Source organism: Mytilus californianus, unplaced genomic scaffold (assembly GCF_021869535.1).
Source record: "Mytilus californianus isolate M0D057914Y unplaced genomic scaffold, xbMytCali1.0.p SCAF_4, whole genome shotgun sequence".
NCBI lineage: Eukaryota > Metazoa > Mollusca > Bivalvia > Mytilida > Mytilidae > Mytilus > Mytilus californianus.
In genome coordinates, this window is record NW_026262690.1 from 18,714,534 (window position 1) to 18,770,484 (window position 55,951).

Below are 55,951 nucleotides of genomic sequence, written 5' to 3' on the forward strand. Positions count from 1 at the left end.
AACCACCTTGCTGTTATAGAACTAACAACATACATTAACACCTGAGCCAAGCAATCATTTGATCTGTAGAGAGTTCGAGAACTTTCTAGCTACAACATTATGGCGATATACGGTTTTACTAGTCTGTTGTCATATTGATATACTTGTAAGTTAAAAAAATATTCGAACATAAAAGTCAGATCTTTTCTGTGTTATTGTTGCATATTCAAACATTTACAATCCATTCGGTGTCAGTTATGGAATGTCGTCTATCAACGTTAATAATGATATCTGGTAAATCGGATTCGACCGTTACCAGAGCTTTTTGATTAAATCTTTGCCTATGTTTTTCTGAGGTAGTTATATAAATTATTGGGACCAGGGTGATAGCAGCACAGAGGAATGTACTACCGCCGTATATGTAAATTATACCATCATTCATAACCATTTCTGTTAGACCACCTGCAAATAGAACACAAATAGTTTCTTTTTATCACGAAAACATACTCATCGTTATAGTCAATCGAAATCATCTTTTATTATTTTGCATTAGTATCAAATATTTATAAAACAATCCGTGTAAACTTATCGAACCTTTAAACAAACTTATTAGTAAAGGTTATCTTACTAATGTTGTAATAAGATCTTTGAATATTGTTTTCATTGGCACAAACATCGATTTTGTCATCAACAAATTAAAACATAACTAAATTTGTATTCTTTTCGAATTGTTTTTTTTTCCGGATGTATATATACACATCCACGTTTATTTTCTATTAAGAAATTGTTTTATCTATACACATGATACATAACATCATACATATTTATTATAAGGTTAAATCCTAACTATCCTACTGCCTGTCGTTACTTTTATTTTGGCATTGCACAAGTCATGTCTTCTTTGACTGTTCATGGCGTTTAAACACTAAATCCCTGCCTGGGATGTGTTTTAATTGATTTTAGTCTCTGATGCATGATTTTTTATTATTAATTGTTTTTGGCTTTTAACTAGCTTTCAGTAAATGCGAGTACTCTCAAATCGTACTTTCGTGTTAATTTGACCTGTTGACAAAATTTGTAATGCATTTCTGTTATTCAATGTTTACTTATTTGGTGTTATCTCGTATAGACGAGTATTTAGTATGACGAAAAAATTTTCACTTCTGTAATCGTACTACGAATAACAAATTTATTTTGTAAAAAATGTTTCTGTACTCCTAACAACAAGATTATTATATTTAAATTTACCTGTGTACGTTTCTTTATTTAACGCCATTGTGTCCAAGGTTAAAGTTGTCTTTTTGACATTGAAACATCTTTTTTATTTATATTGTGTCATAGATCAAACTTATTCGTTCAGGGTATATTTACTTGTTTTTGTGTATTGTCTTTTTGATCGAGTTAAGCCATTTCAATTGATATTTCATTGAGTGTCTTTTTATGTTGTAATGTTATACCACTGTTTCAGGTTAGGGTGAAGGTTGGCGCCTGTTAAAACGTTTAAAACCCGCTGCATTTTTATGCACCTGTCCCAAGTCAGGATCCTGTTGTTCAGTGGTTGTCGTTTGTTGGTGTGGTTCATAAGTGTTTCTCGTTTCTCGTTTTTTATATAGATTAGACCGTTGGTTTTCCTGTTTGAATTGTTTTACACTAGTCTTTTTGGGGTCCTTTATAGCTTGCTGTTCGGTGTGAGTCAAGGCTCCGTGTTGAAGGCCGTACTTTGAACTATAATTGTTTACTTTTTACACATTGTGACTTGGATGGATAGTTGTCTCATTGGCACTCATACCACATCTTCTTATTTATATTTCATAATTATTCACGAGATCTGAAAAGGTTTATCTGAAAACACTTCCATTGTTATTCAAGACATACTAAGTCTTTAAATTGCCTTGATTTCCCCAACTTTTTTCTCACATTGTTCCACTCGAAATGTTACAGGTATCGATGTATCTTCATATTTTTGTTTCCCTCGTCAAATGTGCTCACTTCAAAGAAGTTCTTATCTTTACTTTGATCTGATATTTCATTTTTTTATTGAAAGTTTCCAAAATGTGAACGTTATATGAAGATATTTCAATTAGATCCCAATTTCTCATCTTGTCCCACAATTTAAAGATATATACTGTACACGGGATTTGCATGCTTGCTGTCTAAAATGCTAAAATATCCGAATTATAAAACAACAACCAATAAATATTTCCATGAAACCATCGAATCTACAAAACTTAGGAATATTAGGAGTTAGCGACTTTTATAAAACGTTATGGGTGTAGGTTTTTTTCATATTTATAGTTAGTTCCCTCACAATGATGAAGAACAAATTCCAATATGAGTAAGAAGAAAATAACACATTGTTATTCCTATCAATGATCATACCTGCAACAGGTGTACCAATAATACTACCGAGACCTTGAAAAAGTAACGTTATACCAACACTATTACAAAGTGATTTTGGTAGTACTATATCAGGTAATATACTCGTTGACAAACACACAGTGCCTCCTGAAGAATAAAAAAAACTTCATTAAGGTATATAGGTAGAATATCAAGGTATATAGGTAGAATATCAAAATATTTAGGTAGAATTATATTTTTGAGTTTGCCTTCGAGAAATATATATATGTTTGATATATTCCAAACAAACTTGTCTGTCGATATTTGTGTCTTTAGGAATTAAGTGTGTCGTAGGGTTGCTAACTTACTTAGAAAATTGTTGAATGACCGATATGAATCCATGAAGTATAAAACATTATAACTCAAATAAAAGAGAGGCTAAAGATACCAAAGGAACATTCAAACTCATAAGTCGAAAATAAACTGACAACGCCATGGTAAAAATAGGACCAACAGACAAAGAACAGTACATAAAACACAACATAGAAAACTAAAGACAGAGCAACACAAACCCCACCAAAAACGGGGGTAAGCTTAGGTGCTCCGGAAGGGTAAGCAGATCCTGCTCCATATGTGGCACCCGTCGTGTTGCTCATGTTAGTACAAACCCGGTAATAAGTCTAATTCGTTAGGTCACATTCGGGGAAAAGGGGACAGGATTGTAGTTACGACATTTGGAACATATCCGTTGTCATCTGTGAAACGGATATTCCATAACGGTCAACCAACTCGTGATGGCGTCCGTAAAATTTACAAAGTGATGATTTCAACTTCAGCACTTGGAACTCTTAGTTTAACAGCTTCCTTGTGTGCGGCAACCCTCTATCAAAGAAATCATGATAGGAAATACAAGCCCTGAAATATCGTATCAACTTGGAGATATATACTACGTATGCAGGCGCTGCTGGAATAAGTATATGATAAATTAAGCTATCTACAGTCATATATTTACATTAAATATGGTGAATTTCTAAACAAAGTATAGAACTACACACTAATAACATTTGTTAACGATGGATAAAAGTAAAAACTGTGATATGCAAAAGTAATACGACAGAAGTGTTCATTTGGCTGGTTTGTACTTCGATTGATTGATTGTTGGTTGCTTGACATTTAGTGGCGTTTGAACTTCGACGTAATACGAAATTGCTATAGTTCGATAAGAGAAAAGGATTAAACAACTATTGAGAATGGAATATCGCTTGATCTCCTGTCATTTAATTTCAACAACAATGATAAACTCATTAAATGCTCGCAGTGCGAGTTTATTATTAGATGAAAGTGTACTAATTCGAGATATCAATTAACATCTTATTTTCACTTGTTTTGAAACCTATAAATCTAAAGTGCAAATGATATATGATACAACAAAAAGACTTAACTAGACTCCAGCAAAAATGCACAAATTAGTTGACAATAAAAAAAAGTTTCTGTTAAAGGAATGATCGATTCATTACAGTAAAATATATATCGTCATTATTTTTTGCCTAACGAAAATGGATATACGTTAAGTGTAAAGATACATGTATGTTTATTCGTTTTTTTTAATTGTAAGTATAAATATGTTGAAAATACTTATACAACGCAAACGCATACCATGCCATCATACATGTAAGTCTCGATACTTTTTTTTATATTTAATCATATAAACAATTTCATTTTCTAAAATGAACTTAATAGTTTAATTCATAATCATAACACTCTTAATATACTACTACATAATTACCTGAGGTAACTCCAAATATGGCACATGCAATAGCAAGAAAATAAAACTCTCTCCAAATCTGCATCATTAAAATAGATATTCCACAGACAGTTAGTATGAATGAATACAGCACTATTTTATGTCTATAGAACGTTACAGCCATCCATCCAATAAACGGTCTGCCTAATGACGATGAACAACCAATCATTGATATAAGCCATGGAATATTGGTCTCTTCAATTCCATAATGTGCCGCCGAGTTTGGAAGAAATGCAAACGGTACATAAAACCCCATTGACGACAAGGTGTTTGTAATAATACAAAAAGCAAACGCTGGAGTCTTTAGAAGGTCAATATCCATCATATCGGACAGTTGTTTACTAAAGCTAAATATTTGACCTGTTTTAAAAAGAGAAATATATGTCTTTAAAAGGTGTATTGACAACTTGACCGTTATGGAATATATGTTTTACTTACATTAGCAACACGACGGGTTCCGCATGATGATCTGCTTACCATTCCGGAGATCCCGAGATCACCACTGGTTTTGGTGGGGTTCGTGTTGGTCAGTCTTTAGTCTTCTTTATTGTGTTTTGTATACTGTTGTTTGTTTTTTGGTCTTTTTTTTTTATTTTTGCCATGGCGTTGTCAGTTTATTACCGACTTATGAGTTTGAATGTCCCTTTTGTATCATTCGCCTCTCTTTCATACAGTCTTTTGATTTGAAATAAAAAAAAAAAAAATTGTAATGGAACACTTTTTGTGACGTATGTTTTGATTAGATAATAATTCTGTATATTGAATAGAAAGAGCCAACAGGATTACATTGCAATATTTGAGGGTATTACATTTTGCTTTGATGGTCGCTGACACTCAATTTGCACACTCACCAAGTCATATATGTATACACTCAAATCTTCATATACAACACTGTTATCTTTTATAATTAGTTTCTTTAAAACTCAGTTTCTTAAGATAAAATACTGCAAGGAGTTGAGAGATGCATTACCATGTTTAGTTCATCTTCTGAAGACTGCGGGTTTTAATTGGACGTGAGATGTATTGCATTCATTGTTTGTATTTTAACTTTAAATCATGTTTATTTATTGATCATGTGTGTATTGACTGTTATTAACAAACCTTGTTTTGGTCGCTTTTGAGAAAATGTTGCTGCTGTTATCTGTACATTTAATGCAATTGCGGCAGATATCATAAGAGTTCCTTGGTACCCGTAGTTCTTGAGACAGAAGTCAATTAGAGGTGAGAATATTATATTTCCAATTCCTGCTCCAGATAAAACAATACCAGTAGCTAAAGGTAATTTCCTGTCGAAGAACTCATTTAATATCAGCAGTGAAGACGTTATTGTTAAACCGTTTCCTATACCTGCAGAAACAGAATTATCATTTCATTAACAGGACAATGCCAATGTAATCATTTACGCTCACTAACACATTCGAGTGAGGTGAATCTTTTACATTCTAATATTTCAAGTCCTTGGTATAAAGATAATTATCTGCATTTAAATGTGATACAGTAGTGTAAAAACATTGCTTATTTACCATATCTCATATTATATTACATTAGACCGAATAATCTGTCTCTTCGTGTATATTTTTGACATTTCATATTTCCTTTTTATACGACCGCAAAAAAATTTTTGTGGTCGTATATTGGTATGACGTTGGCGTCGTCGTCGTCGTCGTCGTCGTCGTCGTCCGAAGACACATTAGTTTTCGCACTCTAACTTTAGTTTAAGTGAATGGATCTCTATGAAATTTTACCATAAGGTTCAATACAACAAAAGGAAGGTGGGGATTGATTTTGGGGGTTATGGTACCAACAGTTAAGGAATTAGGGGCCAAAAAGGGGCCAAAAATAAGCATTTTTGTAACTTCCAGACATAACTTGTGTGTAAGTGTATGGATCTCTCTAACATTGTATCACAAGGTTCCATATCACAAAGGGAATGCTGGGATTGATTTTGGGGGTAATTGCCTCCACATTTTAGGAAGTAGGGGCCAAAAAGGGGCCAAAAACAAGCATTTTTCTAGTTTCATGACAATAACTTGTGTGTAAGTGTATGGGTCTTTATGAAATTGTACCACAAGGTTCCATATCACAAAGGGAATGCTGGGATTGATTTTTGGGGTAATTGCCTCCAAATTTTAGGAATATGGGGCCAAAAAGGGGCAAAAAACAAGCATTTTTCTAGTTTCCAGACAATAACTTGTGTTCAAGTGTATGGATCTCTCTGAAATTGTACTAAAAGGTACCATACCACAAAGGGAAGGCTGGAATTGATTTTGGGGGTAATTCCCTCAAAATTTTAGGAATTAGGGGTCATAAAAGGGCAAAAAAACAAACATTTTTCTAGTTTCAGGACAATAACTTGTGTGTAAGTGTATGGATCTTTATGAAATTATACTGCAAGGTTCCATATCACAAAGGGAAAGCTGGGTTTGAGTTTAGGGGTAATTGCCCTAAACATTTAGGAATTTGGGGCCAAAAAGGGGCCAAAAAACAAGCATTTTTCTAGTTTCCAGACAATAACTTGTGTTCAAGTGTATGGATCTCTCTGAAATTGTACTGCAAGGTACCATACTACAAAGGGAATGCTGGGATTGAGTTTGGGGGTAATGAATCATAAGGGGGTTCAAAAAATTAGGGGGGGGATTTTTTTTTTCCTTTTTTATTCTTTAAAATTTTCCATTTTAAATTGGTTATTTCTGATTTATATATAAAAGCAAATAATAATGATATGGTTTGAATAGGTAAATTAAATTTTTTTTAGTTCTTAGACCACATTCATTCTGTGTCAGAAACCTATGCTGTGTCAAATATTTAATTACAATCCAAATTCAGTGCTGTATCAAGCTTGAATGTTGTGTCCATACTTGCCCCAACTGTTCAGGGTTCGACCTCTGCGGTCGTATCAAGCTGCGCCTCAGCGGAGCATTTTATTATCATTTGAATTTTTTTTTTTAACACGTGTTCAACAAAAAAAAAAATAAAAAAATAAAAAAGGTCAAAATGATGAAAATAAAATATGGGAAGGGTGAAATATGGACACAGGAGACAGAAAAATTCGGTCTAATATTACATTCACTTGAACTATTTTGGTGGTAAAGATGTTTCGATTAAAGATACAAAACAAAATAGAAGTGGCAATTATAAATTCATTTGTCAAAGGAACATTTACAAAACCATTTGCAAAAAAGAAAAGAATTCAACATATTTCCGTAAAACACAAACTAGATGAACAAGCGAGATGAACTTCCGGCGTTTTTTCTTCACTAGTGGCATTCATTGTGATCAACCAATATGGAAATTTAATGATAAAGCATCCTACGTTACAGAGTTAGATCATTTCTCTTGTCTAACCGGTACATATCAATTCTTTGCTTGTATCATTTAATGTAAATAAGAACAGTTTTTACACAACGTATATACCGGTCCATGGACGATTGATACAACCTTGACCGTCACAAATAAAATAAATGTTTTACCAATCCAGTCGTTTAACTGAAGCTAAACCAACACTAACTCCTCTTAAAGCTGGTGTGAACTCATGTGTTCTGGGAGGTACGGAAATTCCATCTCCATTAGTGGCATTCGCCGTGTTGTTCCTGTGAAGTTAACATCCCGTGACAAGTCATATTTGTAACAGGTCAATGAAGTTTAGAGCACACCTTGGATGTTAACATCCCATGACAAGTCATATTTGTAACAGGTCAATGAAGTTTAGAGCACACCTTGGATGTTAACATCCCGTGACAAGTCATATTTGTAACAGGTCAATGAAGTTTAGAGCACACCTTGGATGTTAACATCCCGTGACAAGTCATATTTGTAACAGGTCAATGAAGTTTAGAGCACACCTTGGATGTTAACATCCCGTGACAAGTCATATTTGTAACAGGTCAATGAAGTTTAGAGCACACCTTGGATGTTAACATCCCATGACAAGTCATATTTGTAACAGGTCAATGAAGTTTAGAGCAATTACAAATAGGACAATTTAGAAGGCGTATACAATTTCGTGTTTTTTTCATCTTTCGTATTTCGCGTTTTTCCTGTTTGTCTGTTCGTCTTTTTTTTTGGTCATGGTTTTTTTTATTGTTAATTTCAATATCTTCAAATTTCATGTCATAATATAAAACTTAATTTAACTTTTTATTAGAAGAATTAATGATAAGATGTCAGTGGAGTGAAACTAGAACGCAAAACAAACCGCAACGTATTTTTATGGTTTAAGAAATGTTGCATCATATGAAGACGCATAGCTGTGTTAATATGGTTTCTATACGACATATAATATATGTTGCATTTTTTTCTCGCTAAAATTACTGACAATCTTATACGTTTTTAGAAGGTAAATCAACTAAAATCTTGAACATCGTGTTCTCTAAACGTTTGATAGTTTAACCTCATGATATGAAACATGAATCCGTGACCTAAAGGGAATAAAACTAGAGAAGGAAAAAAATATGCCTTACCTACTACAATTCCCAGTGTTACATAGAGAAGGTTAACTGTACTAACAAAAGCACTTAGGAGGTATCCAACAAACTGTAGACATCCACCTACTATTACTATCCGTCTACAGCTGAATAGACTTGAAACAGATGATACAAATGGTCCTAAAAATATATATACATTTTTTAAATTATCCTATTTTATTATTCTTTATTGATTTTTGTTGTCTTTTCGTTACGTTCCTGTTTTTCATAGTTTTTGCCTCGAGTGTTTCTTGTAAAATTTATTCTAAAAACGCGTGTCTTGGGCACAGACATCGACGTCATATGGTTTTAGCCAACACTATGCCGTTAGTAATGTAACTATAAACTGCAACTACCCAAACAAATAAAACATTTTTTTTCTGGTTCTTTTGTTTTTTATGTGCTCTTAAATGTGTCTGTCGTGTGCACGTGAACTGCGACCATTACGTACTATTTTCAATAATATTCAGTACTGGTTTTGTTGTGTTCCTTTTACAGAAGGTACTAGTATGTCCCTGAGTTTTGATGTAAAACATGTATCTTGCATAACTGACAAATGTTGGAAATAGGGGACATAATATTGTATGCTTATCATACTGTAATTTTATCGTCGTAATTATTCAATTAAATCTATAGTTATCTCGAATCAATTGGCCCTGTTCAGCATTTCTCATCGAAGTAGCTCTGTACACACCATGTTTTACAATAGATTAATCTAAAAGTTACATTTTACCAAAATAACGAACAAGTTAAAATTCTTATCATGTATTGCAACAATAAGTCACAAAACAAAACTCCCTAAATGGCTTGAGCTGGACTATTTTCGAAGTACATAATACAAATCTAGATTGAGATCTAAATCTAAAGTGGTTCAACACTCAGACACAAATTTATATATTTTTAATTTACGAAGCATTTTATCATTGTATCATGTATGTTTGTATGATTGCAGTATTTAAAACGCCAGAACCATTTGATGAAGTTTCAAATTAAATCTCGTTTCATTTCTATATACCAATGTTAATTTGAATTGATTATCGTTTGTTTAATGCGCAGTGGTACTAAAGACTAGGATTGTAAATTTCAACGACAAAATAAAAAGGAAGGCTGTCGACTTTAACCTAAAATTCCGTCATATGTCATCTAGAAAAACCTTGTAGATTCGAAAATCTATCGTTTTCCACACAATGTACTTTTATAATTTTGAGTTTAGAATATTACTTTTTTTCTAATCACAAGGTCATTCTTTTAAATTTTTCATATATTTTTTTTTTATTCACTCATAACAACACTTTAAATCACTTCTTCTTTCAATGATTTCAAAATAAATTTGACTATTGAATTTTTCGCGGGTTACATGCTTCAATAGCACACCAAAATCCATATTCTTTATTTGTGATTTACTGACACTTGGATATGGTTCACAACAGTAAAAAGATGGGGGAAAAAGAAGAAAAAAGCTCGTAGTCAAATGAGGTATTATTCGTTTTTAAACTGTTCAGATATTACAGATTTTACAAACTGATTTACGAGAGTCAATGTTCAGTTATATAATAATAATACAATTTCATTTTGAACAGCTATAAAATGTAAGATTTGAATTTGCCTCTCATCCTTTTGAAAATATATTTATTCTCTAAAAAAATCTAAATTTTGTTATTTTGTTGAAAACAACGAAATATTTTAGCTAAAGCACTTAAAATCGCACGTTTTAATTTGAAAGGGTTGACTTTTATGTAAAGACAAAATATATATACTAGTCAACAAAAGTAACGATACACAAGTTTGAAGTCCAATTTATCATAAAATATGATAAATAGGAAAAACTGTTAAATTATCCGATGAAAAACATTTATTTGCAAAGCAAATGCGTATGATTAAAAGAATCTGACCAAATTGGAAAGTGAGAAAACACCGTGTTATTGAACACAGGGGTCAAATTTATTTTGCGGATAATGATGACAAAAGTCGGAACTTAATTTCGAAGATGAAAAATAAGTGTTCAAATATCTGCAAAGGTATTCAAAATTTTAAGCAGACCATGTTTAAATTAAAAGTTTTAAGTTCTAATATCGATTTTTGAATTTTTGGGTGAAAATACGATTTTTGAAATAACAAAAATTGCAAAAAAAAAATGTTCGCGTATTTGCCTTAAATCAATGGTTTTGATAATAAAATAAAACTCTGTAAATTTTAGACCAATTGTGCATTTTTTTACCTCGGTACAGTGTATCCAATTTCATTATATATGGAAAATGCATTGCCTTGTATCGTTTGATTTGTTGACTAGTATACTTTCAAAATGAAAGTCTAAATTTGACATGTTAACTGCAATATTAGACTACCTCTTTATCTCTCATGTGAGTTAAAGCTTTGTTTCAATATCATACAGACAGTGGAGTTAAAAGATTAAAGGAGTCTGAGGAACACTACTGACATAGTTTACTTAACTGTGACTTTCCTAGGACACAGTTCAAAGGATCATCCTCTAAATGTCTTACCAATCATTTAAATCTGGCCCTTCAAAATTCCTAGTTTCAAAACTATAAAAAGTTTTTATCTACAACAGAGGAAATCAAATTCGTTAAAATATTCAGTATCAAAATATGATTATTATCCACCTTCTCTGTGCCTGCATCAGCTCTTCTGTATATCACGATTTTGTGTGATCAAATACACCAGCCAGGACAATACAGGAAATTCGACAAAGGTTTTCATATGTCTTATCTTTTTGTTTGTTTATTTGACAACACGTGTCATTTCGTGACCATGGACATTTACCATTGCTATACCATGCAAGAACTTTACTTTTTAAATTGGCTCAGACATTCACATGCACTCAAACTTCTCTCCATAGAAAAAGTATATAAGTTCTATTCCGTATTTGATATTTAGATATTCCACTGTTCTATGATGGTGTCATGCGCTGTGACATCTATATTATAATCACAAGTTTTTTTTATTATTTTGTCCGTATCTTATTTACCAACTTAAACAGTTAACCTGCATTTTTTTATATACTCCTTTATCAACAATTTAAGCTATCATTCCTTTTGGATTTACATGCATGACTTTAGATGAATGAATAGCAGGAGATATCAACCTGTCGAGTTGACATGTTGTAAAAATGCGTGAAATTGTATATTTTAGCATTTGCTATACTTTTTATGTCGTGTTTGGTATCATTATTTGTCATGAGTAACTAAGTTTCAACATTTTTATGAAAAAATATTTCAAACTTTTGATATCAAACACGACATAAAAAGTAGCAAATGCTAAAATATACAATGACAGACTACTAGAGTCTCGCTCTGTTTTTGGAGTTCACGCGATTCCTCCCTCGCCCATGAATGCCTCTTAAAAACTACCTTCACACTTTTTAACATATTTAATATGCGATGTCTTGACATTTTTTATTTTTTTCTCATTTATTCGAAACGAGTTTCATTTGAAGCGAACAACAACGTGAATGTTCAAAGTCAAGTTTCAACTTCTTAAACGCCTTAGAGATATTTGTTTCCTGCTATAAAAAACAATTGGATGTGGCATGATTGCCAATTTTGAGTACGTCTTAATAAATTATCTTTTTTTAAGAATTTTGTTGTGTGTTTTGACATTCAGATAAAATTCTTTTGATTCAATATTGTACTTACCCATTAAACAGGCAAGTCCAGTTTGCATTGATCCTATCCATTGTAGATTTTCTTTCCCAACGCCCCAGTTTTCAGTTAATTCGACATATATTAAACCAATAGCTGAGTTAAAACCGATGAATACCATAAAAACTATAAATCCTCCAAAGACAACAATCCAACCATAGCCGCCATTTGGAACAAGTTGTCTAGTTGAAGCTTTAGCAACGTTTTCCTTTTTAATATTCAAAAGTATTTAAAATTATCTAGATTGAAGGAAAAGTAATGGACAAAAATTTATGGCACACTCTTGAAAAATAAAAGATATAAAACACAATATATTATATCAATGAGAAAATATGTTATCTGAGATCCAATTACGGCATCCTGTCCTTTATTCATTCATTTTTGGACCAAAATATCAAATGATGCCACATTCGTCATATTATAATCCGCGTACTAATGACTACAAGACCGAGATAAAAGATATGTTACCATTAATGATATTTCTATTGCCCCTCAACCTCAACGTAAACAGCGAACAATTTCAATTGGGCAATAATTTCAATCTTAATTATTCATCTTTTTTATTATTTTCTCAAACTGTATAAGGGGAAAACATTTAACATAAAAGGTTAAGATAAAAAAAAACGATTAAAGTGAATATGAAATCCTTCGACCTTATGACTACTAAATACGAACTAAGGCATCTGATTTGTGCATAAATTGTGTGTCTAAGACCAAAGAAATTGTTTCTTCAACTACAAAACTACAAATTCATGAAGATCGCAAATCGACGTATGTAATTTTTTGGGGGATGCTCGACATACCCCCTCCATTGATAATGTCTATACATAGCATGTTAACAAGTGTTAACATTTTGTTATTTGCACGATGCAAAAATCACCACTGTATTAACTAAGCAATATCTAGTTAAAATATAGAACTCTGATTTCGCTATCTCTCTTATGGAGAAAACGACATCAGAGTTCTATATTTCAATTACTAGTAGATTGTTATAGAACTAAATGAACACTCAGGGAAGCGTTATGATTTAAACAAATATATAAATGGTGCTTCACACATCAATAAGCTGGACATTGTGATGTATTTAACCTGATCCCTTTTACTCGTAGTTAAATAATTTTATCTCATTAAATGAAAGTGTAAAATGAAATCTTGTTTTAGTCACATCTACAGTATTTGTTGATTCTTTCTTGGAAAACAGTCAAATTTCTCGCAAGTAAAATCAAGATGATGGAATATATGTATACACGTTACAGAGATGTATGATGATAACGTGTTGAAGTTCAACTTGATCCATTCATTATCACATACATGTACAAGAATCTCTGGAAATTTATACATTTGGTCTATTACAAAACATATCGTTTGAGATACTACAAAATTAGAATGCGAGTTATTATTTTATAATGCAGATAACACAATTACATTTAATTTACCTTCTCTGTAAGCGTCATAGAGAATTGTTTATTCTCTGTTTTCAAAGTAACAATATGAAGTAGTACACCAGCATCTTTCCTGTTAAATACTATTTTGCTACGTAGAAAATATCTGGTTTACACCAGATTTTTCTAGAGCTGATTTACATGAAAAGAAAAGTGTGAATCAGAACAATAATTTTTAGCATGAACATGCATTAATTTTACCGAATGCATTTTTAAAGACAATAAACAAATACATTATCAAGTAAAAAGGATACGTCCCATTGAAACATGCTTAATTACAGATATACAACTGATATTTTCAGACTACAATAGAGAAATACTTTCTTGTTATAAATGTAAAACGGTCAAGATTGTTTTTTAATGGGTTACCATCTTGAATAAGAGTTATTTTTAAACCACAAGTTATCGGTTAAGATATGTAATTTGAAATGTACATGCAAGATCATATCGTTTAAATGATGTTTTCAATATTTAAAAGGCCTGAATATTCATTAGTGGTGTTTGCCAAACGTAAAAAAAAAAACATACTTGCAAAATTAAATTTCTGTCTTTCTAATATAGTTTTCCAAATATTTAGTAAAACTCTAAAATTAGTAAAAATATCATCATTTAAGGCCAACAATTCTTATAACGAGCTGTTTATTGAAGATTTCACTCATTTTCACTTATTTGATCAGTAGATCTTCTTTTGCTTTAAATTCATTATGGACGTCTCGTTCCGATATGGCCGTTTTGCGCGGCCCAAGCGACGTTTAGCAGTTCAATCAAACAGTTTACCTAATCAATAGTTTTGCTGGTCGTGTTAAAAGCAATAGCCAAAAATGTCAAAACACATGTATGGTCAAAATCATCATTAAAGATCAATAACTCATAAAATCAACAATTTCAACCATTTGACTTCTTTCTCGGCTGAATTTTTTAGGATCATTCTTTACTTAACTGTTTTCGAGGTATTATGTAAACAACTAAAACTGAAAAATAATTATCAAATTGTAAGGGCTCTTATTTATACTCTTATCGGGATTAAGGGTCAATAACTCCAGTAAGGTTTCGATTTACGATTTCAATCCGTATCGTGTTGACTTATTTTTAGATCATATATTGCTGATAATTTTGCTGTTTAAACTTCTGTTTATCTATATATTTTTCAACATTTACAAAAAACAAATCTTTTGTTCCATCATATAACTATATAGGTATTGGTAAAGTTTTATATACCAGACTTCGCACTGAGAGTAGTTACTCAGAAAGATCATTTATTCAAATATAATCTAGAAACATGCAGATCCTTATTGTCATTGTTCAAAAGTGGAATCGCTTTGCATAAAGCATGCTTTGTTTCAATACCGTTTTAATGCATATTTCTACTCAACATTTCAATAAAGTTCTGTGTATTTTCATTATTAGCCAAAAATAATTAAGTCTTTATATCTATTGTCAAGCAGTGAGCCAGGAAACCAAACTGAATAAAGTCTATGTATCTACTGTCAAGCAGTGAGCCAGGATACCTGACTAAATAAATAAAATGGAGAATGGAAATGGAGAATGTAGCAAAGAGACAACAACCCGACCAAAGATCAGAAAACAGCCCAAGGTCACCAATGGGTCTTCAAGAAAATAGAAGTAAGCTCAGAGGAAAACGAAGATGAAGACTGTACTCATACTTATGATACTTCTAAAGTTCAAATTCACGATACATGCTATACCGAAGAAGTTTCGCATGCCACCGATCTATTACATTTATTTTTGAAAGGAGATGCGACTTTGACAATTAATCAAAGTAATGAATTGCACATTATAAGAGATAAAATAGAACAATTTCGACAGTCGCGATCGAAGCATAGAACAGCAAAGCTTTGGTTTCAGTATATGGACATGATATGCATCCTCCGAGATTTTATAAAGGCAGAGAGAACTGGTAATTGGCATTTACATTTGGAATCCCTCAAGGCTAGTATGCTACCATACTTTACAGTTTCTGGCCACAGTCTTTATGCAAAGTCTGCATGGATTTATCTTAACCAAATGGAATGTCTCAAGGAACAAAATGCAGAAGTAGCAGCTCTATTTAAAGAAGGATACCATGTGTTCAGACGAACAGATCAATATTGGGCAGGTATTTCATCTGATTTGGCTATTGAGCAAGCTTTAATGCGAAGCATTAAGACTACAGGAGGGCTTATCAGATGACGAGGTATGAGTGAAAGTCAGAGAGCACTCTGGATTTTATCTATGCCTGATTGTACTGAGGTAAATAATGCAATGATGTCATTTACAGGGACAAAATTCTATTCATCGGATCAACTTCTTACTTATGTGTCAATAATACACAAGACTAAATACTAATCAACACTATTTAATATTTGCTAACCTTGTTTGGAAGCAAGTAATAAATAGATTGCTATGTTTGGGAACCCTAACATATCTTATACTGTATATTGTTACAACTTTTTGATTGTACAAGAATTTCTTTAGCCTGGGATCCTAGCTCACTGCTTGACAGTCTGAATCATAGACTTTATTTAGCCTGGTATCATGGCTCACTGCTTGAGAGTAGATATATAGACTTTATTTAGCCTGGGATCCTAATTCACTGCTTGACAGTAGATATATAGACATTATTTAGTCTGGTTTCCTGGCTCACTGCTTGGCAGTTGATATATAGACTTTATTTAGTCTGGGATCCTGGCTCACTGCTTGGCAGTTGATATATAGACTTTATTTAGCCTGGGATCCTGGCTCACTGTTTGACAGTTGATATATAGACTTTATTTAGCCTGTCTCCTTGCTCGCTGCTTGGCAGTTGATATATAGACTTTATTTAGCCTTGGATCCTGGCTCACTGTTTGACAGTCTGAATCATAGACTTTATTTAGCCTGGTATCCTGGCTCACTGCTTGACAGTAGATATATAGACTTTATTTAGCCTGGGATCCTGACTCACTGCTTGACAGTAGATATATAGACTTTATTTATCCTGTCTCCTGGCTCACTGCTTGACAGCAGATATATAGACTGTATTTAGCCTGTCTGCTAGCTCACTGCTTGACAGTTGATATATAGACTTTATTTAGTCTGGTTTCCTGGCTCACTGCTTGGCAGTTGATATATAGACTTTATTTAGCCTGGGATCCTGGCTCACTGTTTGACAGTCTGAATCATAGACTTTATTTAGCCTGGTATCCTGGTTCATTGCTTGACAGTCTGAATCATAGACTTTATTTAGCCTGTCTCCTGGCTCACTGCTTGACAGTAGATATATAGACTTTATTTAGCCTGTCTCCTGGCTCACTGCTTGACAGTTGATATATAGACTTTATTTAGTCTGGTTTCCTGGCTCACTGCTTGACAGTTGATATATAGACTTAACTGCACTTGACTTTTTACTAGAAAACATTTTTGTTCGCTATGGAGATTCCGTATATAATCAAGTTATCGGAATTCCAATGGGGACTAACTGTGCACCACTTATTGTGAACCTGTATCTGTATTGTTATGAGTTACAATTTATGACTGAAATCAGCAAAGACCCTTCGAAACAACATCTAATACAAAAATTTTATAACACTTTTAGATATTTGGATGATATATTGGCTCTCAATAATGACGACTTCAGTATGTACAATTAAGAGATTTATCCTGCTGAACTGACTTTAAATAAAGCTAATACTAACAATGAACACTGCCCTTTCCTGGATATAAGAAACTTTTGGCTCGTGTATCATGCATCAGTGGTATTGTGTTGTGTTGTGTTGTAATTGTAATAAATATTTTATTACTATGTCGTCATACTCATTGTGTCTCGTTTCCTTCTAGACTTTTTTATTCTTTTATTTTTTCAATTACTTTTCAAGTATCCATCTTGTGTTGACCAATTTTGTAAAACTATTTTATGATTGGAAAGAGTTTTTTAACATCTTATCTACTTGTTTTCCTTTTACCGAGGGAATTGTATTTTGTATGGATATATATGCATTTCTAAATTTCAAAAATATTGCTTACACCAAGATATGATAAGTTAAAATCACTGAAATTGGCCAACAACAGTAATGTTGGACTGTTATAAAGAGTATATTGACGATTTCGATTTCGATTCATTTATAGACCTTCTAAGTTTTTTTTTTGCCAGAATCTATCTATTTGTGATATTTAGTAAGATAACAGGAAACTTGAAAGGCAAAAAAAAAAAATAGTAAAATTATGATAAGGGAGCTACCATTTGATTTTTATGGGGAGGCTAGGATGAAATTTAATAAATAAAAAAAGGCAGGACAGGAGTTTTGAGCAAAAAAAAAAGCAGGATGAGCAACTTGGCAAAAAAAAAAAAAGGCAGAATGACATTTATGTAAAAAAGTCAGGATAAACTAATAAAAAAGGGCAGGACCGAATAGAGTGAAAAATAAAAAGGCAAGACAGAGATTATAACTTAAAAAAAATGCAGAACAAAATTTGTCATCCTAGCTCCCCCAAAAAAATCAAATGGTAGCTCCCTAAAGGGCAAAAATTTCTACAAGGAGTCGATTAAGGATTTCAATCATACTGACTCAGTAGATCGCTCACTAATTTGTAAATCTTGTATTGCTTGTCATTTTTTTCCATAAAAAAAACAAAAAAAACCACTAAAGATTACCCAGAAATGCAGTGGTGCTATTAAAAAATGCACAGTATCGCCAATTTTCTGGATGAGAGCGGGACTGTACGTCTTATTTTGGCAACATATAACATTTTCGTAACTCCAGTTTGAAGATGACCAAAGTAAACACAAGCACGTGTTTATATTCTATTTATATAAAAAAAAAGTTATATAACTGTATAAATTTAACAATGAATTGAAATCTCGTTGAGATTTCTCCAGAAAAGAACTGGAGGCAATGTTGTGTTGCGAGAGTAAGAACGGGTTTCACAAAGAGGTAATCACTGGACAAGCTGCAACTTATAGCATGTCTGAGAAAGTTTTGTGTTGTAGAAAAATCACATGTCTGCATGTACCAAAACTTGTTATATATTAAAAAGAACCAGTTTTGACATTAGTTTATCTATAAGTAAAGAAATTAAACTAAATGTAAGATATGTAGTAACGGGAGAACATTAGGACTTTTGTTCTAAAAAATGGCAATTATTTTACATAAGTTATCACAGTTTATCATGTTTATATAAATATTGTAACTGTTATAAAACGTTGTGTTACATAAGGGGTTTCACGGAGAAGTGATTTTCTAGATAATAATGATAGAAACCTAATGATATGAGGTTGGTCAGTTGTAAACTGGAAAGTAAGTTAGAAATTCAGAGAAATCACCTAAATAGAAAGAGTTCTTTGGATTAATTCTCCTCAGTGATTCAGAGAAAATACCTAAATAGAAAGAGTTCTTTGGATTAATTCTCCTCAGTGATTTATGTAAGTAGTGTAAAAAGTGATAATGTTCCAGATTTTTGCCCTATTATCATGATTATGGGTATTATTTGAATCTGGAATAATTTTGAATTCTGGAAAATTGATAAAAAAAGTATAATGAAAACTAACCAAACTAAAGAGAGTTAGGCTAAGCCATGTGCGCATGGCTAGCCTAACGTTCACGTTACTTTCATAGGAACTAACTAACCCCCCTTAGCAATTTGCATGCATGGCTTAGTTAAACCCTATTTAAATGGGTTAGTTTTCATCATTCATTTCTTATCAATTTTCCAGAATTCAAAATGATTCCAGATTCAAATATTCCTTGTTTATTTGAGATAATCATGATAAACTTGTTACATCACTTACACAATGTTACATGTACAATGTATTTGGATGACAATAATATTGAAATCCTTGATGATAATGGATATTTATACATGTTGTATAATTTTGATCTGCAATAAAACAGTAAAAAAAATATTTACATATAATTAACTGGAAACTATAGGTTTTAACTATTAGCATATTTTATAGTCTGGGGATCCACTTGTGCAAGTAAAAAAATGTAAGAATCAAACTGAAATCTCTACCTTTGGTCTGCTAATATCATTATTATTTTAATTTGAGATACCCATGAAAGTAAATCTTATTTGTAGCGGTCTAACTGAATCTAGAATTGAAACCACAGGATGCACTTTCAAGCTGAAACACCGAGTAAAAATTCTGAAGAGAACACCAACCAAAGCATGAAAGTTTATTCATCAATAATTATTTTATCATAAAAAAAGATTTATCACAACTTACTGTTATCAAAGGCACTGTATATTTTGTCTAGAAACAATGAAAAGAGAAATTTTGATTTGAATCAATAATGCACCTTTGTGCTAAATTATTTAAGTTGTAACTCAAAAGATTGATACATTTGCTGAATCACCAAACACCTTAATTTCTCAGCTACATGAATGTGATTTTACTTCTACATATAAGGGTGATTCTGATTTTGGTAAGTAAACAGTCTGATTTACCTAAGTAAGATTGAATCTGACCTGCCCTGACTGTAATAGTTCATTGATCCTCATTTGGTTACAAGCAGATAAAAGACATGCATAGCTACCAGAGGCAATGTTAGAATTTATGATCAGTTAATTTTCATAATGTAACTACTAGATGAAACCAGAGACATATACTACACATGTCTCTGATGAAACCAAGAAAAACTGTACAATGTACATGTAATTTTGTTACTTGACATGTACAACATTAATAATACAAACTAATCATAGAATTGTACACTATTTATTTTTAATTTTAACTACCATGTGATTTGACAAACATTTATTTTAAATCATTTTTTATTAAACTGTTTCAGAAAGCATTTAAATGAACCAATGCTAACAGCAAAGACCGCAAGAACAGTGTCTTCGTTGGTAACAGTGGTCCTCCTAAGTAGAGTTCAAGTGATACAGACACCACGAATAGTCAGAAATCAGCATACAACTGATAAAAAAAGGTAGAAATTCTAATACAATATGACTCATCTGGACTACAATGTATACCATGTATACCCCTCAGCTTATTATAAATTCAACCAGTTTACTGATGTATCTCTGGCAAACTGGTGAAAATTGGATATGACATACATATGAGTAAGTTGAGACTACAATGTCATTATAAACTAAAAAAAAAAACAAAATATATCTTTCAAGCATCTTTCTTCTGGTTGTTCTTTATCTTTGCCCTTTGAGGGTCAAAACATACATGTATATAGATCTAGAAAACTCCTGTCTTATTTTGCGGTATTTTTTATACAGATTTCTGACAGAAAATTGATGCAAGTAACACAGAAATCTTTTTAGAATGATATAAAATAGAGTATAAAACTTGTGAATGCACTGTACTCATGGTACTCAAAACTCCCCCATGAATATATTGACCTTAGATGAATTTGGCTATTCTTTATAGGTTTCTGTTGGTTATATAACTTCTAACATTTCAGCATATTTATACATCCCTGGATTTCAAATGTTTAGGTCTGAGTGTTGCTGATGAAGGTAAATCCAGAAAAGTGCTTTACTCACACAAAATCTTTAAAATGTTATTTTCATTCAATAGATTTATTTTCTTTGGACTTGATATGTCAACCAGAAACAAGAATAATTTATTGGTTTTAATAATATGTAAGTCAAATAAAGTGTTACAATATTAATGGAAGTGTTATATAACTAGATAAATTGAGAGAGGCATTTCACAACTTAACCAGGCAAATTAAACAAACGTGGAAATCTTTAGGTCACTAGTATGGCCTTGAATAACAAGTGGTGTCTATAAGCCATTTGACAAGATTTTCTGTATATGTTCTAAATTATATACAAGTTATGAATATTAGTTCCACAGAGATGACAAAGAACTGACAACATGAAATTCATTAATGTGAACAAATAACACACAGAGACGGCAATTAATGAGATTCATGCTTTGCAGCCACATAAAATCTATTCTGTTTGTACCTGTTCTACTTGTTATACATAATCTTATATTTGAATATTATATTCTTTTCAGTGAAGTCTTAACAATGAACATACAAAAAGCAAAAGAAGAGACCCTGTGGGGTATGTTTATAGCTGATGCTTTGGCTATGCCAGTACACTGGTACTATAACCCTGAGGATATTAAAGATGGTTATGGAGGATGGCTGACAGGATACAGGGAACCAGAAAAAAACCACCCATCCAGTATACTTACTCTATCAGCAGTTGGTATGATCATGTGCCTTTAAGAAATATGTAAATGAAAGCAGAATATAACAAAAAGAGGTCTTCCCCTAAATGTTTTATTTTACAACATTGTATGGTTATTGTACATAGACAGCTACCCAACAACAGTAAACAACCAAATACACCAGAAAGACATCTAGCTTGTAAAGTTCAACAGACAAATTTCAACATTAGACACTTATTGTAGTAAATAAACCATTTTTTAAGACATTTAGGCCACTGGCCTTCTTCAGTTTCTCTATTATCCTTCTTAACTACATGCTAGACATTTTACTTTCACAATCATAAAATAAATTTAGAATGTGTCCATGGGATACAGATGATGCCTTGCTTGCATATTATGTTATAAAGGGACATAACTAGAGAACTGTTAAAGTAGCGCCATCCAAATTGGAACTTGATCTGTGTTTTATGGTAAAAAGCATTGTGTATAAGTTTCACAACATTTGGTTGAGGCAAACTAAAGTTGGAGAAAGGAAATGAAAAAGTCAGCAATTTTTCCATTTATAAAGGGGCATAACTGGCCTTCTTCAGTTTCTCTATTATCCTTCTTAACTACATGGTAGACATTTTACTTTCACAATCATTAAAAAAATTAAGAATGTGTCCATGGGACACAGATGATGCCTCGCTTGCATATAATGTTATAAAGAGACATAACTAGAGAACCTTAAAGTTGACGCCCCCCCAAAATCCGAAGTTAGTCTGTGTTCTGTGGTAATAAGCATTGTGTATAAGTTTCATAACATTTGATTGAGGCAAACTAAAGTTGGAGAAAGAAAACTAATTTTGGGATGTACATACGTACGTACAGACAGACGGACAAGGGCAACACTTAATCCACCCTCTGCCACGGCAAGGGCATAAAAATGGTTTATTTGCTACAAAAATGTAATATATGTTCCCTATTGGAATTTTGAAACAAGAAAATAAACACTTAGAAAAATCAGAAGATCTCCTCTTGGTAAAATTTCTAGATGAAAATTTGTTGTAAAACTAATTTTAAATTTTTATCATCATATTTAACCTTTCATGTTGCAGTTGTTAAATTGGAATCATAGTGACTGGTAATTACATACAACCATTTTTTTCTCTGGTACTATTTATTTATTTTAGCTTATTTAAACAAAATTTGTATATTTAGTGTGCTATATATTGTCTACATAAACCATTGTTGTGTGTAACATACATGAAATATTTGAATTTTTAGATGGGAGCGGCAGGAGTGGATGGGGCAGTAAAACAAAACCAGTAATTGGTCATGTGATTCTACACAATAAACTTAAATACTGGACCAGTAGGGATCAGTCTGTACATTATCACCAAGGTAATCTAAATGCTTGACCATCAGTGATCTATACATTAACATACACATACATACTGGACTAGTAGTGACCAGTCTATAAATCTATTGTCATAAATAAAATCACTCTGTTGGTTTTTTTTCATTTGATTTTTTTTCACATTTTGTCATGGCAGGTCTTTTATAGATGACTTTATGTTATAGGTTTTGCTCATTTTTGAAGGCCTCACTGTGACCTTTGGTTGCTTAAATCTGCTTAATTTGAACTCTGTTGCACAGATGTTTTCTATTTGGCAATCATACCATAATTCCTTCTTTATGTAAGTTTATATTTTTGGTGTACATTTCAGTATTTATATGTAAAGATTTACATGTCATCCTGAATATATAAAGATAAAAAGATGTGATATGATTGCCAACTCTCCACGAAAGACCAAATGATATAGAAGTAAGCAACTAACAGTTATGGTACAGCCTTCAACAATAAGCAAAACCAATACTGAATAGCAAGCTATAAAAGGCCCTAAAATGACAAACGATAAAATGTAATGTCCTAATTTATGTACAAAACAATAAATGAAAAAACAAATATGATATACAGCAACAAACAACTACTGATTTACGGGCTCCTGACTGGGGACAGGCACTTACTGAATGTGTCGGGTTTTAAACATGTTTGCGGGCACCTAACCCTTAGTTGACTCATCAGATTAATTGAAAGCACAAAAACAACTAACAAAAACACTAAAGACACAAAGTACAGATCTGAGAGTACTCACAGTTACAGAAAGCTAGTTCAAAGCCAATATTAGCTATAAAAAAATCATGTACCTAAGACTAAAACATCAATCAGTACCCATCCAAAATCCAATGGATTTAGTGTAAAGACATCATTAACCATGTTAACAGTTTAAAAAACATTATCTTGTGCAGTGCCAAAATATGGGTATCAGCAGAAAGTAGAACCATGAATTTTCATAGATTGCTTGCCTATCGATGCATGATGTGTTTACTACTAGGAACAAGAAATATTTGAATCTGGCATAATTTTGGATTTTGGTAAATTGATGCTAAGGGAGTCTCTTATTTCAAACTGAACTATCAGTGAAAGTAATCTGAACCTTAGGCATGAGTGCCCTCAATAATTGGTTTGAATCATACTTTTCTTACCAATGGGCTCAGTTTTTGCTTAACTGAAGCAAGCAGACATTTGCAACTCTATTAAATCAGAATTCAGATTGAAGTAGGTTTATTTATAAATCAATTTAAGCATTTTTTTCAACGATTATTGGTCATCAAAAATCAAAAGTGTAATTTCAGGTATGAAAGCAGGGGACAGCACTCTAAACAGTTTGACAGCTTTAGAGTGTTTAAAGACTATGTCAAGAGTGGATCCTAATTCCATTATGCCATCACGTGATTTACGAGGCATGGTTTTGGAGGACTATGTAAAGTTTATGACTACACCTGGTACACATAATGACACCTATGCAGAATCTTTCCACAGATCATTCTTCAAAGACTGGGTTTTAGAGAATCAGCCCCCTAAAACTGCAGAAGATCTTTTAGTATGGACTGAAAACAGGTATAACTAACCAACCATCTTAAATATACAGTAAAAAACAGGTAAAACTAACCAACCATCTGAAATATACAGTAAAAAATATGTAAACTAACCAACCATCTTAAATATACAGTAAAAAACAGGTAAAACTAACCAACCATCTTAAATATACAATAAAAAATAATATTAATTCAGAAATGTCGTGTGCATTTATTATAGCAATTGTTGAACAATGGACAAAATTGGGAGATTAAAAATTATTATAATTTTTGGGAAAACTGTTGCAAAGGAGAACGAACTGACAAAGGCCATGGAAAAAAATGAGATACAACTGCAAACAAACAACAGTATACAAAACACAACATTGAAAACTAAAGACTGAGCAACGTGAATGCCACCAAAATCCGGGGGTGACTTATTGCTATCAAAATTTAAAGTTTTTTATGGCCCGCCACAAAGTGGTCTAGCCATATAGTTTTACCCTTATCCGTCATTCCCTTATTCTGTCATTTCGCAATGAACAGTTATACAGACTTTTTTTCTAAATGCCCTCACATATTGACACATGGACACATTCTCCATTTATTTTCTAATCCCCTGATTTGTACCGAAATTAGGGGCTTGGGATTTCGCAAAAATAACAGTTATACAGACTTTCATTCTCAAACTTCCACTCCTAAAAATGGCTTCAAGCTTTTTTTGTGAGCTGGGCCATTCATATTGCTCAGACACATCTAGTTTCTCACTAAATCAACATTGTTGCAATTTTTCTACAAAATGTGAAAATTGCAATGATTTCTGAATTTACAATATTGCATCCTCTGTTTTTACACATCTTTCAGGGTTATCTCCAGTGGGCATCAGAACCCAGGTCCTGAGATAGTAACTTTTTATACGACCGCAAAAATTGAAAATTTTTTGGTCGTATATTGGTATGACGTTGGCGTCGTCGTCGTCGTCGTCGTCGTCGTCGTCGTCCGGCGTCGTCCGGCGTCGTCCGAAGACACATTGGTTTTCGCACTCTAACTTTAGTTTAAGTGAATGGATCTCCATGAAATTTTACCATAAGGTTCAATACCACGAAAGGAAGGTGGGGATTGATTTTGGGGGTTATGGTACCAACAGTTAAGGAATTAGGGGCCAAAAAGGGGCCAAATATAAGCATTTTTGTAACTTCCAGACAATAACTTGTGTGTAAGTGTATGGATCTCTCTGACATTGTACCACAAGGTTCCATATCACAAAGGGAAGGCTGTAATTGATTTTGGGGGTAATTGCCTCAAAATTTTAGGAATTAGGGGCCAAAAAAGGGGCAAAAAACAAGCATTTTTCTAGTTTCATGACAATAACTTGTGTGTAAGTGTTTGGATATTTCTGAAATTGTACTACAAGGTTCCATATCACAAAGGGAAAGCTGGAATTGAGTTTGGGGGTAATTGTCCGAAACGTTTAGGAATTGGGGGCCAAAAAGGGGCCAAAAATAAGCATTTTTCTAGTTTCCAGACAATAACTTGTGTTCAAGTGTATGGATCTCTCTGAAATTGTACTGCAAGGTACCATACCACAAAGGGAAGGCTGGGATTGAGTTTGGGGGTGATGAATCATAAGGGGGTTCAAAAAATTTGGGGGGGGGGGATTTTTTTTTTTCTTTTTTTTTCTTTTTTTCCTTTTTTTTTCCTTTTAAAATTTTCCATTTTAAGTTGGTTATTTCTGATTAATATTTAAAAGCAAATAATAATGATATGGTAGGAGATACACACCAAACAGGATGTGTAGATTATTATATAATAAGTATTGTGCAATAGCAAGAAATTTTCAATTGCACAGTATTGCACAATTGCAAGAAATCTTCAATTGCACAGTATTGCGCAATAGCAAGAAATCTTCAATTGCACAGTATTGCGCAATAGCAAGAAATATCCAATAGCACAATATTGCGCAATAGCAAGAAATTGTCAATTGTACAGTATTGCACAATAGCAAGAAATATTCAATTGCACAGTATTGTGCAAAAGAAGATACTTCGTATAAATTGCTTATTTCTTGATCAATTTCAATGGGGTTTTATTCTTGAATTCTTGGGGTTCTTTAATATGCTGAATCTAACCGTGTATTAAGTTTTTGGATTTTGGGCCCCGTTTTTAAATTGGTCCACATTGAGGTCCAAAGGGTCCAAAATTAAACTTTGTTTGATTTCATCAAAAATTGAATTATTGGGGTTCTTTGATATGCCGAATCTAACCGTGTATTTAGATTCTTAATTTTTGGTTCCGTTTTCAAATTGGTCTACATTAAGGTCAAAAGGGTCCAAAATTAAACTTAGTTTGATTTTAACAAAAATTGAATTTTTAGGGTACTTTGATATGCTGAATCTAAACATGTATTTAGATTTTTGATTATGGGCCCAGTTTTCAAGTTGGTCCAAATCGGGGTCCAAAATTAAACTTTGTTTGATTTCAACAAAAATTGAATATATGGGGTTCTTTGATATGCTGAATCTAACCATGTATTTAGATTTTTGATTTTTGGGCCCTGTTATCAACTTTGTCCACATTGAGGTCAAAAGGGTCCAAAATTAAACTTTGTTTGATTTCATCAAAAATTGAATTCTTGGGGTTCTTTGATATGCTGAATCTAACCATGTATTTAGATTTTTTATTTGTGGACCCGCTATCAAATTGGTTCATATTGAGGTCAAAAGGGTCCAAAATTAAACTTTGTTTGATTTCATCAAAAATTAAATTATTGGGGTTCTTTGATATGCCAAATCTAACCGTGTATTTAGATTTTTAATTTTGGGTCCCGTTTTTTAAATTGGTCTACATTAAGGTCCAAAGGGTCCAAAATTAAACTTAGTTTGATTTTAACAAAAATTGAATTTTTGGGTTCTTTGATATGCTGAATCTAAACATGTGTTTAGATTTTTGATTATGGGACCAGTTTTCAAGTTGGTCCAAGTTGGGGTCCAAAATTAAACTTTGTTTGATTTCAACAAAAATTGAATATATGGGGTTCTTTGATATGCTGAATCTAAACATGTATTTAGATTTTAGATTTTTGGCCCAGTTTTCAAGTTGGTCCAAATTGGGGTCCAAAATTAAACTTTGTTTGATTTCAACAAAAATTGAATATATGGGGTTCTTTGATATGCTGAATCTTACCATGTATTTAGATTTTTTATTTTGTGGGCCTGCTATCAAATTGGTTCATATTGAGGTCAAAAGGGTCCAAAATTAAACTTTGTTTGATTTCATCAAAAATTGGATTATTGGGGTTCTTTGATATGCCAAATCTAACCGTGTTTTTAGATTTTTAATTTTGGGTCCCGTTTTTTAAATTGGTCTACATTAAGGTCCAAAGGGTCCAAAATTAAACTTAGTTTGATTTTAACAAAAATTGAATTCTTGGGGTACTTTGATATGCTGAATCTAAACATGTGTTTAGATTTTTGATTATGGGACCAGTTTTCAAGTTTGTCCAAGTTGGGGTCCAAAATTAAACTTTGTTTGATTTCAACAAAAATTGAATATATGGGGTTCTTTGATATGCTGAATCTAACCATGTATTTTGATTTTGGACATTGGACCATAATAGGTAAATTAAAAAAATTGAAGTTCTTAGACCACATTCTTTCTGTGTCAGAAACCTTTGCTGTGTCAAATATTTAATCACAATCCAAATTCAGAGCTGTATCAAGCTTGAATGTTGTGTCCATACTTGCCCCAACTGTTCAGGGTTCGACCTCTGCGGTCGTATCAAGCTGCGCCCAGCGAAGCATTTTATTTTATGGAGGTGCAATATCTCTCAGCATCATGTTAAAGTTTTTGATAATGTGACATATCCTTTGTCACATGACCAATATGTTATTTGCTCCTGGCAAAATAGGAATGATTATCTTACAAAATGTACTTAATTTCCCATAAGAAATTATACATACAAGTTTTGTTTCATAAAATATATATTAAATATACAATTAAAATGTTCTTGAATTTTTTTTCATATCTTATATATACATGATATATATATTTGACAACTAAATTTTTGCGGCTGTATAATGGTATGTTGTTGTCGTCTTCAAAGTCATCGTCGTCTGAAAACATTTGGTTTCTATACACTTAACTTGAGTATAAGTGTATTGATCTCTATGAAATTGTACCACAAGGTTCCATACCACAAAAGGAAGGTAGGGATTGATTTTGAGGGTAATTGTCTTAACTGTGTAGGAATTAGGGGCCAAATACAAGCATATTACTTGTTTCTGGACAATAACTTGTGTACCGGTATACTGTAAATTCAGAAGTTATTGCGTGCATTTATTATTGCGATTTTGTCATTTTAGACTAAAATGTGATTCTAATTTTTGCGATATTGAGAACAATCCTGTTTAATTCATATAAGATATTTCAAAGTGTGAGTTTAAATTATTGCGATTATAACCCTGTCGCATTTTTCGCAATAATAAAAACATCGCAATAATTTTCAGTAAGTGTATGGATCTCTATGAAATTGTATCACAGGGTTCCATACCTCAAAAGGAAGGTTGGTATATATATTGATTTTGGGAGTTATGGCACTAACTGTTTAGGAGTTTGGGGCCAAAAAACAAAGATTTTCTGGTTTCTGAACAATAACTTATGTATAAGTCTATGAATCTCTATGAAATTGTACTTCAAGGTTCCATACCAAAAAAGGAAGGTTGGGATTTATTTTGGGTGTTATGGCCCTAACCGCTTAGGAAAATTGAGCCCAAAACAACACATTTCTTATACTTTGTATAAATTGCTTATTTCGTGACAAATTTCAATGGGGTTTTAATTCATAGTCTTGAATTCTTGTGGTTCTTTGATATGCTGAATCTAACCATGTATTTAGATTTTTGTTTTTGGGCTCAGTTTTAAAGTTGGTTCAAATCAGGGTCCAAAATTAAACTTTTGTATGATTTCAACAAAAATTTAATATATGGGGTTCTTTGATATGCTGAATGTAACCATGTATTTGGATATTGGACCATAATAGGTAAATGTCCAAATTCAAATTTTAACGTTCTTAGACCACATTCATTATACCCCACGCGATTTTTGTGTCATTTTTATGATTTGACTCCTCGTCTGTCCGTTCGTCCGTCTGTCAGTCCTGTCAGTCCTGTTCTTGTCATCACAACTCCTCTGAAACCACACAATAGATTTTCATGAAACTTTATAGATAATAAGGACATACAGTATAACTATGTAGATGTGCATATAGATAAGAAATTATGATTTGATTTTTTTTCTATGAGTTATGCCCCTTTGCACTTATTGGCCTCAATATCACTACAAAAGTCTAAAAGTCTGAAAAGACCAGTTTTTGTCTTAATTTGCATGAACTTTTACTCGACATTCTCCAAAAGTATGACTTGTGTCTTATTTTTTCTTGACAAATTCTCATTTATATTAAATTTGTATGAAATTTACTCGACATATTCTCGACATTCTGAATATGGTCTTAAAATTTCTTGACAAATTCTTGACATTTGAATACTGTCTTGAAATTTCTCGACATATTCTCGACATTCTTATTTTTTCTCAGTATGGCTTGACATATTCTGAACATTTTGAATCGTGTCTTAAATTTACTTGACAGTTCTGAGTTTTACAAATCATGACCAATATTCATGATATAACTTTAATCTTTATTTCTCTTTATATGATATACTGTTGTTTCAAGTTACACTTCTTTACAACAAAAATAAAAGTTGGGCATGTAAAATAATTGAAAATTTGGGTATATAAATCATGTAAATATTTTTACAAATGCATATATGGCTATGAAATCTAAAGTATAAAATAATTCAAATGTGGGTGTGTTGATATAAAACAATTTCAATGTGGGTTTTTAAATAATTACAAATTTTGATTCCTAAATCTTATTAATTAAATGATTCAAACCAATCATACTGTAGACACATTTCATTCTACATTCATAATATTCAATGTTGATATGGTAAATAATTAGAATGTAGGACAGAAAGTCACAGGACAAAAAGTCACAGACAAAAAGTCACGGACAAAAAGTCACAGGACAAAAAGTCACAATTCAGTTTTTAGATGATTTTTCTTTGGACAAGAAAACACTAATTTTGAAAATATTTTTTCTGTTTTTTTTCTTGAACTATTATATATAAAGCATCTTTGTAATTAGAATTGATTCAATAAATATCAATAATGATCAAATAATTGTTATGAAAACAAAATGTCAAAGTGGCTTGGTACTTAAATGACTTCATGGTGCCAAGAAATATATCCTTTGCATGATTAAAATTTGATAAATTTTCATTTATCAAGGCTTATGAACAATTTCCTAAACTTGAAAATGAATAAATGTAATAAAAAGAAAATATTTCAAGATCTTTCTCTGATATATTCAAACAATTGTAAACAAATTATTTGTGACTTTTTGTCCTGTGACTTTTTGTCCTATCAAATTTGTGACTTTATGTCCTGTGACTTTTTGTCCTGTGACTTTCTGTCCGTTTACCAATAATTATTATACCAAAATGTGGTTTATATAAATAGCAAATTATGATGATATACAAATCATTCATTTAACAGAAGAAAAATTTGTGTAATGTCATCTGTTGGAATATATTAAGTATTACACATGGACAGGATGTTCCCCATAAAATTAAGGTACCGGTATTCCACACCCAAGAGTACATGCAACTGTCTACTAAACATTGTTTATTCAACTTTTAATTGACAAGTTTTTTGGGGGTAGGTAATAGGTTATTGTTTTATGTGTATGAATTCTGTGTTTTTAATTAAAATTGACATGAAAGAAATGGAAACAAATATAAGTAAATTATTTTATTTCTTTTATAACACAAATTCAACAGTAGATTCAAGCAAGCATTTTAAGTTAACAGCACTAAAACAAATAAAACGTATTGCACACACATTAGAAATGCACTGTATATAAGTCTATTAAAGTTTATTAATCTATTCGACGCGAAGAAGGTGGGAGGCTGCATCACCTAACTACTGTTGTGACTTCCTGGCTGCGGTGTCTAACCTTAAGCTCTTTTAATCTGTTGTTGATTTCGACATACTTTCGTTTTTGGGCCTCTTTCTTCCCACCGGCTGAATACTGGATCATAGTCAGGGCGTTGAAAGCTTCCTCATGATTCAGTAGTTTTATGAGTTTAAAGATGTTTGGATGTGGGTGCTGGACATGTTTCTTCAGCTTGCTGTGCCATCCCTCTAGATGATGTGTAGTCATCGGTCCCTTTTTTGTGTAATGGCCCCAAAGGTGACGGTTCTGTTCGACCCAGTATGTTGTTACATAGTCTGTAAAGGGCGTGTAATTGATGTTAGTATCAATCTGATCTATGTCGGTTAGGACATTAAACCACACATCTTCGATCATAGTACGTACCCACATAACATCTATGTTGATTTCATCAATAGTTTTTGGTAAAACTGGTTAGTTCTTCTTGTGTTTGTTGTACATGCAAATCTTGCAAGATGGGAAAGTTTGTTATAATATTATCTATCATCAATTTATTTGTTCGGATGACAATTTTTTTAAGTTTACAAATTCAATGATTTTTTAATCTTACTTCTATTTATCTGACTTATTCTTTATTTTAAAGTAATTTTTTGAATTAGAAAAAAACATATCACAAATAAACAGTGTTTTAATTTTTTTTTTTAAAGAATATTATACTTAACAGTGTTAGAAATATGTTTTCTTTTAAAAAATACAGGTAAATCTTAGGTGAATTTTTAATTAACCTTGATTATTATAAAAACAAATTATTTATCAAAACATCTATTGTTATTTGCAAGTGGGAATAGAAGGAATAGTGATTTTTAAAAGTGGGAATAGGAGGAAGACACCAAATAGAAGTTATTGCTTTACCTGTAATCAGCCATACAACTTATCAGTTGACCGACCATGCCACTACAATTTAAAAAGTTTGTTGATAGATGAAAATGAAAATCATCATTTTGATGAAAAAAAATTGAATTGAAATGGATTTTCTTCATCAAAATTATGAAGTTAATTATTTTAACATAAAAAAAAATTGAATAATTCCCAAAGATTAAAAGAAAATATTATCTACTCCAGGAATAATAAAAAAAATGTATTTATGACACATGATGGGTCCCATCAATGATTTCTATAGAAATCATCGGTCTTATGAAATGGTTCTCAAACAGACATGCATAATATAGATCTAAACATTTTTTTTTTCAGGAAGGAGTTATCACAAATATTTATTTTTGATAAAAAATTATAAAATTCAACACTCAAATTTGAATAAAAAATGTTTTTGGGTTGTTCTAAAAAATGAATAAGGTTTTTGAATCAAGATGGGAACAAATTCTTTGACCTAAACGAAAGCCCCCCCCCCCCTCTTTTTTAGCCACACACACCCAAAAGATGAATTGTGGGGTCCAAAAGAGATACAAGACACCTATTTTAGTAAAGCAAATTTGACTGTGAGTTTTGCGAACGGCAAAAATCTAAATGCTGTTTGTCAATACCTTCGACTTATATTCCAAGTGAAAACAATTACTTAAATGTTTAATAAAAATAAATCAAAATTAAACTACATGGGGGATTATTCAGGGTATTCCAAATTAGTTGCACCAAAAGGGTATCTTACTATACCAAATTAATCCTTGATTCTTCAAAGTTTAGTTTAGCCATAATAAAAAGGAGTATACAACAGCAATAGAATGTCATAAACAGTGCAGAATAAGTCTGTTCACATTTCAGGCGAATTTTATACTGTTGAGATAGTGTCAAGACATATTTAAGACTGTCAAGAATGTGTCGAGACATATTCAGACATTATTTAGAATGTCGAGAATATGTTGAGACATATTCAGACATTATTAAGAATGTCAAGAATATGTCAAGACAGATCGAGACAAATTTAAGACAGTCAAGAATTGGTCGAGACTAATCCAGACTCTTATCAGATGATACAGGAAGTGTCGAGAAATTTTAAGACAATGTTCATACTGTCAACACACTTGTCAAGAAAAATCAAGAACCTTATTAGACAAATTCATACTATGTCAAGAATTTTTAAAAATTATTCAGACAAATTAAGAATGTCGAGTAAAAATTCGGTAAACGGACAGAAAGTCACAGGACAAAAAGACACAGGACATAAAGTCACAAATTGGATAGGACAAAAAGTCACAGGACAAAAAGTCACAAATAGTTTGTTGACTATTGTTTGAATATAAGAGAAAGATCTTCAAATAATTTCTTTTTTTACATTTATTCATTTTTAAGTTTAGGAAATTGTTCAATAGCCTTGATAAATGAAAAATTATTAAATTTCAATCATGCAAATGATATATTTCTTAGCACCATGAAGCCATTTAAGTGCCAAACCACTTTGACATTTTGTTATCATAACAATTATTTGATCATCATTGATATTTTTTGAATAAATTTTAATTACAAAGTTGCTTCATATATTATAGTTCAAGAAAAAAATCAAAAATTTATTTTTTAAATTAGTGTTTTCTTGTTAAGAGAAAAATAATCTCAAAATTGAATTGTGACTTTTTGTCCTGTGACTTTTCGTCCGTGACTTTTTGTCTGTGACATTTTGTCCTATGACTTTCTGTCCTACATTCAAAAATTCATGCAAATTCAGACAAAAACTGGTCTTTTCAGACTTTTTGACTTTTGTAGTGTATACTACTGCAACAGTTTGTCATCTCAACTCCTCTGAAACTACACAACAGAATTTCATGAAACTTTGTAGATAATAAGGACGTACTATGTAGATGTTCATATCGACAGGAAATTGTGATTCAATTTTTTTTCTAGAAGTTATGCCCCTTTGAACTTATTGGCTTCAATATACTGCAGTCCGTCAGTCCTGTTCTTGTCATCACAACTCCTCTGAAACCACACAACAGAATTTCATGAAACTTTATAGATAATAAGGACATACTATGTAGATGTGCATATCAATAAGAAATTATGATTCAATTTTTTTCTAGGAGTTATACCCCTTTGCACTTATTGGCCTCAATATACTACTGCAGTGCATATCAATAAGAAATTATGATTCAATTTTTTTCTAGGAGTTATACCCCTTTGCACTTATTGGCCTCAATATACTACTGCAACAGTTTGTCATCGCAACTCCTCTGAAACAACACAACAGAATTTCATGAAACTTTGTAGATAATAAGGACATACTATGTAGATGTACATATTGACAGGAAATTATGATTCAATTTTTATATTGGTATGACGTTGGCGTCGTCGTCGTCCGAAGACACATTGGTTTTCGCACAATAACTTTAGTTTAAGTGAATGGATCCCTATGAAATTTTACCATAAGGTTCAATACCACAAAAGGAAGGTTGGGATTGATTTTGGGGGTTATGGTACCAACAGTTAAGGAATTAGGGGCCAAAAAGGGGCCAAAAATAAGCATTTTTGTAACTTCCAGACAATAACTTGTGTGTGAGTGTATGGATCTCTCTGACATTGTTCCACAAGATTCCATATCACAAAGGGAATGCTGGGATTGATTTTGGGGGTAATTGCCTTAAAATTTTAAGAATTAGGGGCCAAAAAAGGGGCAAAAAACAAGCATTTTTCTAGTTTCATGACAATAACTTGTGTGTAAGTGTATGGATCTTTCTGAAATTGTACTACAAGGTTCCATATCACATAGGGAAAGCTGGAATTGAGTTTGGGGGTAATTGCCCAAAACATTTAGGAATCAGGGGCCAAAAAGGGGCTAAAAATAAGCATTTTTCTAGTTTCCAGACAATAACTTGTGTTCAAGTGTATGGATCTCTCTGAAATTGTACTGCAAGGTACCATACCACAAATGGAAGGCTGGGATTGATTTTGGGGGTAATTGCCTCAAAATATTAGGAATTAGGGACAAAAAACAAGCCTTTTTCTAGTTTCAGGACAATAACTTGTGTGTAAGTGTATGTATCTTTATGAAATTGTACTACAAGGTTCCATATCACAAAAGGAAAGCTGGGTTTGAGTTTAGGGGTAATTGCCCTAAACGTTTAGGAATTTGGGGCCTAAAAGGGGCAAAAAAACAAGCATTTTTACAGTTTCCAGACAATAACTTGTATTCAAGTGTATGGATCTCTCTGAAATTGTACTGCAAGGTACCATACCACAAAGGGAAGGCTGGGATTGAGTTTAGGGGTGATGAATCATAAGGGGGTTCAAAAAATTTGGGGGGGGGGGGGGGGGTTTTCTTTAAAATTTTCCCTTTTAAGTTGGTTATTTTTTATACGACCGCAAAAAAATTTTTGTGGTCGTATATTGGTATGACGTTGGCGTCGTCGTCGTCGTCCGGAGTCGTCGTCCGAAGACACATTAGTTTTCGCACTCTAACTTTAGTTTAAGTGAATGGATCTCAATGAAATTTTACCATAAGGTTCAATACCACAAAAGGAAGGTGGGGATTGATTTTGGGGGTTATGGTACTAACAGTTCAGGAATTAGGGGCCAAAAAGGGGCCAAAAATAAGCATTTTTCTAGTTTCATGACAATAACTTGTGTGTAAGCGTATGGATCTCTCTGACATTGTATCACAAGGTTCCATATCACAAAGGGAATACTGGGATTGATTTTGGGGGTAATTTCCTCCAAATTTTAGGAATTAGGGGCCAAAAACAAGCATTTTTCTAGTTTCATGACAATAACTTGTTTGTAAGTGTATGGATCTTTATGAAATTGTACTACAAGGTTCCATATCACAAAGGGAAAGCTGGAATTGAGTTTGGGGGTAATTGCCCAAAAAGTTTAGGAATAAGAGGCCAAAAAGGGGCAAAAAATAAGCATTTTTCTAGTTTCCAGACAATAACTTGTGTTCAAGTGTATGGATCTCTCTGAAATTGTACTGCAAGGTACCATACCACAAAGGGAAGGCTGGGATTGATTTTGGGGGTTATTCCCTCAAAATTTTAGTAATTAGGGGCCATAAAAGGGCAAAAAAACAAGCATTTTTCTAGTTTCAGGACAATAACTTGTGTGTAAGTGAATGGATCTCTCTGAAATTGTACTGCAAGGTACCATACCACAAAGGGAAAGCTGGGATTGAGTTTGGGGGTGATGAATCACAAGGGGGTTCAAAAAATTAGGGGGGGATTTTTTTTTTCCTTTTTTTTTCTTTAAAATTTTCCATTTTAAATTGGTTATTTCTGATTTGTATATAAAAGCAAATAATAATGATATGGTTTGAATACTGCATACATGTGAACCTCCCGACGGGAGTACAATAATCCTGTTTTCAGGGGTCTCCTCCCGACCTCCCGTTGAAGAGGAAAAAATCCTGTGTATGAAATTTTTCATGAATGAAAAATTTCTGCCCAACATATCATCACAGGCATCTGGTGTAACTGACATTACCTGAAGTTATATTTTACCTGTAAATCAATTAACATGCATAATTATATGGCTTCACTTGTCAGCTTGGGTGTCAAACATAATGGTAATCAACGATTTTTACCTCAGGCTAACTGCCGTTGTGTAACAAAAACTGTGTATTTATTGGGTTACTTCCCTTGATTTATCCTGTTTTAAGTTACTTTCCTTTTAATAATGAAAATTTTTAAAAGAATATAAATAAAATATAAATTGAACAAATAATCATAAAAGGATGGTATTAAATGATTTTTAATGTCTTAGGACAAATAAAAAAATAATATTTTGAAAATTATTTGAGGATTCTATACTTCCTTTTAAGGCTTTAATTGAAATTTGTATAATAACTATGACCCTTGTTTTACAGTTAGAATGATTTTCTGTGTACGCAAATAAAATCTATTTGCAGATAGTTAAACAAATGTTCTGGTTGCAGTGATTGTTTTATAGAATATGATGTAAAAAATTTAAAGAACATACTGAAAAAAAAACAATGTTAGATTGAACATGTAGAATATAAAGATGGAGAAACTTTATAAGTACAAGGGTACTATAAACATAATAAATTGGATGGAAAGTTGAAGAAAACACACTTTAAAAGACCATTTTTACAGCACACTGTTACATTTACGACAAAATTTATGTCGATTAAAAACCTCCTGATCTGAGTCCTAATCTCCTGACCAAAATTTCCCAATCTCCTGATCTGAGTTTCACAGTCCATCATGTATGAATAGGTAAATTAAAAAATTTTTAAGTTCTTAGACCACTATCATTCTGTGTCAGAAACCTATGCTGTGTCAAATATTTAATTACAATCCAAATTCAGTGCTGTATCAAGCTTGAATGTTGTGTCCATACTTGCCCCAACTGTTCAGGGTTCGACCTCTGCGGTCGTATCAAGCTGCGCCCCAGCGGAGCATTTTATTATTTTTTATAAAAAAGCAAATAATAATGATATGGTTTGATTTCATCAAAAATTGAAATATTGGGGTTCCTTGATATGCTGAATTTAACTGTGTATTTAGATTCTTAATTTTTGGTCCCGTTTTCAAATTGGTCTACATTAAGGTCCAAAGGGTCCAAAATTAAACTTAGTTTGATTTGAACAAAAATTGAATTCTTTGGGTTCTTTGATATGCTGAATCTAACCGTGTATGTATTTAGATTTTTGATATTGGACCATAATAGGTAAATTAAAATTTTTTAAGTTCTTAGACCACATTCATTCTGTGTCAGAAACCTATGCTGTGTCAAATATTTAGTCACAATCCAAATTCAGATCTGTATCAAGCTTGAATGTTGTGTCCATACTTGCCCCAACTGTTCAGGGTTCGACTTCTGTGGTCGTATCAAGCTGCTCCCAGCGGAGCATTTTATTTTTTCTAGGAGTTATGCCCCTTTGAACTTATTGGCCTCAATATCCTACAGTCCGTCAGTCCTGTTCTTGTCATTGCAACTCTTCTGAAACCACACAACAGAATTTCATGAAACTTTGTAGATAATAAGGACATACTATGTAGACGTGCATATCGACAGGAAATTATTATGATTCAATTTTTATACGACGGCAAAAAAATTTTGCGGTCGTATATTGGTATGACGTTGGAGTCGTCGTCGTCCGGCGTAATCATAGTCGTCCGAAGACACATTGGTTTTCGCACTCTAACTTTAGTTTAAGGATGTACTGAGGTGAGCTTAGGTAAAATTAAATAAATCAAGAAATTAAAATTGATACTTTAAAGTGGAAGAGTAAAAGTTAAGGATCAAAATAAGGTAAAAATATTGATAGGTCGTGGAGCTCCTTTTCGAGATATTTGATTTATAAATTATGGCGGGAAAAGGCTGACTCTGACTTTTACCTTATATTTGCATTGGTATTATTTGTGTCTCAAATCAAAAGAAAGAAAATCAAGAATCTGCTTAAATTTTGTCAAATGACCTTTTATGAGCTATTAAGTCTTATGTTAAAAGATAAATATGTGTTATGGGGCAAAATATTTTACCTTGTATCATATGGAAAAACACCAAGGAGTTCGAACATCTGACACAAATTCCAAAACCTCACCTAAGTACATCCTTAAGTGAATGGATCTCTATGAAATTTTACCATAAGGTTCAATACCACAAAAGGAAGGTGGGGATTGATTTTGGGGGTTATGGTACCAACAGTTAAGGAATTAGGGGCCAAAAAGGGGCCAAAAATAAGCATTTTTGTAACTTCCAGACATAACTTGTGTGTTAGTGTATGGATCTCTCTGACATTGTACCACAAGGTTCCATATCACAAAGGGAATGCTGGGATTGATTTTGGGGGTAATTGCCTCCAAATTTTAGGAATTAGGGGCCAAAAAGTGGCAAAAAACAGCATTTTTCTAGTTTCATGACAATAACTTGTGTGTAAGTGTATGGATCTCTTTGACATTGTACCACAAGGTTCCATATCACAAAGGGAATGCTGGGATTGATTTTGGGGGTAATTGCCTCCAAATTTTAGGAATTAGGGGCCAAAAAGGGGCAAATAAACAAGCATTTTTCTAGTTTCATGACAATAACTTGTGTGTAAGTGTATGGATCTTTATGAAATTGTACTACAAGGTTCCATATCACAAAGGGAAAGCTGGGTTTGAGTTTGGGGGTAATTGCCCTAAACGTGTAGGAATTTTGGGCCAAAAAGGGGCCAAAAAACAAGCATTTTTCTAGTTTCCAGACAATAACTTGTATTCAAGTGTATGGATCTCTCTGAATTTGTACTGCAAGGTACCATACCACAAAGGGAAGGCTGGGATTGAGTTTGGGGGTGATGAATCATAAGGGGGTTCAAAAAATTTGGGGGGGGGATTTTTTTTTCCTTTTTTTTCTTTAAAATTTTCCATTTTAAATTGGTTATTTCTGATTTATATATAAAAGCAAATAATAATGATATGGTTTGAATAGGTAAATTAAAAAAATTTAAGTTCTTAGACCACATTCATTCTGTGTCAGAAACCTATGCTGTGTCAAATATTTAATTACAATCCAAATTCAGTGCTGTATCAAGCTTGAATGTTGTGTCCATACTTGCCCCAATGTTCAGGGTTCGACCTCTGCGGTCGTATCAAGCTGCGCCCCAGTGGAGCATTTTATTTTTCTAGGAGTTATGCCCCTTTGCACTTATTGGCCTCAATATACTACTGCAACAGTTTGTCATTGCAACTCCTGTGAAACTACACAACAGAATTTCATGAAACTTTGTAGTTAATGAGGACATAATATGTAAATGTGCATATCCACAAGAAATTTTTATCAGTTGACTTTTGTTGGAGTTATGAGTCTTTGAACTTAGGAATCTGGTGAGATTTTGTTTACCCAGTGACAATGTGGGGGCGTGGTGTATGTGAGAGTGCTCACTAAGGTTCTTTAATTCTGTGTCAGAAACCTATGCTGTGCCAAATATTTAATCACAATCCAAATACAGAGCTGTATCAAGCTTAAATGTTGTGTCCATACTCGCCCCAACTGTTCAGGGTTCGACCTTTGGGGTTGTATTAAGCTGCACATTATTTTATTATACCTGTCTCACCTTTACTGTGATTTATAATATCAAAGTCTTATATGACATAAAAGTTAAAAATTTTAAATTATTTTTTCAATGGTGTTAAAAAGGAAGTTTACTATCAGTTCAAGAGGGGCGGCGAATATTTAATTGATTGTTCACTTAAGCATTAATCTTCGCTAGCCGAGGGTTATGATCTGGTCCCCTCCCTCTACCATAGGCAGATTAAGACTATATTTGTGATTACAGTGCTGCATTGCTAGTGAAAGATAAAAGTCATGGCTACTCCGACTACATTATTCTTGGCCAATGAGAGCAATTGTACGATTTTTTGTTCAGAGGTTTCAATATGGCTAATAGAAGTGTTTACAAATTTCATGAAGCAGAAACCACATATATACATTGACATTCCATTGTTTGCACAAGGAATATACCCACATTAGTTGATTAAGAACTGTTAAAGTGTTACTGAATATTGTTCTATGTTTTGGGGGTAAAGTTCTTGGCTAATTCTGCACTATCAATTGTTTATTTACATTTTCTACAACTGCGACTTATATGGAAATCATAACCTCATATCGTCCTGAACATGCATGAAATATTTGCCACTGGATGTTAAGCAACCACCATTCAATCATAACCTCATAGGTTCGAAATTCTGACTTCATCTGCCAAGGTGGGAGAGAGAGCTGGACAGTAACCCTTGGCTAGTGAAGATTTTAAGCATTGGGTTTTGAGTTAAAATCCCATCACTTAGTTACATGTTGTTGGAGTCTTTTTCAATGTATAGAATTCCACAAAGGTCAAAATTTGAGTCAATTCTATAAAGAAGGATTGTCAAGTACCTGCCCTGATCTCCTTGCTAGAAGGATTGTCAAGTACCTGTCCTGATCTCCTTGCTAGAAGGATTGTCAAGTACCTGTCCTGATCTCCTTGCTAGAAGTATTGTCAAGTACCTGTCCTGATCTCCTTGCTAGAAGTATTGTCAAGTACCTGTCCTGATCTCCTTGCTAGAAGTATTATCAAGTACCTGCCCTGATCTCCTTGCTAGAAGGATTGTCAAGTACCTGCCCTGATCTCCTTGCTAGAAGGATTGTCAAGTACCTGCCCTGATCTCCTTGCTAGAAGGATTGTCAAGTACCTGCCCTGATCTCCTTGCTAGAAGGATTGTCAAGTACCTGTCCTGATCTCCTTGCTAGAAGGATAGTCAAGTACCTGCCCTGATCTCCTTGCTAGAAGGATTGTCAAGTACCTGCCCTGATCTCCTTGCTAGAAGGATTGTCAAGTACCTGCCCTGATCTCCTTGCTAGAAGGATTGTCAAGTACCTGCCCTGATCTCCTTGCTAGAAGGATTGTCAAGTACCTGCCCTGATCTCCTTGCTAGAAGGATTGTCAAGTACCTGCCCTGATCTCCTTGCTAGAAGGATTGTCAAGTACCTGTCCTGATCTCCTTGCTAGAAGGATTGTCAAGTACCTGTCCTGATCTCCTTGCTAGAAGGATTGTCAAGTACCTGTCCTGATCTCCTTGCTAGAAGGATTGTCAAGTACCTGTCCTGATCTCCTTGCTAGAAGGATTGTCAGGTACCTGCCCTGATCTCCTTGCTAGAAGGATTGTCAAGTACCTGTCCTGATCTCCTTGCTAGAAGGATTGTCAAGTACCTGTCCTGATCTCCTTGCTAGAAGTATTGTCAAGTACCTGTCCTGTCAGGTACCTGCCCTGATCTCCTTGCTAGAAGGATTGTCAGGTACCTGCCCTGATCTCCTTGCTAGAAGGATTGTCAGGTACCTGCCCTGATCTCCTTGCTAGAAGGATTGTCAAGTACCTGTCCTGATCTCCTTGCTAGAAGGATTGTCAAGTACCTGTCCTGATCTCCTTGCTAGAAGGATTGTCAGGTACCTGCCCTGATCTCCTTGCTAGAAGGATTGTCAGGTACCTGCCCTGATCTCCTTGCTAGAAGGATTGTCAGGTACCTGCCCTGATCTCCTTGCTAGAAGGATTGTCAAGTACCTGTCCTGATCTCCTTGCTAGAAGGATTGTCAAGTACCTGCCCTAATCTCCTTGCTAGAAGGATTGTCAAGTACCTGTCCTGATCTCCTTGCTAGAAGGATTGTCAAGTACCTGTCCTGATCTCCTTGCTAGAAGGATTGTCAAGTACCTGTCCTGATCTCCTTGCTAGAAGGATTGTCAGGTACCTGCCCTAATCTCCTTGCTAGAAGGATTGTCAAGTACCTGTCCTGATCTCCTTGCTAGAAGGATTGTCAAGTACCTGTCCTGATCTCCTTGCTAGAAGGATTGTCAGGTACCTGCCCTAATCTCCTTGCTAGAAGGATTGTCAAGTACCTGCCCTGATCTCCTTGCTAGAAGGATTGTCAAGTACCTGCCCTGATCTCCTTGCTAGAAGGATTGTCAGGTACCTGTCCTGATCTCCTTGCTAGAAGGATTGTCAAGTACCTGCCCTGATCTCCTTGCTAGAAGGATTGTCAAGTACCTGCCCTGATCTCCTTGCTAGAAGTATTCAGGTTATTATAGCAGTTACTTAGAGATATATTAAAACACGAACATTTAGATTGTATTAAATTGTTAATCTGTTTTATAGGTTCAAGAGTAAATCAGGACATTCTGACTCCCAGCTGATTGTGATAGGTGCTTTAGTCCCAGCAGTACCATGGGTTGTCCATTATGCAGACAAACCAGAGGATGATTGTGTCAAGGCAACAATAGATATCATTAAGTTAACACACCCTGAAGAATCTTTGATACCATATATTGAAATCTATGCACGTCTTTTACATAGAGTATTAAATGGAAAGGATCTGACTGAGGAAGTCAAGAATTTTATTGGCCATAAAAAGCTAGGAGGATCACCAAAAAGAAAGATAGTGGAAACATTGCTTGAAAAAGCCAAAGAGTTAGTTGTATATAGTAGAATCTTTTTTAAATCTTATATAATCTTATCAGTTACATTTGTTTTAAATGTCTTTAAAAACGATTCAATTGTTTTTTTTAATGTAGATAAATATGCCAGTCTCTATGGTATTGAATATAAAAAATATATTGTAAAAAAGAGGCTAGAGAAGTTTACCAATATTCAAATATCTTAAATCCATTTTGAATCGACAAAAGTTAAAACTGAGGGAATTTGTGTGAAATCCAAAAGGAGCTAGACAAAGGTGTGTCTATAAAGACTTAAAAAGTTGGGATAAGGAATAGGACACAATTGGTTAATTTACACATCAGATGACTTATCTGGTATATTAAAATCTAAAACTATGAGAATATGTCTCTTGTGAGCTCAAAGACAATAAACTTGTGATGCACCAATTTCAGTCAGTTTCTCTTAAACCATGTCATACTGGTAGAGCTATTTTTTATACGACCGCAAAAAAATTTTGTGGTCGTATATTGGTATGACGTTGGCGTCGTCGTCGTCGTCCGGCGTCGTCGTCGTCGTCCGGCGTCGTCGTCCGAATACATATTGGTTTTCGCACTCTAACTTTAGTTTAAGTGAATGGATCTTTTTGAAATTTGACCATAAGGTTAAATACCACAAAAGGAAGGTTGGGATTGATTTTGGGGGTTATGGTACCAACAGTTAAGGAATTAGGGGCCAAAAAGGGGCCAAAAATGAGCATTTTCTAGTTTCCAGACAATAACTGTGGAACGGTGTATGGATCTCTCTGAAATTATACTACAAGTTTCCATACCACAAAGGGATTGTTAGGATTTGCTTTGGGGGGTTATGGCTCAAACCGTTTAGGAATTAGGGGCAAAAAAGGGGGAAAAACAAGGTTGTCCTGGTTAATGGACAAATACTTTAGTACAAAACATAATTTAAAGCAGTGTAAGGGAGATAAATCAAATTCATCATTGAAATTATCTCCCTTACACTGCTTTTAAATTATGTATAAAGTAATGGTTAATGAACAATAAAGATAATTTAAAACAGTGTAAGGGAGGTAATCCAAATACAACGTTTTGGTTACTTCCCTTACACTGCTTTTAAATTATGTTTAAAGAAATGCATATTTATAAAGGAAGACCAGTAAAAATATCTGCAAATGTTTTCATCTTTTTTTTTTACAAAAAAATCCATATGAAAGATTTGACACTATATTTTTATTAATTCTATTATAAAATAGATTAAGTTAGCACTATGGTAAATTTAAATGGGTAATTATGGTTGCCAACTCCATTGGAAATTTGAATTGAGATTATGACCATATCTTGAGGGAAAGAATTTTTTTGGGGGAAAAAGGGGGGGGGGGGATAAAAAGAAATTGTGGGGGGCCAATTTTTTCTCATTTCAGATTTCAGAAATTAAAAAGAATTATTCTTCAAATATTATTTTTTTTTCAAATTTCAAATATTGAAAAATTTCAAGAAGTAATCTTTAATTGCACAGTATGGCGCATTAGATTTGTAAAATCTTTGATCACATTTATTTATTTGTTATGCCGAATCTAACAGTGTATTTAGATTTTTAATTTTGGGTCCAGTTTTCAAATTGGTCTACATTAATGTCCAAAGGGTCCAAAATTAAACTTTGTTTGATTTTAGCAAAAATTGAATATATGAGGTTCTTTGATATGCTGAATCTAAACATGTATTTAGATTTTTGATTTTTGGCCCAGTTTTCAAGTTGGTCCAAATTGGGGTCCAAAATTAAACTTTGTTTGATTTCAACAAAAATTGAATATATGGGGTTCTTTGATATGCTGAATCTAACCATGTATTTAGATTTTTTATTTGTGGACCCCGTTATCTAATTGGTTCATATTGAGGTCAAAAGGGTCCAAAATTAAACTTTGTTTGATTTCATCTAAAATTGAACTATTGGGGTTCTTTGATATTCCAAATCTAATCGTGTATTTAGGTTTTTAATTTTGGGTCCTGTTTTTTAAATTGGTCTACATTGAGGTCCAAAGGGTCCAAATTAAACTTAGTTTGATTTTAACAAAAATTGAATTCTTGGGGTTCTTTGATTTGCTGAATCTAAACATGTGTTTAGATTTTTGATTATGGGCCCAGTTTTCAAGTTGGTCCAAGATAGGGTCCAGTATTTAAACTTTGTTTGATTTCAACAAAAATTGAATATATGGGGTTCTTTGATATGCTGAATCTAAACATGTATTTAGATTTTTGATTATGGGCCCAGTTTTCAAGTTGGTCCAAATTGGGGTCCAAAATTAAACTTTGTTTGATTTCAACAAAAATTGAATATATGAGGTTCTTTGATATGCTGAATCTAACCATGTATTTAGATTTTTTATTTGTAGGCCCCACTATCAAATTGGTTCATATTGAGGTCAAAAGGGTCCAAAATTAAACTTTGTTTGATTTCATCGAAAATTGAATTATTGGGGTTCTTTGATATGCCAAATCTAACCGTGTTTTTTAATTTTTAATTTGGGTCCCGTTTTTTAAATTGGTCTTCATTGAGGTCCAAAGGGTCCAAAATTAAACTTAGTTTGATTTTAACAAAAATTGAATTCTTGGGGTTCTTTGATATGCTGAATCTAAACATGTGTTTAGATTTTTGATTATGGGCCCAGTTTTCAAGTTGGTCCAAGTTGGGGTCCAAAATTATACTTTTTTTTATTTCAACAAAAATTGAATATATGGGGTTCTTTGATATGCTGAATCTAACCATGAATTTAGATTTTTTATTTGTGGGCCCCGCTATCAAATTGGTTCATATTGAGGTCAAAAGGGTCCAAAATTAAACTTTGTTTGATTTCATCAAAAATTGAATTATTGGGGTTCTTTGATATTCCAAATCTAACCGTGTATTTAGATTTTTAATTTTAAGTCCCGTTTTTTAAATTGGTCTTCATTAAGGTCCAAAGGGTCCAAAATTAAACTTAATTTGATTTTAGCAAAAATTGAATTCTTGGGGTTCTTTGATATGCTGAATCTAAACATGTGTTTAGATTTTTGATTATGGGCCCAGTTTTCAAGTTTGTCCAAGTTGGGGTCCAAAATTAAACTTTGTTTGATTTTAACAAAAATTGAATATATGGAGTTCTTTGATATGCTGAATCTAACCATGTATTTTGATTTTGGACATTGGACCATAATAGGTAAATTAAAAAAATTCAAGTTCTTAGACCACATACTTTCTGTGTCAGAAACCTATGCTGTGTCAAATATTTAATAACAATCCAAATTCAGAGCTGTATCAAGCTTGAATGTTGTGTCCATACTTGCCCCAACTGTTCAGGGTTCGACCTCTGCGGTCGTATCAAGCTGCGCCCCAGCGAAGCATTTTATTATAATAATATATCCCATGTGAAGCCATAATACATACCGATTCCAACTATGGCTCTATTGCATTGTGTTTCATTCTTTCAAAGATAATTTGGGTATGATGATTTTTTTTCATTTTTTCTTTTCTTTAGATTTAAGGGGTAATTTGAACAAAAAACTTGACATTGAAATTGGAGTTAAAGAAAATATAAAATATATTCTGTAACCATACTACCTGACTGGAGAAGATTAATTAACATTTGTTAATACCAAGTTTGTATTAACATCTGGACATGTATTCTTTGACTTTTAATGGTTCTTCATTTTTAAATCAGCACTTAATTTACATATCTATAAGATATCTTTAAGTGTTACCCTTGACCTTTTGTCCTTACATCTTTCCGTTCGTCTGTCTCATTTTCGTTTGAAAAGTAAGCTTGAGCAGAGGCATTCATGTCCTTAGACACTTTCTTCTTTTATTTCATTTTCAAATAAATTTTCGTTATCTTCAAGAGTATTTCGTTATAAGTATTGTATTGATATGAGTTTTTGGTTGCAACAGTTAAGATATTCTCCTAAAATGTTTTATTAACATATTTTAAATGAAATCATTGTCTTTCTCTTTTGCTTCTTTGTTCTTAAAATTACAACCTTAAATGCAGGACTGGCTGAGGTCAACAGATAAAAAATGGTATTCAATTAAACAATAACCAAAGTGCCTTTCCTAGAAATAAGAAGACACCTCTCTGGTTTGCTTGAACACATATATTTGCCACATTTTACACAAAGTTTGGTAGGTCAGTGAACTGTCATTATATCAGACAGCTTTATGAATAAGAAAATTATGTCTTCCTTATATATTGTGAAATTATCTTTGAAAGAAAATATTTACCCGTAACTAACTGAAATAGAAGATGTTAATAGAATAACAGCTTGAGCATAGACAAATGTTGAATAGTCCTATATCATTCCCACTAACAATATTTGACTAACATCATTTTTTACTTCAGGTATCCATTTGGATCAGAGAAACGTTTACAGATATATCAGATGGCAACTGGCCGATTAGGATCAGCCTGCTACATAGAGGGTGCTTTAAGTAGTATGATGTTTCTAGCATTAGAATTTGCAGATCATCCAAATGAAGGGCTGTTGGCCAATGCTAATTGTGGTGGTAGGTAGATCTCAGTAGGACTATTAACTATTGAGGCAGTTTATAAAAATAAGGAAATTTGGAAAAATAAGGAGATTAACTTTAAAAGCTTTACTCATTTACTGTCCTTGTTCTTTAAACATTTTCCCAAATATCCTGAAAATCTTGGAATTTGACAAAAATTGACAAAACTCGTTCACAGGTAAGAAATTTTAAAAATAATTTTTATGTAACACATTTATCTCTACTGTATATAGACCTGAAATGGTGAAAAGTCACAATGACATCTTTTCTGTACACTTTTTCTGTATATACCTACTACATAAGATAAGATGATTTCTCATTTCTTAGACACTTGAATGTATACCTGGTACCAACATATGTCAAATAACTGTAAAAACAGCTGGAAGAAACATTTTCTTAGACTATATAATGGATTCAAGTGTTATTATATAAGTTATGCTAACCTATTAATGGTTTACTGTTACAAATTGTGACTTGGATGGAAAGTTGTCTCATTGGCACTCATACCACATCTTCTTATATCTATTATGAAAAGCCAGTGCACATTACCAGTGTGCCATTTAGAACACTGTTTGATAAATGTGTGATCTAATAAAGGGAGGATTATTTTTTAAGGGCAGATTTTAAGAATGTGTACAGTAGTCAAAACACTGCATGTTACCTGTAAATGTTGTATTTTTATGCCCCCGCCTCACCGTAGGGGCATTAAGTGTTACCCTTGTCCGTCCGTATTTACATCCCAAAGTTCTCTAACTTTAGTTTGCCTCAACCAAATGTTATGAAACTCATACACAATGCTCATTACAACAAAACACAGATCAAGTTAGAATTTGGGTGGAGTAACTTTTACCGTTCTGGAGTTATGCCCCTTTAAAAACGAAAAAATTGCTGAATTTTTTGATTCCGTTCTCTAACTTCAGTTTGTCTCAACCAAATGTTATGAAACTTATACACAATGCTTATTACCACAAAACTCAGATCAAGTTTGCGTGGAGTGACTTTTACCGTTCTGGAGTTATGTTCCTTTATAACATTATATGCAAGCAGGGACATCATTTGTGTCCCATGGACACATTCTTCATTTATTTTATTTGAAAAACTAAAGCGGTTAAAGGCAAAATATATAACAAGAAAGGGTATAATTTTTTATTAAGCAACTCATATATTAAAAAGCTAGTTTTGTAAAACTTATAAAGATATTCAACTATATATATATTTATTGTAGGTGAAAACTGTCACAGAGGAGCAGCTTTAGGAGCACTGCTAGGAGCTTCAGCATCATGGAAAGGGAAACCGATTTCTGATAAATATAAAGAACATCTAGGATCAGCCAAACCACAACTTGTTCAGATATTAGATGCTATGCAATCAAAAATGTAACAAAGTTTCAGCTTGGACAGTTTGTTGCTGTATAATGCTAGTAATTTATTTTCAGTATCTACCTATTTTTATTGGATTTTATAAGCTATTGCTTATGATATAATTATTTATTGCAACCTTTAAGCATAGATTGATATGTAGTTACTTTATATTGATGTATTATGTTTGTGTAGATAATTCAGTCCCATTATGCAGATTCCAAAGTCCAAAAGAGGTAACAATCAATACCTCTCAGACTCTTTTGTTTTTTATTGATATATTTGGTTATACATTTTTTATTCTTTCAAAGTTTAATCTGAAATACCTCATTTCATTTTATGTAGTATAGAAAAACGTATTAATCATAGATATATATGTACAAGTATCATTGCACAAGTCTTTAGACTTTTCTATATATAAAACATTTTGACAATCAATGAAGTCATCATTCAAAATATAATTTATATTTTTGTCATTTCATACTGATGTCTATATAAGACTGTTATACTCTGTTCTTTTGTGACCTCTTATAATTAGTAATTCTTTGAAATCTCACATGCACAAATGTCCTGTTTCTGTTTAAGGTTCCACTAAAGTCAAAGTATAGGACACTTCATAAACATCTAAACTTTGCCTGTATTTTTCAACCTATAATGAGTAAAGTCATAAACTATGAGAACATATGTTCATTTAAACATACTTAACATATACACACTGTGTAAATTGTAAATAAACTTGAAATTGTTATGTTGTGGCCAAACCGGTTCTTGTGGTGAACACTTAATTTTCAAAAAAAACTGGAGCCCTGCGAGACGACTTTATTTGTTTAGAATTGGTATGGACGAATACTGTTATATCTAATGCAGGGCAAGCGCATGTTGATTTTTCAGAAAATGTATTGATTTTCGAGTTTCAGTTAATTTCATGTATCTAGGTGAACAAATATCGAAGTTACAATACAGAAATTGGACAAATATGCCATTTAAACTTATGTATGTGACAAATCAACATGCGCTTGCCCTGCATTAGATATAACAGTATTCGTCCATACCTATTTTAAGCAAATTAAGTCGTCTCGCAGGCTTCTAGATTTTTTTGAAAATTTAGTGTTCACCCCAAGAACCGGTTTGGCCACAGCATAACAATTTCAAGTTTATTTACAATTTTCACAGTGTGTATATGTTAAGTATGTTTAAATGAACATATGTTCTCATAGTTTATGACTTAACTCATTATAGGTTGAAAAATACAGGCAAAGTTTAGATGTTTATGAAGTGTCCTATATTTTGACTTTAGTGGAACCTTAAAGGAAAAGCTTTTTCTGCAAATTATAATAGGTTTTCCTTCACCAAATACACATTTTTGAAGATAAGACATTATGAGAATATATGGTTTTATTTCTTGCTGTTGCAGACAAACAAATAGATTGGTTTGATATGCACATGATATCAAGATTTAGATTAACATATTTTCATTACTTAAAAGTGTTTTACTGTAGGAATATAGATACAATAAATTGGTAAAAACTTATACTAAATGTTATCAATATATAGCAATATAATATAGAAGTATGATTTTAACTATAGGATATAATAAAAGAAAGATAATTTGATCTTTATTTGTTTTGTTTTTGCTGAATAGTGTTATTGATACAGGTAAAATCATACTGAGATAAGATGTAATAGAGGCGAAAGATACCAAAGGGATGATCAAACTCATAAGTCGAAAAAGAACTGACAAAGCTATGGCAAAAAACGAAAAATGATAAAAAAAATAAACCACAACAGTATACAAAACACAACAAAGAAAACTGAAGACTGAGCAACAAGAACCCCATCAAAAAGGGGTGATCTCAGGTGCTCCGGAATGGTAAGCGGATCCTGCTACACTAGTTTCACCTGTTGTGTCAGAAAGGAGACAAAAATTATTTATTTTATTGCCCCCCACCACACTTACTGCAGGGGACAGTAATGAGCTTCCTTTATTTTTCTTACTGTAATACTTCACTGATCATATCTGCAAAAGAATATATACTTGGTAGGATTATTTGTCATATTCTTGACCATACTATACTGTCATTTTGATTTCACAATTCTTTTGGGAGTTGTGAGACTTTGACTGTTTTTTTTGAATTGTTAAAGTTGAAACAGAATGAGTCAATGACACTTTTGAACACAACTCCTCTTAGACAGTTTGCCAGAAAAAATTCATACTAAGCAGTATTGTATGTCATCATGTGTATTTGACGATATGATTTCAATATTTTGGTTTGACAATTTCTATGTAAATTATGTGACTTTTATCATTTTTGAAAAGTTTTGAACTTGTTCTAATTGTTTCCTATGTCATTGTCCCATGAACTAGTATGTAGCTGACTTTGTCACGTAATCTACATACACTGAATTATAGTTCCCAATTTTTCCCTTGTTTGCTCACCGGGGCCTGAAGGGCCCCATGTGAGCTTATGCCATCACTTGGCGTCCGTCGTCATCCGTCGTCTGTCGTCGTCGTCTTTTGTCGTCTGTCGTCGTTAACTATTTAAAAAATCTTCTCCTCTGAAACTACTGGGCCAATTACCTTCAAACTTTAACTAAATATTCCTTAGGGTATCTTGTTTATAAATTGTATCCGAAGTTTGTATCCATCGACAAACATGGCCGCCATGGCTAAAAATAGAAAATAAGGGTCAAATGCAGTTTTTGGCTTATATCTCAAAAACTAAATCTTTTAGAGCAAATGTGACATGGGGTAAAATTGTTTAATTGGTCAAGATCTATCTGCCCTGAAATTATCAGACGAATCGAACAACCCATTGTTGGGTTGCTGCCACCGAATTGGTAGTTTTAACAAAATATTGCAGTTTTTTGTTATTATTTTGAATATTATTATAGATATATAAATAAACTGTAAGCAGCGATAATGTTCAGTAAAGTAAGATCTACAAAAAAGTTAAAATGACCAAAATTGTCAATTGACCCCTTAAGGAGTTATTGCCTTTTAAAGACAATTTTACACAATTTGTTCATCAAGTTTGCTAACATTTAAAAATCTTCTCCTCTGAAATACAGGTGAGCGATTCAGGCTCTTGAGAGCCTCTTGTCTATGTAACTTACACAAATAAACTGAGAAAAAATGGGTTATATATCTAATTTAAAGCTTTTATACTCAACTATGTATGTCATTAATTTTGTAAGATTACTTCGGCAGTTTGGGCATTGTTGTCAAGTAAGTGTACTGGTACAATACAGTTCTATTATGATAAACAAACAGTTAAATACAAAGGTACTGTTTTAAATTTAAACTCCTTCTCTTTCATGTTATTCCTAATTGACAAAACTACCAAACTTTTGACATAAGTAATTTAGTGTAACAGCTCTGAATAGTTTTTATTTAATTATCCAGATATTTATTCTTGTCAATGTCAATTAACAGATGCGTAGATATGTTTGTTTAATAGTTTTAATAACCCAGTATCTTTGCCTTTCGTATAAAGACCTGCCATAAACACTTATCACACAACTCTTGAAGTCAAGAGTATGTTAGATTATATATTCGTTAGATGTACTGAAATAGATACATTAACTCCATAGTAGAAAACGAAACTAACCATCACATTTAAGGTAAGGATCGCTCTTAGAAATGAAAAAATTAATAAGATTTCTGATGAATATAAAGAACATCTAGCATCATCAAAAGCACCACTTGTTCAGATATAAGGTAACTTGCAAGCAAATATATAAATAGAAAATCATTTTTTTAGAAATTATTTGTCAAGTGTACATGTCTTGTCGTAGAGTTTTAAAACTTATGTTACAATAATTTTGGAAAGTTCTAGCTGTGAATACCTGGTACTTATTTTTTATTGATATAACTAGATTTACTTTAAATGAAAATATTTTTAAAATCCAATAATGCAGATTCCAAAGTTAAAAAAGTAGGCAACAACCAGTTTTTATTGATATATTTGTATCTCATGTAATTGGTTTGAAATTTATTATGATACAGTTTAAATCAGGGTCCTTCACTTTATGCAAATGACGGATAAACAGCTTTAGGAATTGTTTCAGATATTTTAAAACAACAATAAAAATATTCTTCAAACATTTAAATGCATAGAATAAAGAGACTATAATTTAATGTGGTGGTTGGGGCCACTTGCATGAGTATTGGTATTTTCTAGAATGATTCTGCCGAATGACACTGTTAGAAATTCGTACCCTGATCATGGCAGTGAAATGAAGTTTGCATACCTATTCGCATTAGAGATTTTTGGATAATGTTGAACATTTTGTATACCTATATATAGCTATTTTTACGACGATTTCGAAATGAATATTCTTGAAAAAAAAACCTAGAATAGAGTATTAAATATTCCCTATTGAAAACTTCTTTCATTTCCATTAAACTTGGTAGCTATTAAACATGGATAACATGTGTACAACAGGATCTTTAGACTTTCCTCTAAAACTTTGACAGGAAGAGTTGGTTGAGAAGCACATTTTAGGATTAAAAAGGAACCGTTTTAAGTAGGAACTTTAACGTTCTAGCATAGCATGCATACACATATTGAGTTTGAAACGATGTTCCAGGTTGTGTTTTCTATCAGGATTTTCTTGGCAAAATGGTTGCTGTTTACATGGAACCTACTGAACCAAGGGTATATCATAGTAAAGGTGACAACGTTAATTGTAAGTTAAGGAAGGGCATTACATACCATTACTAAAAGATAATAAGAGACAATCGTCACCCCACCAAACACTGAACAGAAAAAGAATATTGATCAGTAACAAAAACTGACAATTCTTTTATTGTAAAGTAACGATTTCTATCGACCCTCAATCTTTATTTCTTGGTAAAAATAAAGGTATGAAACTTTCATAACTGTCTTTCGATTCAAATGGGTAGATATGATTAAGTCACTTTCTTTGATCAGTTTTTCATTCAATGATTGAGTGGTAAAAATCATCCATAGAGCTAACGTAAAGTAAAAAATATACTAACTTCTTGTAAATCTTCTTGAGAAACCCTTTTCAATGTCTTCTTAATAAGACGAAAGGAATAAGTCGACGAGAGCATAACAGTTGAACCCCCTTACACATGAATACCGACTTTTGTAGTTATAGAGTTTACATCTATTTATTTGTCACTTTAATTTCATATTTACAGATTAAGAGTTGTACATAAAACCCCATTTTCTTGAAATGCCTTCAATATGATATGTTGCTCTGTTTTCGTGCTGATTTTGATAATCATTGTGTACATATTTTTACCATTGTATAAATTGAACCATGTACTATGAGTTTTTTGCGTTACAGGGACACCTCTGGTAACAATATCCGTATAATGTGAACATCCATGCGCGGAACATATCAAGTAAAATATGGAAACACTAATCTAGGGTGCAAGGTTTGTTACTAGTGCGAAATTAAAAGACAGTGAGAGAAATTAAATTCAGGTTTGTAATAGATCCCAATTCAAGGTCATAATCCATGTTTTTATATCATTAATGAAATATGGTTTTGATTGAAGTCTAAGTTTTAATAAAAGATTTTTTGTATTTCATCAGATTGAAAACAAAACAGATGTAGTTTGAATTGGAAACCGTGTTCCAGTTATGTTGGTGAACACACTTAACTAGAAATATTGGTAGAAAGAATCTTAGAGATACGTTTAATGAAACATCTAGACTAGCCTTATAATAATGTTGTGAAGTGTTGATAGCCGCAAAATAAAGAATAGAGATTTTGATCGTTTCCGTGAATAATTATGAGGCGGTGTGTGGGAAGCCCAGATTTTCTTTGAATTACATGTCCCTTTGTGAGACATTCGAAATAATGATATAGACTTAGGAAAATGGAGAGAGAAGATACCAAGGGGCAACATAATTCCTTAAGTCGAAGAAAAACAACAGCATGGCCAAAAAGGAAAACAAAAACCAACATTCCACAAAACAGAAACAGAAGAGTGAGCAACAAGAGGTCCACTGAAATCGGGGGTGAACTCAAGGGTTCAAGAATTGTAAGCAGTTCCTGCTTCACTAGTGACAGCTTTATCTGTTGATACAACATCAGATTTGTCATGAAAAGATGATAAAATGTCCACAACCACTGGCTTCTCCAAAGCGTTAGAAACCGTGTGTTCGTTATACAGTGTAGCGTATATGAATGCATTTCCAACCATGTAATATTCATCCAGATAACGTTCCAGTTAAGGTTCGTTTGCTCTATACTGGACAATTCACTATTAAGTGATTTAGGTAACAATTTTCTTTGTTGTTCATGACTTGCGATGCCAAAGTCCCCGTCATACCACCGTTGAACTAAGCCAATCGGGAATCTGGTTTAAATTTTACCAATGGTCTCTAATACACAATTGGAATTGAAATTGTAATGCAATGGGTTTAGTGCCTTTTTGTATGGAGCGCACTGACAACTGCTATACTTTTTATAACAAAAAAAATTGAAAAACATGATGTCAAAAATTAGAACAA

The 55,951-nt window shown here is 32.8% G+C and overlaps 2 protein-coding genes across 4 annotated transcripts in view; one reads left to right on the forward strand and one right to left on the reverse strand.

Moving 5' to 3' along the window:
• LOC127737607 (monocarboxylate transporter 4-like) overlaps window positions 1-13,760 on the reverse strand; it is a 13,816-nt gene extending 56 nt beyond the window's left edge. The window contains exons 1-8 of one of the 2 annotated variants that reach the window (XM_052248449.1): window positions 13,679-13,760; window positions 12,237-12,450; window positions 11,085-11,143; window positions 8,581-8,724; window positions 5,222-5,467; window positions 4,103-4,480; window positions 2,359-2,484; window positions 1-441 (exon numbers count right to left, since the gene is read on the reverse strand). The exon at window positions 1-441 is cut by the window's left edge and continues 56 nt beyond it. In XM_052248449.1, the coding sequence (XP_052104409.1) occupies window positions 206-441; window positions 2,359-2,484; window positions 4,103-4,480; window positions 5,222-5,467; window positions 8,581-8,724; window positions 11,085-11,091 (1,137 nt within the window). In that variant the 5' untranslated portion in view covers window positions 11,092-11,143; window positions 12,237-12,450; window positions 13,679-13,760 and the 3' untranslated portion in view covers window positions 1-205. The remainder of the gene's footprint in view (window positions 442-2,358; window positions 2,485-4,102; window positions 4,481-5,221; window positions 5,468-8,580; window positions 8,725-11,084; window positions 11,144-12,236; window positions 12,451-13,678) is intronic. The other variant, XM_052248447.1, reaches the window with a different exon arrangement.
• A 4,661-nt stretch (window positions 13,761-18,421) lies between these two features.
• LOC127737609 (uncharacterized) lies at window positions 18,422-50,046 on the forward strand. 2 transcript variants are annotated; one of them, XM_052248451.1, is made up of 8 exons: window positions 18,422-18,594; window positions 20,452-20,592; window positions 21,642-21,838; window positions 23,067-23,183; window positions 24,480-24,744; window positions 43,276-43,587; window positions 47,936-48,099; window positions 49,328-50,046. In XM_052248451.1, the coding sequence occupies exons 2-8, from the start codon at window positions 20,471-20,473 to the stop codon at window positions 49,480-49,482; spliced, it is 1,332 nt and encodes a 443-aa protein (XP_052104411.1). In that variant the 5' UTR covers window positions 18,422-18,594; window positions 20,452-20,470; the 3' UTR covers window positions 49,483-50,046. The 2 variants fall into 2 exon arrangements, with proteins under 2 accessions (XP_052104411.1, XP_052104412.1); XM_052248452.1 differs by lacking the exon at window positions 18,422-18,594 and adding an exon at window positions 18,974-19,082.
• Window positions 50,047-55,951: the final 5,905 nt, after the last annotated feature.

Coding starts and splice junctions, on each gene's coding strand:
- LOC127737609 (XM_052248451.1), top strand. CDS start 20,471: ATGCTAACAGCAAAGACCGCAAGAACAGTGTCTTCGTTGGTAACAGTG. Junction 21,839..23,066: donor ACTTACTCTATCAGCAGTTG/GTATGATCATGT, acceptor TTGAATTTTTAG/ATGGGAGCGGCAGGAGTGGA. Junction 23,184..24,479: donor GTCTGTACATTATCACCAAG/GTAATCTAAATG, acceptor GTGTAATTTCAG/GTATGAAAGCAGGGGACAGC.